The 72,089-nt window shown below is 41.7% G+C and overlaps 1 pseudogene; it reads left to right on the top strand.

Moving 5' to 3' along the window:
* Window positions 1-12,872: 12,872 nt before the first annotated feature.
* On the top strand, window positions 12,873-57,383 carry LOC147426979 (uncharacterized; annotated as a pseudogene).
* The last annotated feature ends 14,706 nt before the right edge of the window (window positions 57,384-72,089 follow it).

The following is a 72,089-nucleotide window of genomic DNA, read 5'->3' as shown; positions in this document are numbered from 1 at the left end:
CGGACGATCTGATCATCCCACTCATATGTGCTATAAGCGTCGATTCGACACAGATCGGAATAGAGCATATGCTACTGAACATCGAAACAACATTGTACCAGAAACAAGCTGCGTCCTATGTTCAGTTGCTCCAGACAGAATACTTCATGTACGTGATGGATCACTTTTTATTGTCGATTCTGGTGCTACAGGAAATATGACATATCAGTCTAAGTGGCTCCATAACTATCATCCACTGCCAGTTCAACGTGTTGTTTATCTTGCTGATGATACTACTTGTCAAGTAAAGGGTATTGGAGACTTATATCTTGGTACCTTATCTTCTTCCACTCGAATTTTGCGAGGAGTATTACATGTACCAGATCTTCAACGTAATCTTCTTTCAGTTGCTAGACTTGTTGATCTTGGTCTGTTTGTTGGATTTGATTATACCAAATGCCGAATTGAGAAAGATGGACAGACTATAGCCACTGCTCCTCGAAACGGTAATCTAGTTGAACTCTCTCTCAACGATGCTGTAGCAAATATTGTCACTGCTCCAGGTGATCATGATTGCAAAGTATGGCATCACCGTTTTGTTCATGCTGATTTCTCAAAACTCCTTGATCTTCAACGTCGTGATCTTGTTCATGGCATGGATCTTAAAGCCCATCCCCATATGGGAATTTGTGAATTTTGTGCTCTTGGGAAACACAATCGTAAACCCTTTCCTCTTTCAAATACAACTCATTCTCATGACATCTTGGATCTTGTTCATACTGATATATGTGGACCTCTACCTTCTTCGAGATCACAATATCGCTACTTCATTACTTTCATTGATGATTTCTCAAGGTATACGACTGTATTTCTACTTAGACAAAAATCTGAAGCCTTATCTGTTTTCAAACAATTCCACAAGGCTGCGGAACTTCAAACTGGTCGTCGCCTTAAGAAGCTTCGTAGTGACAATGGAGGCGAATATGTTTCTCGAGAGTTTGTGAGTTACTGTGCTGACACTGGAATTCATCATGAACACACTATTCCATATTCGCCTCAACAGAATGGTGTTGTTGAACAAAAGAATCGCACTATTCTCAATGCTGTAAGATGTATGCTGATTCATTCTGGCTTATCTCGTGTTTTCTGGGCTGAAGCTACTTTGACAGCAACATTTATTCAGAATCATCTTCCTACTACTGCACCCTCTGGTAAGATACCCATCACAGCATGGACAGGTGACATTCCTTCTGTATCTCATTTTCGAACCTTTGGATGTATTGCTTATATTCATGTTCCCAAAGAAACACGAACAAAGCTTGATGCTCCTGGTCTTAAAGTTATTTTTATTGGATATTCTGACACTTCCAAAGGCTACAAATTCTATGACCCTTCCTCCAAGAAAGTAACTGTGAATCGTGATGCTACTTTTAACGAACAGCTTATGGGAGGCTCATGGTCCATGGATGATTCTGATGACACTAAATCATTGCTTCAGGCTTTTCCATTTCTTTCAAAAGATGAAACACTTCCTATAGAGCAACTTTCCTCCTCACAACCATCCATTCCAAATGTTGCCAATGATGATATTGATATTTTTGTTGATCTGCCTATTGATTTTGAACATGGCTCATGTCATGTTTATGATGACGATATTGCTGATAATGCTTTTTCTACTTCTGAAGATCCCGTTACTTATGATGAAGCTATCTCTTCACCACAAAAGGATCAATGGCAAGAGGCTATGGAAGCAGAGTACGATTCTCTTATCTCTAAAGGTACATGGATACTAACTGAATTACCTCCTGGTCGTACAGCTATTAAATGTAAGTGGGTGTATAAAACAAAAGTAAAAGCAGATGGATCTTTTGACAAGTTCAAGGCGCGTTTAGTTGCAAAAGGTTACTCCCAAGTAGCTGGTGTTGATTATCAAGAGACTTTTTCACCAGTTGTTCACATTACAAGTGTTCGAGTTTTATTGGCATTTGCTGTTCAATTTGATTTAGAAGCTCATCAAATGGATGTGCGAACTGCTTTTCTTAATGGTGACTTGGAAGAGGAAATTTATATGGAACAACCAGAAGGGTTTGTTATTCCAGGTAAAGAAGACCTTGTTGCTCAACTCCATAAGGCACTATATGGTCTCAAACAAGCTTCGCGAGCCTGGTATACAAAATTTGATCTTTTTCTCACCTCTAAAGGATTCATCTCTTGCTCGTCAGACCCCAACTTATACATAAAACGCCAAGGTAGCAGTTTTGTGATTCTTGCTCTTTATGTGGATGATACCATCCTTGTTTCCAATGATTTGGGATTTCTTCAGCAAGTGAAAATTTTATTGTCTTCTGCATTCGATATGGTGGATCTTGGAGAGATTCACTCTTGTCTTGGCATTCAAATCCAACGGAACCGTACAAAAGGTATTTTATTCCTTCGACAGTCAAAGTTTATTGCAGATACTATTCAAAAATTTGGTATGGAATCTGCACATTCAGCCAACACACCTTGTCTTGCGAGCTCTACGAAGAATACTTCTGACAATGGCGGTCAACTTGTCACAAATCAACCTTATGCTAACTTGATTGGATGTCTTCAGTTTGTTGGCATGAACACTCGTCCTGATATTCTGTTCGCTGCTAACTATCTTGGACAACATCTTGCATGTCCTTCTCTTAAGCATTGGTCTGCTGCAAAGCGTGTAATGAAATACTTGAAAGGCACTACAGATTTTGGTTTAGTCTATCGACGACAACTCACATCGGATTCTATGCAATCTCTTTCTCTTTTGGGTTACACAGATGCAGACTGGGCAAGCTCACATTTATCTATGCGATCTACTAGTGGAAATTGCTTCTTTATAAATGGTTGTCTTGTTTCTTGGACCAGCAAGAAACAACGTTGTGTTGCAGTTTCTACGACTGAGTCAGAATATGTTGCGGCATCACTTGCAGCTCGTGAGTTGATTTGGCTTCGACAAATGCTGGTTGATATTGGTCACTCTCCTCTTTCTAGCACACCCTTGCGGTGTGACAACCAAAGTGCTATTAGTCTTGCAAAAGACTATGTTCAACATAATAAGTCAAAGCACATTGCTGTCCATTATCATTATGTCAGGTATGAAGTACGCAAGGGAACCATTATGGTTGAACACTGTCCAAGTGACCAGATGATTGCAGACATTTTGACCAAAGGCCTCAATGAGTCACGTTTCATCCTCTTGTGCTCGGAGCTTGGAGTTGCTTCGGCCTCACTCTTTCTAGATTAGCTTCTTTTCTATTGTAATAGCTTTGTACATATGACATTGTAATCTTTTAGGTACCATGCACTATGCACACTCCACATTTGCACCTTGTGATATCTAAGTCACTTGAATATTTGTACATAGATGCACAATTCACTTTCACATCATCACCACTGGTTCATATTTCACATTGTATAGGGGCTTGGGTTTTTCCCTTGAACTCCCCAAGGGTTTTTTCATCCAAAGCTAGAGACCTTTGTTTGAGTGGGGGTGTTGGAGCTATATATGGCTCACTCTACTGAACTTGGTCTCACCTATATATTTGTATCTTGTCCTCAATATGAATCAGTCTTTGGGAGTGTATATGGTGTGTCTCTTGTCTCGTCTCTCTCTCTTTCTCTCTACATCTCAACAAAAACGAATGGAACTGATGCAGCCATGCATCCAGACAACACTGTTGGCGTGAGACCATAGGAGGCAAGAGAAGAAGAACATGCCGAGGTGCACAAAGGATCTTCGGATCGGAATGAATGGCCTACTTATAGGAAAGGCCAGGAAAAAGCGCTCTCTCTGCTAGACGAGAGCAAGGAGATATCTATCTCATCTCCATCTTACTCTCCTGATTATACTTCTACTTCTCGATCATCTCGTCAGAAGAAGGAAGCAGCTACTACTGCCACTACCATACATCGACCTAAAGATAAGCCTCGATTCAAGAAGCATGGTCGCAAGTCTCAACATCGCATGAGAGTCTTCAAATCGGGCGACAAGGACATCAAGTTCAAAACCTACAACGGACGGAGAGACATCTCCAAGCACTGTCCTTCATCAAATAGTTTGAAGTCGCCTTTACCAATGTGCACTTCATAGAAAAATCCAAATTACGCCATGTGGGGATGTACCTCAAGGAAACGGTAAGTAATTGGTGGTTAGCCAAGATTCTGGAAGGTTCTCACGCCAGAACTTGGGAGAGCTTCAAATCTGAATTTTATGAACAATTTCTTCCGCCTGACTTCGAGCAGGACATGCGGAAGGAATGGGACTGGCTTGCCCAGAAGGAACATGAAAGAGTAACGACCTATGTGGACAAGTATTGGTCGGTTCTTCTAAAGGTCACTCCCTTTATGAAGATTGCCGACGAGGAAAAGAAACGAAAGTTCGACGTGGATCTCCAACCGCAGCTTCGAAAGAGTATGAAAGTGTATCCGCATGATACTCTTCAGAGGATGATGGAGTCAGCAATCATTGCTGAGGATTTGCACTCAACTGGGACGCCCAGAAAGATGGAGCATAGCACTTACCGTGCAAGACAAAGAGGGGTCTACGATGACCAAGTGGGCCAAGGAAGAAAACGTCCTCCATCTAGGGACGATGATCATTCTAAGAAGCCAAAGGGCACTGGCAAGAGAACTAAGTATCTTTCTCCTACCCAACTTCAAACTTTCAGAGAGGAAGGAAGATGCTTCTACTGTGGCAAGAAAGGACATATGAAACCGGACTGCCCTCTAAAGCAGCAACGACAAGAGCAAGCCTCTATGAGGCAAGAGAAAGCAAGGAAGGAACCCGCACCACCAAGTTCGAACTCAATCCCAGATGTTCAAGGAAACACAGAATCTGAGAAAGGGAAGCGTCAACTTCTGAAGGGCTGGGGGTCTTTAAACAACCAGCGAGTACTAATTCTTTATGATCCAGGATCCACGGATAACTTCATCTCCCTGGATACTGCGGAACGATTGTGCCTCACACCGGCTTAGCTTGGCACACCGGTTACATCTGGATCGACATTCGAGGGGTTGACAACCAATACAACTCCCGTGCAAGGCCAGCTCAATCTTCGGATTGGCGAGTACAAGGACCGCGAATCATTTTTGATGGCACCCATCGAGGGATGTGATATCATCATGGGTATGCCATGGCACTTTCACATGACACCTATTCCCGATTATGTGGAAAAGACCCTCACTTTTGATCATGGGGGTAAGAAAATAAAGATTCAAGCAGATGCAGGAGATTGGCAGTTCCCAATTGTCAGCCATATCTCCATTAAGAAAGAAATGAAGAAGTGTGTTTGTGGTTACTTGATTTTTGCAAAGGATAAAACTAGTAGGGACTCTCTCTCTAGTCGGGAAATTAAGCGTCTTCAATTTATTGAAAAATACAAGGATTGTTTCACGGAAACACTTCCTGATGAACTCCCTCCGGTACGCCCGGAAGATCACCGCATAGACCTCATACTGGGTAGCTCGCCTCCCAATCAACCCCCTTATTGGGTGAGTCTTGCTCAGCAAGAGGAAATTTCAAAGCAACTCAACGAGATTCTAGAGAAAGGGTTAGTATGGCCCAGTGCCTCACCCTACTGCTCTCCAGTTCTACTGGTGTAGAAGAAAGATGACACGTTTCGAATGTGCATAGACTACCGGTCTTTAAACAAGATCACAATCAAGAATCGCTTTTCGATCCCTAGGATTGATGATATACTTGATAAGTTTCAGGATGCAAGTGTCTTTAGTCGCATAGACTTAAAGAGTGGGTATCATCAGATACGGATCGCCGCTCAGGATGTCCATAAGACTGCTTTCCGCAACACCTTTGGACTATATGAATTTTTGGTAATGCCTTTCGGCTCGACCAATGCTCCTTCGACATTCAATCGCATGATGGACCACATTTTCAGCCCGTATCGAGCTTTTATGGGAGTATTCTTTGACGACATACTCATCTTCTCTAAGTTAGAAGAGGAACATCAGAAGCACTTAGACTTAGTGTTTCAAGAATTGCGAAAGCATGAGTTGCATGTGAATGCAAAGAAGAGCGAGTTCTTTCTCTCAAAGATACACTATCTCGGCCATATAGTCTCTCACAATCAAGTGAGTATGGATCCTGCCAAGATCCGAGTGGTAGAAGATTGGCCTATTCCCACTGCGGTACATGATGTACGTAGTTTCTTGGGATTATGTTCATATTATCGAAGGTTTGTCCGAGGATTTGCTCATGTAGCAGGACCACTTCATGACTTGACAAAGAAGAAGATTCCTTGTAGATAGGGATCGAGACAACAAGGAGCTTTTGATCGGCTCAAGTACTTGCTAAGCCATGGGCCTATTTTGATAGTGCCTGACTTAAGAAAACCATTTGAGGTTCACTACGATGCTTCAGGCGATTGCATCGGAGCAGTGTTAAACCAAGAAGGCCATGCAGTGGCCTACGAAAGCAGACGGCTTAAGGATGCAGAGTTGCATGCATCAATCTACAAAAAGGAACTCACGGCTGTGATTCACGCCTTATCCAACTGGAAGCACTATCTTGTAGGATCGGATTTTGTGATCAAGACTGATCACCAGAGTTTGTGGTATTTTCTTACGCACAGGAAACTATCTGAGAAGCAGATGAGGTGGGCAAACTTTTTGTCTATGTTTCACTTCCAGATCCTTCACACGGCTGGGAGTAAGAATGTAGTCGCAGACGCATTGTCTAGGCAGCCAAGGGTGAACGCTATCACTTCGGTGTATCACCAAGAATTAGAAGCACTACCGGATTTATATCCGAATGATCCAGACTGCTCCACCATCTGGGGAAAGCTACATCGTGGAGAGAATGAGTTTCCCTATTCCATTCGGGACGGTTATCTCTACAACCATCAGGCCATATGTGTGGCGGAACCATTAAGAAAGAAGATCATGGATGAAGCACACGCTTCGCCTTAGGCGGGTCATCGGGGTATTCTCCCTACAAACTTAGCAATAGAAAGATATTTCTTTTGGCCTAGCCTTAAAGCAGACATTGATAAGTATGTCAGGGAATGTTTGGTTTGCCAAAAAGTGAAGTATGATCGGCATAAGACGCCTGGGTTGCTACAACCTTTGCCTGTGCCTAATGAACCTTGGGAAAGTATTTCCATGGACTTCATCATGGACCTCCCTAGAACTCAGACTGAAAATGACGCGATTTGGACCATTGTGGACAGGTTTAGCAAGCAAGCACACTTTATACCAGTCAAGAAAAAGATCAAAGCAGATCATATGGCTAGGGTCTTCCTGGCACAGATCTTTAAGCATCATGGAATGCCTAAGTCAATTGTGAGTGATCGAGATCCTCGCATGACAGGAAATTTTTGGCGTGCCTTGATGGATAATCTTGGTACAAAGGTGAATTTTTCATCTGCCTACCATCCTCAAATGGACGGGCAAAGTGAGATAGCCAATTCCACAGTATTGGATATGTTAAAAGCTTATGTGTTAGACCGGCAATCTGACTGGGAGAAAGATTTGCCTCTTGTCAAGTATGCGTATAACAATACCATACACTCATCGACGGGGAAAGCACCTTTTGAGATTCTCTATGGTAAGCCTTTGCTTCCACCCATCCTTTTAACTAAGGATAAGATCTTTGCAGTAGATGAATTTGTTCGGGATTTGGACACAGCCTACGGGCAAGTTAGGAGAGCTATCCTACGCTCTCAGGAAAAGCATAAGAAAGCTGCAGACAAGCACAGAAGGAATCTAGACTTCACAGTCGGACAGTTAGTCTTACTCAAGTTTGAGAAGGCAAGACTTAAGAAACAAGTGTCTCATAAGGGGAAAGTGGTAAAACCTTCTACCTGTTATTATGGGCCGTTTAAGATCACTGAGCGAGTGAATGATGTCACTTTTCGATTAGAGCTACCGCCTAATTGGAAGATCCATAATGCTTTCCATGTCAGTTTACTCCGGCCGTATGTGGGACCATCTCCAAGCCAACAGCCTAGTGCTGAGGAACCTCCTGAGGTTGAGGAAACAGAAGAAATACTCCAACCGGAGCAGATAGTAAGTAATCAGGAGCAGTCTCTCAAGTCCAAAAAAATAACACGGAAGTATTTGGTTAAGTTTAAGAACTACTCGAATCTAGATGCTCAGTGGATGACGCAGGAGGAATTAGCAGCTTATCCCGAGATACTGGGGGTATATGTCCAAGCACTACAGTTGACGTCAACTGTTAAGAAGCCAGAGAGATGTTGCTAATTAGACTATTTTCTTATTTTTAATGATTAATTTCTTGTTTAAGATATTTTATTATGTGCACTAAGAACTGTTAAAAGATTATAGCTACGGGAACTTCCATCAGGAACGGACAACTCTTATGTGTCATTTGATGGGTGACGGTAAACATCGCGAAGGAGTTTCCGTACATTCGGTGGAAAGGGCCAGGTTACGAGTGCCCCTGATGCGTCACATGATGGGTGACGGGTGCATTAGTAAGGGGGCATCCCGTAGGCTAAGAAGGAAATCCGAACTGAGTATGAAAATACGTGTAGGAACGCAAGCACAATAATAAAGATGGGTTCAATGAAGCTTTTTACGAAAAGCAGGAACAATCGCGGGAAGGCAGACGCTTTCCCGCGAGGAATCTATGTTTGCATTGCATTCGTGCATGTGGTTGCATCCAGGGACGCCTGGGAAGTGTTGTGAAATGCATTGGTTTTAACTTATAAGGTTTTATTGAGTTTTTGGGCAGGTTCAGACCAATTTTAAAATATGTCGGCCGCCCACTTAATAAGTGGGCAGCCACATAGAAGATAAAGCAACAAAACCAGCCAGCGAATTCTCTCTCCCTACTTCGGGTAGAACAGCGCAAAAAGAAAAAAAAAAAAAACAGTCGCGATCTTTATGTGAGTAGCTATTCGTGCCGTGGCCAGGGAGCTATAAAAGCACCACATGCCCTCACTCAAAAGGGGGTACCAACGTCAGCAAGAGAAGACTCTGCCGCAAGAGATCGCGAGACTACGAAGCACGGAAGTCGCTTTTTCCTGCGCAAGAGCGATAGGTATCTATTGTGTATTCGCCATACGAATTGTTGTCGCGTGTTTGTGTGGTTTGTTTTGCAGGAATCTCCCGTCTTACGGGAAGGCCCTTCACGGGAAGTACGGCTTCACGCCCAAGTCACTTACGGGAAAGTACGGCTTCGTGCCTAAGTCCCTTACGGGAAGGAACGGCCTTGTGCTCAAACCCTTTACGGGAAAGCACGACCTTCGGGTCTAAGATTACAGAACGGAGGGGTTTCCTCGGGTTCTCGTGCTTGTATACGAATTCTCCTTGAATAAAAGAATACTCTTAACGGAGGGGAACCAGCCCATCTTCTGGTCCCCAATACTGTGTCGATCTTCTCCCTTCTCTCACATTTGCAAAGTATTTTAATTTTCAGATTTTCAAGTGCTAGTGTACGCTCCTGTTTTGTGACACAATCCCTTATTTTCCTAAACATTGGAAAAATGGTCTCCCATTTGTCCATGCATTGCAAGGGAGTTCGTGTGACTCCAACTTCTTTGCACCATTTTGCTACCTTACGCCACCGGTAATCCAAGGACAAGACCGCTCTCTACCTTGTGCATTAGCCAAGAACTCATGGAGGTGGAATTTTGCATCCGCCAGGACACGAACCTCTTCCAAACTCCAATTGTCATGATTTGTGATTGAATCACTTATGGAGAGCTTGTTGTGGCGAGCCTTTTTTGTTGCGTTCTTTGAATACTTCTTGCCATGCTCACCACGAGATGGCTTGGACCCCTTCTTGGTGGTTGGTTTCTTCCCGGTATTATCCTTTTCCATTGAAGGTGTCGACATGATGTAGTTGGTTTGCCGATGGAGTGGGTAGAGTTGGCAAGGGTGGTGGATTTGGCAAGTGTGGCGGAGGTCCAAAAAATATAGCTCCATTTGGCATGACTCTATGAGTGGCCAGAAGAAAGCGCTCTAAGGGTGACGACAAACGAGAGGTCTAGGTTGGCACGATCGGGGATGAAAGTTGCAATGCGATTGGGAGAGAAGTTTGCGATGCAATCATTGGGAGAGTTGTGACCAAGAGAACTCCTCCCCTGGCTCGCTATCCTCCACAGCGGATGAGAGGCTATTGAGGTTTTAAAAAAAAGTGCTCCATGGTGGTTAGGGAAATTGGAGGATAGAGAGCTGCTTTTGTTTGTGTATGGAGCTAGGAGGAGGAAGCGAAGGGTTTTCTTGTATGTGGTCTGAGAGAGAGAGAGAGAGAGAGAGAGAGAGAGAGAGCTCTACAATGCTATGCCATGGCTGCAAAATGGAAGCAAATTTGCAGCAGCCATTGCGTGGCGCAAAATGAGAGAGGAGGCATTTTTGAGTTTGCTCGCGATGCTCTCACGTAGGCACTTATTAAAGAATCTGTGCAAAATATTGTTCTCGAGAGCTAGTGAAAATCTGCTGCTGCCGAGAGGCAACGTAACGCGAGAGAGAGAGAGAGAGAGAGAAGACTCACTGGAGAAAATCATGGGGCTATAGTGAAAAGTGCAGGCGCCATCCCTTCTGGAGACATCGCACTGACGGCTAGTGATTTCGAAAGCGCCATGCATGCAACTGCCTAACGAGCAATAAAGTCGCTTTTCGGTAAAGGTTTGCAACTATGGACCTGGTCGCGTGGAGTGTTATCCTGCTACATAGCAGGTAACCAGCGTAGCTTAGAGAGAGAAGGTTGCCATCATCGCGAGTCACATCACCTAGAGAGGTGAAATTTTTTGGATGCATTCTCTCAAAAATCGTGGGATTCGGTTAGATCTCTGGTTATCATGGGCGAGAATGCGCAGCCGCCCTGCCCAAGGAGCCCTCCCGATTTCAGACCCTCTCGCAAAACAGTTTGACCAGCGATTTCACTGCAATTATCGTGTGATAGGGTGACTTGCAAATCGGACAGGAGAGCTGCAACGAAGCTACAGGCGACCACCTATGCCTTTTTTTGGCATAGTTGGGGTATCATTGAGGTGTGGAAGCATAGTAGAACTATGCCGGCTTAGTTCTACTCATGTGACCATAGCAAAGGCTTAGAGCGCCTTCTCGTAGCATGACTGGAATTGCTTTTAAGGTAGCTAACCGTTCGAGTTGGTAGGCCCTCCAAAGTCACAATTATGGCCCCATACGAGTCCGCTCCACCGGTTGTAGTCAACACCCACATAGCCTGGGATCGTGTTGTGCACTCCTGCCAGGATTCAAACCACACTTCGCGGCGCCTTCATGTGTGCAAGTGGGCAATGCACTGACTATAGCCGGTTTGGAAGGCGAGATGCATTCCAAGAGGGTGGTTGAACCACCCAGCTCCAAACGAGCGGCTCTTTCATACTTGGTAGCAAACTGAGGCAGGCCTATAGGAAGACCTTGGAAGTTGAGAGGCGACGTCAGAAGCTATTTTCGAGGGTCCACGGGAAGGCACTCCTAGGCCTGTGGCACATTGGGGCAGACGGCCACCATTTTCTCTCTGATCCGCCAATAAAGTATCGCGCCCACGGATGCCCTTGTCACACTGGGTTGTTGCCCATGGTTGGACGACTGAGCTAGCTCTCCACCTCAGCGGGCAACTTTTCCAAGAACTGTGCTGGCCTGTTTTGCCCGCCCAACCTCAACTCCAACGTTAAAGTTGCGATCTGATTCGTTGTGCATCAACTTTTCCAGGTTCTGCCAACTGCCCCAATGTCACACCATTCCCAACAGTGGCTGGAAGCCAACAACCTCTCCCTCCCCTTTAAATGCCACGGGTCTCAACCATGGGATCAATGGTCCCAAGTAAAAGATCAATCTACTAAAACTAAACTCGGGATCCTCAGTTTAGATTTTTCAAAACTAATCTCAGGATCCCGAGTTTAGTTTCAACCGACCACGGGGGGCCTAATCTCGGGATGCCCACTCTTCCCCAGCCGCGATTTGAACCCTCACCACTAGCTTGAGACTCCGAAGCCTTAACCATCACGTCCGCGTGCGCTTTCTTGAGGTAGATGTGTTTTTTCATAAGCTTAAACTCAAAACGATAGATTACACGTTTTTGTGGATCCCACCATAAAAACTAAACGCCGGATCCCGAGTTTAGTTACGCATCGACGATCGAGATCTGCAAGCGCCCTTGATTTTGCACGAGATCCATTGATCCCATGGTTGGGACCTCGTGGCACTTAAAGCTGGGGCTCTCACGTACGACCATGGTGGTCAGGGGCCATCCACCTCAGCCCCAATGTGATAGGGGCCTTAGTTTCCAAGAAAAATAACACTCGCATGACCACGGTCCACGACGTAAGCTGCTAAATGAATGTTGATCTGTGACCTACTAGCCTCGCAAGCATCAAAAGGCATCCACACCTCACGATGACGATGATTTTATCTTTTTGTCTGAAAGGACTGGTCACTGCCCACTGCCCAGGCTGCATACTCGCGCGCCTGCAGCAGCCACACACACACACACACACACACACACAGAGAGAGAGAGAGAGAGAGAGAGAGAGAGAGAGAGAGGGTTCTCGTACGCTTTGTTTGTAAGTGGTCCTCCTTCTTTTAAAATAGGCCTAGGCAAATCTGTTGCACTGTTGTGGCAACATCGCTTCTCTCTCTCTCTCTCTCTCTCTCTCTCGTGTCGCAAATTTCAAATCAAGAGCGGCTAATTGGGAGGAGCCCGAGCAAGGCTCACTTTTGAATTTGAAGGGTGACCTTAATCATTCATTTGAACGGTAAATTTTTACTATCCTTCATCAGGCTGTATTAAAAATTAGAAAGGTTACTCAAATATTTTTCTAAGGGCAAAACTATTTTTGCCCTCACTGAAGGATAAAAGTGCCTCCGAAGCCTTCAAAAATTAGGCCTGAGCTGCTGCCCGAGGATGATGGCCATGGCGTTCCGGCTTCCTTCTTCTGAGCTTGGTAAAGCCGCAGTTGCTTCTCTGCTTTTCTCACGACGAGAGAGCGACAATATTGCCATGCTTAACTTGTTTCAATTTTCACGTTGCAGCTGCTGGCAAGGCCGCTTTGTACTCCCCTTGCTAGATGGCTTGCCTATCTGTTGCTTAGCCAGTCGGAACAACAGCGCCCCAAAGGTACACTATTTCTGTGTAGGCCAAAGGTATATCACATATGTTAAGGATTTTTGCATATCATAAGTAACTATAGTCACAAGAAGTTTTGGACAGATTCTCACAATAATTCCCATATTATGACTTAACTCAATATCATGAACTTCTACGAGGGAGGCATGGCATACCTAGCTAGGTAGGGCCGGCAGTCCGCGGCACCAAACATACCTATCTAGGTATGCGGTGCCTCCCGAGCAGAGCTCATGATGTTATGCATCGTATGAAAAACACTGAAAAAGGCTCCCTTTTCCTACATGAGAAATTTTCTAAATCTTCTTGTGAGTGTCATATGCCTGTTTCTAACATCCATTTTCCATCATCCTATCCCTATTGTCCACACAAGCGTCTCTTCATCATCCAATATTTCTCTTGAGTAATATCGATGTCGAGTTCTTACATGATGGAAAAATTTCTATTCTCTTTCTTCTTCTTGTTTCATTCGTACTGTAGCGAGTTTCTTGCTCCTACATGGGAGCACATACGCTCCATATGTTGGGGTATAAAGCCCAATGTGGTCGCCCAGGTAAGTGGGCGGGCCGCCAGGTATGTACACATATTCTTTTGTTAAAACCTAATAAGAACTCACTATGCTCTACACATTACAGTAGAGCGAGTTCACCATATCGTCGTGCTCTTCTTGTCGCACTCTCTCTCGCGTCTCACTTCCGCTCGTACTCCTTTAACTGGTATCAGAGCTCAGATCGAGGCTCGGGGCAACACTGCAGGAGGCTAGAGTCACCAACTCAGATTGGAGTGAAATTCGACAGGCGAAGACACGGCCCCAAATCTCGTGGGTAAGCCCAAAGGGCTTGGTGTTGTCAGAATTTCATTCTGAGGTCATCTCGGCCACCGTTCGGCTTCGACAAAGGTCTACGTAGGCCATTTTCGACTACGTGGTCTCGACGGGTGCAGATCCGACTCTGCAAATTTGGAGTTTTCGGCCTACGACTGCAGGTGCTGAGGATATCAACACTCCCAGAGTGTTGATTTGTGGCTGTCTACACATCGAAGGACGGCTCACAATTCTTGGAGGCGTGTCACCTACGACACGGGCGCATCTACACACAGACTGTAGGCGACATCCACTAGCTCATCACGTAGCTTGTGTTTGCTGCTTGATATTCCAGATTTCATCTTGACATTGCAGGTACTTCCACATGGGATGTATTGTCAGAGATGATGTATGTCTGTTGAGGGTTTGATGGCTGTGAGTCACGCAACAAACAACCGCCGCAGCGATTACAGCATACAGTGGAAAATTTGTGGATGTATGACTTTGTGGGAAGTCTATGTACTGTCAGATTTACTACAGCCTTTGTTGAGGGTCGAGTGAGGTTTTATTGAGCTGGGGGATTCTCGAATGTTGAGATCCTTTCGGTGATACAGGTCTTGGAGCGATCCCTCGAGCACCCTTAGATAGGCAGCTAGGATGTATTGAATGTGAGTTAGACAGTTGGGATTGCATCTTTGCTTTACTGCCGTTGAGGCATTGTCATAGTCTATGCTTACAGGACAGTGACATGACAGTGAGAGACAGTACAGGTGCAGGACAGGTTTACCCGCAGCTTACAGTGTCAGAGAGACAGTGTTTTTTGAGCTGTTTTTGGTCTGTTTTTTGAGTACACCAGAGCCATTTTACAAAGGAGACTCTGCCGAAATTTATGCAGAATCTGAAGCTTTCTTGGTTCATTTGACAGGTTGATATTGGTTCAGAGGTCAGTTTACAGGGGAAACTCTGCCGAATTTTTCCCAGGAAAGTAAACCACTGTACTGAAGCGTAGCTATGGCTGGATCACAGAACACTGCTCTTTACAATATCAAGAAGCTGGATGGAACCAATTTCCCATTGTGGAAGAAGAAGATTTGGCACGTGTTGGTAAATAGAAGCAGATAAAACCTATAAAGCTCAAGGGGATAAAACTAGAAGATATGGACGAAGATGAATGGAACGAAATGGATGAATTGGCACTTTCTACCATTATGTTGACTTTGGCAGAAAGCGTTTACTTCAATGTAGCAGACGAGATGTCGGCTTATCAAGCATGGTTAAAGATGAGTGATCTTTATGAGAAGCAGAGTGCAGCTTCACAGGTATACTGGCTTAAGAAGCTTGTTGACTTGAAGATGAAAGAAGGGACACCTATGTCCAATCATCTGAATGAATTCAACACAATCTATAGTCAGTTGTCAGCTCAAGGTGTCAAGTTTGATGAACCTGTTAGAGCTATGTTCCTGTTGATCACATTGCCGGAAAGTTAAGACACTTTTCACACAACTTTGAGTAATTCTACACCTCCAAATGGTTTGAACATAGCAGGTATAGAAGGAAGTGTGCTTACTAAAGAAACCAATAGAAAGACAATAGAAAAAGGCAAAGGAACAGCCTTAGTTATCAGGGGAAGGACCAAAGAAAAGTACAAAGGTGGAAAGAGGAATCAGTCTCGTAGCAAGTCCCGCAGTGCTAAAGGCAAGAGCGACATAGAATGCTACCATTGTGACAAGAAGGGTGACATGAAAAGAGACTGCAGAGAATGGAAAGCAGAAAAAGGCAAAGAGAAAGCTGAAGACCATGGTGAGAAGAACAAGTCCTCAGTGAAGATTCAAGAAATAAATGTGACAAACACTGTTGCAGAGGATGACAGTCTAGTGTCAGGAGACATCTACTTCTTGAAGAATACAATGGACTCAGCTCTTCTTACAGCATCTGATGGAAATGCACTGAGTGACTGGATTATAAACTCAGGGGCATCACTTCATGTGTCTCCAAACAAGGAGTGGTTTACCTCTTATGTGACCACTAAAGATCATGTTCGGCTAGGCAATTGACAGACATGTGAGATCTTAGGTGTTGGAGATGTTCAATTGAAGTTTCAGAATGGCTCTTCTTTCACGCTGAAGAATGTGAGACATGTTCCCGCAATTACAAAGAGCTTGATCAGCACAGGTTTACTAGATGATGCTGGCTACGTCACCATTTTTGGACAGAACATGTGGAAGATATCCAAGGATTCTATGACAGTAGCACATGGAGTAAAGTCTGGAGGACTTTACATGATTTATGTATCAATTGTCTCTAAAAATGTAATCAATGTAACCGAGCAGCCGAACGTTTCTTTGTGGCATAGCCGGTTAGGACATATGTCCAAGAAGGGAATGGAAATCTTGTCTCGTTCTGGTTATTTGCCTGGCTTTTCATTTAATCATTTTGAATTCTGTGAACATTGTCTGTATGGTAAGCAAACACAGCATCCACATAAGCATAGAAGCAGTAGAAGAGATACACAGTTGGCACTTGTTCATAGTGATTTGTGTGGACCTATGCCTAACCTATCTCTAGGGGGAGCTTCTTACTTTATGACATTTATAGATGATTACTCGAGGAAAGTATGGGTTTACTTTCTCAAGCACAAGGAAGAAGCGTTTAGTGTTTTCAAAACGTTTGTAACACTTGTGGAGAATCAGAGTGGCAAGAAGCTTAAATGCTTACGCACTGACAATGGTGGAGAGTATGTTTCAAAGGCCTTTCAGGACTTTTGTGAGTCAAAAGGTATAAAACGTGAACTTACTGCTCCTTACAATCCTCCTCAAAATGGTGTTGCTGAGAGGATGAATAGGACCATACAAGAGAAGGTCAGAAGTATGTTGTTTAATGCACAGCTGCCAAATGGGTTTTGGGTTGAAGCTGTATCAACAGCTGTTCATCTTGTAAATAGATCTCCTAGCAAGGTTTTGCAGAAGGATTCAATGCCAGAGATGGTATGGTCAGGCAAAATGCCCTCATACAAGCATCTCAGAGTCTTTGGCTATGAGGCATATACTCACGTTCCAAAGGAATTTAGGAACAAACTTGAGCCAAAGAGTAGAAAGGGCATCTTTCTAGGCTATGGTAATTCTGGTGAGATGGGGTACAGACTTTGGGATCCCGAATCCAGAAAGGTTGTCCGCAACAATGATATTCACTTTAATGAATCCAAATATCATTCTAAACCAGAGAGGGTTGAGGAGATTAGAAGAGTTGTCTTCCAAGAAGATGGACCTGCACGTGCAAGACAAAATGTCAGGGCTCAAGAGGAGCAAGGACAGGATAGAGTGGAACCACAGGTTGTGGCTGAGCCTGAGCCACCTATTGTGCGTAGATCTGGACGTGTCACGCGACCTCCTGATAGGTTTTTTCCATCTATGAACTATGTCATGTTGACTGATTGCAATGAGCCTTCATGTTACAAGGAAGCAGTGCAAATGAAGGACTCCGGGAATTGGCAATTGGCCATGCAGTCAGAGATGACAGCTCTGCATAAAAACAAGACATGGAAGCTAGTTAAATTACCACAGGGCAAAAAGGCTCTACCTTGTAAATGGGTTTACAGGTATAAGATCACTGCTCATGATTGTCAGCCAAAGTACAAAGCAAGGCTTGTTGCCAAGGGCTTTAAGCAAGAACAAGGCATTGACTTTGATGAAGTCTTCTCTGCGGTGGTCAAGATGACTACATTGAGATGCTTTCTTGCATTGGTTGCCATATTAGATTTGGTGTTGCACCAAATGGATGTCAAGACAGCGTTCTTGCATGGTGATTTAGATGTGGAAATTTACATGCAGCAGCCAGAAGGGTTTGTTGAGAAAGGTAAGGAAGATTGGGTATGCCAGTTGTTAAAGAGTCTTTATGGCTTAAAACAATCACCGAGGGCATGGTACCATAAATTCCACAAGTTTATGCTTTCTCAAGGCTACAAACGTAGTGATTTCGATCACTGTCTATATACAAAGAAGGCTAAGGATGGTAGTTGGCTGATCCTTATTTTGTATGTGGATGACATGTTGATTGCTGGCAAGCCCTTGGAAGAAATTTCAGCTTTGAAGTCAAAGATGGAAAAATCATTTGACATGAAAGACGTGGGTGAAGCAAGTCATATACTTGGTATGCGCATTGAGAGAGACAGATCAAAGAAGTTGATTTGGTTATCTCAAACAGAGTATATTGACAAGGTTTTGCAACGTTTCAATATGGAGAAGGGAAAGGCATTGAGTGTTCCATTGCCACCATATGTGAAACTTAGCAAACAAGATTGTCCTGTGTCTGAGGAAGAACATACTGAAATGGATAAGATTCCATATGCGTCTGCAGTGGGTAGTTTGATGTATGCAATGATTGCTACTTGCCCAGACATTGCATTTGCAGTGGGAGTAGTAAGTCGATACATGTCAAACCCAGGCAAGAAACATTGGGAGGCAGTGAAAGGAATATTGAGATACCTGAAAGCTACAAAGAGTATGCGTATATGCTATGGGAGTCAGGAGCTAAGTGTAAAGGGTTTTACAAACTCAGATTATGCAGGTGACTTAGACAACCGAAGGTCTACGTCAGGGTATGTCTTTACATTGGCTAGTGGAGCAGTATCATGGCGTTCTAGATTACAAGATTATGTTACTCAGTCTACTACAGAGGCTGAATATGTTGCAGCATTAGAGGCATGCAAAGAATCAATTTGGCTTAATCGACTAGTAACAGACTTGGGAATCAAAGAAGAGATGCCTGTGTTATATTGTGATAGTCAAAGTGCTATACAATTGGCTCGCAATCCAGTTTATCACTCAAAGACAAAGCATGTGGATGTGAAGTATCATTTCATCAGGGAAATGCTCGAGGATAAGCAACTTCAGCTTGTCAAAGTTCACACCACAGAAAATCCTGCTGATCTACTTACAAAAGGACTTCCCTTAGAGAGCTTTGCGCATTTTCGCAAGCAGTTAGGTGTAGGGTAGTACATCACTTCTCTACATCTCTTGTATATTAGCTTGTATAGTAGCTTCTCTCACACTTAAAGTACCACATTGGACTTTAAGTGGGAGGTTGTTGGGGTATAAAGCCCAATGTGGTCGCCCAGGTAAGTGGGCGGGCCGCCAGGTATGTACACATATTCTTTTGTTAAAACCTAATAAGAACTCACTATGCTCTACACATTACAGTAGAGGGAGTTCACCATATCGTCGTGCTCTTCTTCTGGCACTCTCTCTCACGTCGCACTTCCGCTCGTACTCCTTCACCATACTTTTGCTTGAACTATATCATGCCTGCATATACACACAAGCAATGTCAGGTGTACATGCACATAACTAGTTGAAGGAATGCTTGATTAGAGTTGATTATTGTACATGATTTTGTGACATAAGCTCAACGATGCACTAACCTACTCAAATTAGATCCACCTTCTCATATGATCATACAATGTTTTGAAATTTAGTAGTGTTTTCGAATGCTTTATTGATCAAGAACTTCAAAGCAGCGACAATCCAAATTGCAAGTGATTGTATGTGGGTTTCCAAGAATGGGCACGCTTTCATTATAAGAAGCAATGGAAACACTAGGGTTTCCGTGCTTCCATGGAATGCATCTCAAAAGGCCTACAACGGCCAAGCTTTTCATCAAAGAATTTAGGTTCGGTAAGATGCAAATCACAACGCTAATACATGTTGGAGCATGAATTTTGTCTTATAGATCTCATTTTATGTTGCACAGGGGATCCAAAATGTTGGGAGGAACTTTTAGATGGTTATGCTGCTATAAGTGATTTTCTTGGAGCAAGTGCATATGAGCAACTGATGGAAATCTTAAACATTCGTGATCCTAACAAGTGGTATGATAGCTTTTTCCAAACAGTGGTAGGAATTATCCATGGCCACAATCACTTTGTATTCAAGTTTCTCACACCAGCACCTATTATGTGTTTAAAGATAGCATTTTTCAAAAAAATCAGTGGAAAGTTTGACAATAGAGAGACTTGCATTAAGGCCTATCTTCACCATATAAGTGAGGTGACAAAAAAAGTTCCTTCCCATAAACTTATAGTTTATGACATTGAAAAAGATGTTGGGTGGTCTAAGTTGTGTGTGTTTCTCAATGTTCCAATCCCTATAACTCCATTTCCTAGGATTAACGATAGAAGAATCTTCAATAAGAGAGTGGATAAATTGGCAAGGATATTCACAATGGTGCTCTCTTTGTATGTTGCCATTGTATCTTGTATATTATTATATCTTCTTTGCTGAAAAAATAGGCAAATATGAGCAATGGAGTCTCTTATTGAAGTGCTTACTTAAAATTGCAATAATTTGACTTGATTTAATACTTGTATATTTCTTGGTGGCATTTTAATACAATCACTCACAATTGTGAGTTTTGCAAAAAGATTGCAATAATTTAATATTAAAAAAGACGAATTGCATCAATTCGTTTCAAGCCACGGGCATGCTAGCTTTGAATCATGTCTATCTTTGTCGAGAAGTTGAGCTAAATATCAACAAGAAGCTCCTTCAAAATCCTTATGCTTATCATTTCATGATGTTGAAAAAATTAACTTTGGAAATTGAAGTAGGTACAAGATTGTAAACTATATAGGTGATTTACTGGCACGAAGATGCAAATTGTAATGCTTTGCAACAATGGCACTTGCACCTACTACTAGCTCTTTCGAGTTTTATTAGTGCAAATCTCTTGGAGATTTTGTTGCCTACCTCCTTTCTCCCTTTCCATCTATTGGCCCTTGCCTCCTTCTACCATCATGGCGAGCTTCATCGCCGCACCCTCTATGGTTGCACCTGCCATGGCAATCCCCCGCCTCCCTCCTTGACACTGTAGAGTCACAACAACCCCCCCCCCCCCCCCCCCCCCCCCCCCCCCTTCCCAATTGCCGATTCTCTCTACCCACATCCTCGACATGCATTAGTTGCTGATCTTGGGTGTTGCTTTGGCAAAGGCAGAGAGAGAGAGAGAGAGAGAGAGAGAGAGAGAGAGAGAGAAGAGAGAGAGAGAGTAGAAAATGAGTCATCTAGTGATTGAGAAGGCGTGATATAAGGGAATTGGAATGTTGGGAAACAACTCACACACGCGTTGTTGGGGGATATGTGTTTGAAACGTGAGTCAAGATGGCGCAGGGCCTCTGGCTATGAGAGGTGTGTGAGAGAGAGAAGAGCAGACACGATTAGATCCGACAATCACCGTAATCATCAATACATTGAGTAAAGCTTTAAGTACATCTTACTCAATAGCCAAGGCGTATCGTTAACGACATTGACACTTGGATCAACTGAAAACTAGGAGTTTAAGCTCCCCTCTCTTTATAGGATAAAGAAGGCCATTAATGGCTCCGTGACTTATCAGCAAGATTAACAAAACTTAATTTGATGACAGTGATGGAGATCTCCTCCATGTCGCTCTTTTACTTCTTCAATAGCCAATAAAAAGTCTTTAAACTCTTCTTGCTCTATCTCTTGTGAAAGCTCTCAAGAGCTCGTCTCTTCCTCTTTATTGCTTTGCTCTCCTTTGACTATGTGTCGTTTTTTTTACTTCAATCCACATCAAGAGCTCTCTCCACTTTCTCTTTGTGATTGTCTAACTCATCCTTCTCTTGCCCCAATTGCCAACAATAAGCTTCAAACTTCTCCTCTGATTGTCTTGCTCCGTGTGAACACACTTAGGATCACGGGGTATTTTCTCCCTCACTAGGAGGTTTTTTTCCCCGTTCATCGTATATACGTCCATTCATTCTAAGGCTATCTATCTTTCCATTGCACACTAAGTAATACACTCTCTATTGTGTGCCTTGAGCTTCCTTCGTCTTCTCCAAGCTGTGTGCGTTTTCCTGCAACCCTAATTCCAACAATTGGTATCAGAGTAGGTTGCGTCCTCCCGGGCTTAGTCGCTAGCAGCGTCAGTGCACGCCTACTCACTTTCTCCGATTTCAGTGAGCTCTCAAAAGCGTTTACAGGTCGACAAAAAATTTGGATAAGCTCATAGAGCTTAGTCCGCTCAAATTTTTTATTCGGGCTCATTTCGGCCTCCGTTTCTAATACATGCAGTAATGCACACGCTATTTCGTCATTTTGTGCAAAATTTTTGTCAGTGTCATTTTCTACATAACAGGTCCCTTACAGCCTTCTATTGTTTGTGGTATATAGCATGTATTGTTACCGCTTCGTTTCTTCTCTTTTCTGGGAATTTTCACATCAAGTGCAGTATTTACCATGGCTGACAACAATACAGATGTGTTCAAGATGTTTGCTGCTGAGGACAGATTGGATGGGGACAATTACCCTAAGTGGGCTTACATGATGCAACATATTCTTGTGTCAAAGGGCGTCTAGAATATTGTGTAGGGCATTGATATACGTCCTTGTTCTAAGGATGTAGGCAATGTTGAGGATGTTGCAGGTCTTGTTGCGGTTGAAGTTGTTTTGCCTACGGTAAAACAAGATCTTTGGGATGTAAAAGATTCATAGGCTCATGCATTGATTGTGTTGTCTGTCACGCGTGCCATTACTCCTCACATTCGTTCAACAAAATCTGCAAAACAGGTTTAGATATTTTGTTTGGTCTTTATGCAAGTAGCAATGAGGCTGAAGTTACATTGTTGCGTAAAGATCTGGAATCGAAGATTATGCATGAGGAAGATGATATGGACACATTCCTTGTTGGTGTCAAGGATATCAATGAGAAACTTGTTTCTACAGGTGAAGTCATTTCAGACAGTTTCCTTGTGTAGAATGTTTTGATGCCTTGCCATATTCTTACGAGACTTTTGTTAGTACTTGGAGACTAACGACCCAAGGAAATCCTCAATTTGTCAAGTCTCATGTATTATGCACATTGGTGTTGCAAGAGTCACTTTCTAGAAAAACAGCACTAGACAGTGCGCAGTTGAACATGCTTTTATTGTTGCTCAAAGAAAGGGTGGTAACAACAATGCAGCAACTTCTTATGGTTCTTCTGCGAGTGGAAAATCACCTATTCTATCACAATAACTAATATCTAATTTACCTAAATGATTTTCTCATGTTAAGCTGATCATTTAATATAGGCAAGTGCTAGGGGAAAAAAAGCTAGAATATTGGTTAAGCTGGTAAACCGGCCACAGTAGGGATCCAAAGGAGGGAGGATAGGGATCCAAAGGGGGGGCCATCTGCAAAAGAACAATGTGCAACAATGGCCTTTAAAGACCCTAAGGTTCAGTCCATTAAGACTTCCAAAATGCTAAGGTTCCAAAATTCAAAGGTTGGATCCAATGGTTAAGCTTAGAAAAATTGGATGCTTTGTGTGTGTACAAAAAAGTATTCATGAATCCTACATAGGAGGGGGCGATCCCTATAAGTAGGGATAAGAGAGAAACACACACACACTCACAAGCTTCCTTTAAGGGAATGAGAGACACATGTCAGCTCCCTAGCCCAGATGTCCACAAGGTGCACTCAAATCCTATTGGATGGCCATGGAGGTGGACCAATGAGAATTAGGCTAGAGTAAATATAGTTTAATTAATTTAAAAATACTTAATAAAAGTGCCAATAAGAATTAAGGTCTCTAGAAGACTATTGGACATTCTCCCAAGGGATCCAATGAGCATTCAGCAGCCTAATGGCTTGCCTGGTTCCTATTGGCTAGAAGACAAAGGGCTCCAATGAGAGTTTCGTTGCATTAATTAATTACCTAAAGCTCTCACAAAAGGGGAAAGGGAGACACATGCTAGAAGACTATCACTTATGCTTCTTAAATCATATTGGCTAAGCTTGGAGGGGTCCAATGGAGAGACAGCAAGAGGAATTAGCAAGAGGGGTCGACCAAGAGAGAGAGGGGGCTGATTTTTCAAAATATTATCACTTATAAACTCACACTAGCTCATGTGTGAATCAAGAAGACTCTCTCTCTCCTTCTCAAGCTTTAATGGAAAGCTTATCACCTACTCCAAGCTTGTGAGAAGGGAGGCCCACAACAATAACTCTTGGCTTTGTGATGCAAATCCAACCAAGAGCCAAGCTTCAGGCATGCTCATCTCCTCTACCAAGCTAACTACTAAGCTATGCTATACTAATATGAATGATTATGTGAGGAGATGTACTTCTTTCTCGTAAGACTACTCCTTCTTCCTCTCAATCTACTCTCATACCCTGCTAGCTCTCACCATCTTCGAAGGTGTGTGTGGTCTTGGGTCTGAGACCGTGAGAGAATTGATGTTGTGTTTTATAAGTGTTTTTCTTGGTGATTGAAGCTTCCATCTTCATTGCACTAGCTAGTTATTGAAGGAACACAAAGAATTGTATTGTAAAATGTCTCTCGTGATGGGGGAAACCTATAATACAAAGCCCTTTGGAGTGGGGACCGGCTCCATGTAAATCCGGTCCTCAACTATGGTCAATAGCTTAGTTTCTCTCTTTCTTGAAGTATTGTTCATGCCTATCTAACTAGGTGTTCTGCTTTTTGTTGCTCTCTCCATCCAAGCACTCTGGTTATGCTCATTAGAAATCTATCGTATTGAAATTCTCACTATGTTCATGATATTTTCTGCTACACACAAGTTATTAGGCCATAAAATGTTACATTGGTATGAGAGCACAAGGTTTCTCTTTTCTTGGGCAAGAGGGGAGGTCCTCAAGCTACCTATAAATGGTTGGTATTATTAATTGCAAATGAGTAAGTAGAATAGGGAATTTTCAGCCTTGCAATGCGCTTGCCTTCGTGCAAATAACGGGGCATCACTGTCGAGAGCTATGGTCTTAATAGTGGAGTCCTTAGGGGCTTGCCTACGGCTTAACCACTATTGAGATATTAAAAGCTTGACAGGAGCCGGTGCTGTTTTGGTGTTGAAATATCCTCTCTTCTATTCCTTGCAATTAATGGTATTCGACCCACGGGTACAGTAGCTTAAGTGCTTTTCTAAAGAGGTAAAGAGGAGTAGCAGCTAGGTCTTGAAGTGCCAAAGTACACCTAAAAATATTACACCTAAAAACTGTTAGAATGATTGACAATAATAAAGAGAATGAAATTAATGTTGATAGCTTCGATTTTGTTAATGACAAGGCTACTAATGATGCCCCTATGCTTGTTAGCTACCTTGTTTCTAGGCTTCAATAAGACATGGGCAATCCATTACTCCAAAATGAAGTGCAATGGCAGCTTCGTGCTCATGGGATTCTCCAACCTCCCCACCATGACGAGCGAGTACCTAGAAAGCCTCCTTGTGAGATTCCCAAAAGAGGTCTCTCTCTGATTCGGAAAGAAGAGGAGGATCCATATGAAGGGCTCAAAAATTTGCTTCTTGATGACGCATCTCCTTCTCAAAAGAGAACTCAAGAGTCCCCCACCGAAGGAACGAGAAAGAACTGAGTCTCCTGCTACCTCGGCAGAAATGGCTCCACGAAGACGGCGGCCTAAACGCTCTCCATCACCACCTAAATGGAGAATACCATCGCACACTTATCCACACCATAATTCAAAGAGGGATAACAAAAAGCAAGAGAAGAAAAAGGCAAGAAAGACGTCACCCTCTTCTCCATCTTCTTCATCCTCTTCCTCTTATGAATAAAGTGATGGTGTGGACAAAGAGAACCAAGGCAAGAAAAAGGCGAAAAAGAGGTCACCCTCTTCTCCATTTTCCTCAAATTCTTCATCTTTTGAAGAAAGCGATGGTGCAACTTTTGAACCATCAAAAAGAAGAGGCCATAGGAAATCCTATGCCGCGTGGAAGAGGTCGTCCAAGCTCAATAAGTTCAAAGAGGGAGGAAAGAGCATCTCTTTCCTTACCTACGATGGCACCTTTGGTGCTACGGACAAAGTCTTGGACTTTATCCAACAATTTGATGCGGTGTTTGGAGATGAGGGCTTCACGGAGTCCTCTAAGCTACACCGTAGCTATGCATTTTCAAAAGCTTGCCCGAAAATGGTGGTCTAGCCTACGGGCCAATGGCGAAGCTCCACAAACATGGAAAGCTTTAAGAGCTTCCATTATGAAGCAGTTTTTGGCCACCGATGCCAAAGACAAAGTACTCACCGAATGGTGAAGCTTGAAGCTCTCTCCCTACAAATCCATTCACAAATATGTAGACACGTTTTCGGACTTACATCTCAAAGCCACTGTCTTGAAAAAGATGGATTTTGGAGAGAAAAAACAACAATTTTGTGCGGGCTTAAGTGAACAAATGGCGGAGTGTGCTAACTCCCAAAGGCCACGCACCATACCTGCGGTCATACACCATACTATGATGGCTTCACGAATCAATTTCCAAAAAGGTGAAGCTTGAAGCTCTCTCCCTACAAATCCATTCACAAATATGTAGACACGTTTTGGGACTTACATCTCAAAGCCACTATCTTGAAAAAGATGGATTTTGAAGAGCAAAAACAAAAATTTTATGCGGGCTTAAGTGAAGAAATGGCGGAGTGTGCTAACTCCCAAAGGCCACACACCATACCTGCGGTCATACACCATACTATGGTGGCTTCACGAATCAATTTCCAAAAAGGGGCTAAGAGAAATCCTAAACCCATAGAAAATAGGGGTTCCAATGAGCCTAAGGGGAAGGACAATGTCCAAAAGTCTCCTAAAGACAACTCCAATAACAACAAAGCCAAGGAGAAGGGAGTTTACAAAGTCAAAAAAAAACTCTCTTCTGAAGATCTTGAGCTTTAGTGCAAGGATAACCGTTGTTTCAAGTGCGGCGAGCAAGGGCATGTGGACCACGCTTGTCCCCAAAAGAACACCCACCATGAGTCTCCTAGAGCTACCTTGGTCGAAATCCAAGAAGAGGAATCTCACCACAAATAATCTCCTCTATGCCATGCTTGGGGGAAGGTAAGAGAACATGATGCTTTTATTCTCTTTGACCATGGTTCTACTCACAATTTCATATCCACAGAGTTGCCCACCAAGCTAGGCATCCAAGCCTATGAGATGGGAGATGTCCTACCCGCAGATGGTGCTTTCAAGGGGCAAGAAGCTTCAGTCACTCCCTTAATGGAAATTGAGGCTTCATGTACAAAACTATGTGGATAAACAGGACTTCTTTATCTCTCCTCTCAAGCACAAGGATATAATCCTAGGGGCACCATGGTTTAATTGCATGGTTGCCAATGTTAAAAATCTTGAAAGAAAAATTTGCTTTAAGTACAGGGAAATGATATGTACATAGATGCCAAGGAGTTGGGTAACACCATACCCATTTTACATACGCAAGCTTTCAATAAGTCAATAAAGATCTCTATTTCCGTGTACATGATTTTTGTTAAAGATTCTCAAAATGGACCTAATGCTTTAGCAAAATAAAATATAAAAAATCACAAGGAATTAGAGTTATCCAATTTTCTCAAGGGGTCTCAGGATGTTTTTATTGACGACATCCCTTGTGAACTACCTCCTAAACGAGGCAATGATGACCATGTAATTGAGCTTCTTCCAGGAATTTCACCGCCTAATAAACCTCCTTATAGAGTTTCTCAAGCTCAACAAGAGGAGATTATGCGGCAAGTGCATGACTTAGTTGAGAAGGGCATTGTTAAGCCTAGCTCATCTCCATTTTTCTCACCCATGTTATTAGTGCAAAAGAAAGACGGCACATATCGTATGTGTGTCGATTATAGAGCACTAAATAGGATCACTATCAAGAATAGGTTTCCCATTCCCTACGAGTAGAAGACCTATTTGATAAGCTACAAGGGTCCACCTACTTCAATAGGATTGACCTAAAAAGTGGCTACCATCAAATAAGGATAGTTGATGAAGACATTGTAAGACTGCATTTTGCACTACATTTGGTCTTTACGAATACATTGTCATGCATTTTGGCTTCATCAATGCACCAGCCACATTCAATCGCTTGATGGAGAAGCTATTCAGGCCTCACCGAACCTTTACTGGAGTGTTCTTTGATGATTTTATCATCTACTATAACTCACTAGATGAAGACAAGCAACACCTCCAGGTAATATTTCAAGTCTTAAGAGAGAATAAACTTTATGTTAATCAAAAGAAAAGTGAATTTTTCTTGTAAGAGATTCAGTATTTAGGTCAAATTATCTCTCAATATGGCATCCTAATGGATCCATCAAAGTTAGAGGTAATAAAAGGATGGCATAAACCAAGGAATCTTCATGAACTAAGAAGCTTTATATGTATGTGTGCATACAGTAGATGCTTCATAGAAAAATTCTCACAAATCGCGAGACCATTACATGACCTAACAAAGAAAAACGTTAGGTATACGTGGTCTACCAAGGAGAACAATGCTTTCGAAAAGCTTGAAGAAAAACTTATCTCTCAACTTGTGCTTACACTACCAGATCTCTCAAAGCCATTTGAGGTCCAATGTGATGCTTGATTGCCTTGGAGCTGTTTTGCTCCAAGAAGGGCACGTCATAGCCTATGAAAGTCGAAGGCGCGACCCTATTGAGCAAGCTCTAGGCATATATAAAAAGGAACTCCTTGCAATTCAACATGCCTTAGACTCATGGAAGCACTACTTATTGGGGACGCTTTTCATCTTGTGAACGGATCACCAAAGCCTTAAGTACATGACGCAGACCAAGCTCTCCAACAAACAAATGAGGTGGAAAATTTTTCTTTCGCAATTTCATTTTCATATTGCTCACATTGTTGGCAAGCATAATCAAGTAGCCGACGCACTCTCAAGGCAGTGGAGAGTGAATACGGTTTCCATAGCAACTCACAATGATCTATCTTCTATCATAGATGAGTATGCTATTGATCCCAATATAATATGCATTACTAACTCACTACGTGAGAAAGTAATGTGTGAATCTCATGCTCCTCCTTATGTGGGGCATAGAGGGATTTAGTCTACCCATAAAAGGGGTTGAAACATATTTCTATTGGCCTATCATGAAAGCAAACATACAAGAGCATGTTTCTAAATGTGTGGTATGCCAAAACACGAAGTTTCATAGAGGGAAGTAACCTGGATTGCTTCAACCTTTGCCAATCCCTAGTTCACCATAGGAGAGCATATCCATGGATTCTATCTTTGAATTGCCTAAGTCTATCCACTTATGGAAATATAGATGATAGTGGATAGGTTCAACAAACAAGCTCATTTTATACCTGTCAAAAAGACTATCAAAGCCCATCAAATGGCAACCCTCTTCATATCACAAATCTTCAAGTACCATGGCTTGCCAATGTCCATAGTGTCGGATAGAGATCCTAGAATGACCAGTAATTTTTGGAAGGGTCTCTTTGAGAATTTAGGGACAAGGCTAAATCTCTCTTTGGCCTATCATCCACAAACGGATGGCCAAAGTGAAATAGCTAGTGGAACAATACTTGATCTACTAAAAGTGTATGTAACTGAAGTAGATCAAAGGTCCCAACGGGAGAAGTACTTACCCTTAGTGGAGTATGCTTATGATAACATTGTAGATACTTCCACGAGAAAAGCACCTTTGAGGTAATTGAGGGAAGATAAAAAAGTCCCCTGCTACTTAACGTACATGGGAAGATCTTCGCTATAGATGAGTATAACCGAGACCTACAAGAATCTTTCCAAAAGATTAAGGATGCTATCTCTATCTCACAGCAAAGGCAAAATGTTGTTGCTGATAAGCACAGAAGAGCCCAAGCCTTTAAAGAAAATGATTGGGTCTTACGTAAATTTCGCAAGGATCGATTAAGTCACACGACGGGCAAGAATCCTATGGGACACCAAATGTACTATGCTAAGCTAGCAAAAAGGTACTATGGTCCCTTCCAGATTCTTAGGCCAATCAATGAGATGGCCTATCAACTCAAGTTGCCCATCCATTGGCTCATACAGAATGCTTCCCATGTGAGCCTACTAAAGCCTTACAAAGGAGAGCCACTTCAAAAACAAACTATTGAAGACCCACGGAGATTGAGAACCAAGAAGAGGTGTTGCAGCCCGAGTCCATTCTCCGGCATGAAGACAAGGTATTAAGAGACGGTAAGACTATCCGACGATATCTTATTAAGTTTAAGAATTGTCATTTTCAAGATGCTAGATGGATGCAAGGCATACAATTAAAGGGTAACCTAAATCTTGTCAATGCTTACAATGATTCCCTAGAGTAAGAAAATGTACAAATGTCTAAAATGAACAAAGGTTTTTGTCTTATAAGACTCTCTTTTTCTTTATTGTGCACAGATGTGAACTAGTATGGATACTTAGAGTCAAGTTTGCGGAGACGAAGTCTCCCAAACACGAAGTAGAGCTTGTCACTATATTATGGAAGATTGGTACGACTAATGTGCAGACATGCTTGCGACAGCTTAGGCTCTCAAGCGCCAAATTGATTAGTCATCCATTCTGGAACGATTTCATAGGGTAAGATAGGGATCCTCTACCCGCTAGAAAAAGAATTAATGAATAGGATTTATCTTCTCTATCCCATAGTCAAGGAGGGCTATGATTTCAAGAGAGAGATAATATCATAATACTAATATCTAATTCTCCTAAATGATTTTCTCATGTTAAACTGGTCATTTGATATGGGGAAGTGCCCGGGGAGAAAAATCTAGAATATTGGTTAAGCTAGTAGACCGGCCATAGTAGGGATCCAAAGGAGGGAAAATAGGGATCCAAAGGGGGGCCATCTGCAAAAGATCAATATGCAAAAATGGGCTTTAAAGACCCTAAGGTTTAGCCCATTAAGACATCCACAATGCTAAGGTTCCAAAATTCAAAGGTTGGGTCCAATGGTTAAGCTTAGAAAAATTGGATGCTTTTTGTGTGTACAAAAAAGTCTTCATGACTCCTATATAGGAGGGTGCAAGCCCTGTAAGTAAAGGATGAGAGAGAAACACACACACACACACACACACACACGCACACACACTCACAAGCTTCCTTTACACAAAGGGGATGAGGGACACATGCCAGCTCCCTAGCCCAGATGCCCAAAAGGTGCACTCAAATCCTATTGGATGGCCATGGAGGTGGACCAATGAGAATTATACTAGAGTGAATATAGCTAAAATAATTTAAAAACACTTAATAAAAGAACCAACAAGAATTAAGCTCTCTAGAAGACTATTGGACAATCTCCCAAGGGGTCCAATGAGCATTCAACAGCCTAATGGCTTCCTTGATTCCTATTGGCCAGAAGACAAAGGGGTCCAATGAGAGTTTAGTTGCATTATTAACTACCTAAATCTCTCACCAAACTGGAAAGGGGGACACATGTTAGAAGAATATCACTTATGCTTCTTAAATCCTATTGGCTAAGCCTGGAGGGGTCCAATGGGAAGCCAGCAAGAGGAATTAGCGAGAGGGGTCGACGAAGAGAGAGAGGAGGCTGATTTTTCAAAAGCATTATCACTTACACACTCACACTAGCTTGTGTGTGAAGCAAGAAGACTCTCTCTCTCGCCTTCTCAAGCTTTAATGAAAAGCTTATCAGCTACTCCAAGCTTGTGAGAAGGGAGGGCTACACCAACAATTCTTGGCTTTGTTATGCAAATCCAACCAAGAGCCAAGCTTCAATGCATGCTCATCTCCTCTACCATGCTATTTACTAAGCTACGCTATGCTAATATGAGTGATTATGGGAGGAGATGTACTTATTTTTTGTAAGACTACTCCTTCTTCCTCTCAATCTACTCGCATATCCCGTTAGCTCTCACCATCTTCGAAGGTTTGTCAGGTCTTGGGTCTGAGACCGTAAGGGAATTGATGTCGTGTTTTATAAGTGTTTTTATTTGTTCTTGAAGCTTCCATCTTCATTGCACTAGCTAGTTATTGAAGGAACACAAAGAATTGTATTGTAAAATGTCTCTCTTGATGGGGGGGGGAAACCTATAATACAAAGACTTTTGGAGGGGACCGGCTCCATGTAAATCCGGTCCTCAATTGTTGTCAATAGCTTAATTTCTCTCTCTTTTGAAGTATTGTTCATGCCTATCTAGATAGGTGTTATGCTTTTGTTTCTCTCTCCACCCAAGCACTCTTGTTATGCTCACTAGGAATCTATTCTAATGAAATTCTCACTATGTTCAAGCTATGTTCCGCTACACACAAGTTATTAGGCCATAAAATGTAACATATTCCTTATGATTCTATTAGCAGTAATTCGTCTAGAAATTTTGGTGATAAGGGAAAAAAGAATACACGTTGCCATTATTGTAAAGCTAATGATCACTTGATCAAGCAGTGTCCTAAGTTGAACGCCAAAGAGGCTAAGAAGAAGAGGGTGGTTCCACTGCAAATGCTGGTTCCACGACAAATGCACTTATTCCCGAGTCTTTTGTGAAAGGAGACTATGATACTGATGTTGATGTAGAATTGGCTTTCAGTGCATAGTGTACCTATAATTCTGTTGTACATGATGCATGCATGTCAGTTGCTACAGGCTCACATGTGTGGTATTTTGAGAGTGGTGCTACAAAGAACATTACCTCACATCATGATTTGTTCAACTCTCTTGAGTCTGTCCCTCATGGGAATTCGATTACTTGTGCCAACAATGCCTCTTATCTGATTCAAGGAGTTGGAAAGATCGTGCTTACTTCTGCAAATGGCAGTTCTTTCACACTTTATGTACCTAGAATCAAGATGCTACAGACGGGAGCGCGGAGAGCCCTGCAAAATACTTGAAATAGAACACACCAAGCCATAAATGAACAAATCTACATACCTCACGACTCACACAAATCCATACTCGAGATCAACACAAACGGAGAGAGACAGAGTAGGAGAGAGCACGTGCAAGCGCACCTCCGAGAGCAGAGTGCTACGCCAGCACGGCGTGAGAGAAGAGAGGAGAGGAGAGAAGAGCAACGCAAACACTGGGTGCAATCTCCCCCCGTGCAAGAGTGACCATTTCCCTCTTGCACGTATTTCATTTATAGATTTCTTGAATGGTCAAATTGAGTACAACTGGCCGGCCAGACATAATTGGCCAAAGCTCACAAAGAGCACTTGAACCTCCCAGAGCAGAGTGCTACGCCAGCATGGCGTGAGAGAAGAGAGGAGAGGAGAGAAGAGCAACGCAAACACTGGGTGCAATCTCCCCCCGTGCAAGAGTGACCATTTCCCTCTTGCACGTATTTCATTTATAGATTTCTTGAATGGTCAAATTGAGTACAACTGGCCGGCCAGACATAATTGGCCAAAGCTCACAAAGAGCACTTGAATAATCAAATATACATAAAATGTAACATCCTTCTACATAATCCATTATCTGCTGATGCTCTTGCCACCTGTCAGCTACAATAGGTAATAAAATATCATGTTTATAGCATACCTCTCCGTTGGAAAGCAACTGTCCTCAGTTGCGAAGATAAAAATCTGCAAACAATACTTGTCAAAAACAGTGATTAGTATGTTGTGTCAAAAACATCACATAATAAAAGAAAAATTTATGAAACTAAACAACATTAGCTTATGCCTGCCGTCATCCACATACTACCTATTCTAGTGTCCCATACCACTAGAATAAGCAGTGTATGTCATACCCTGATGAATCAGGATATCATTGGTCACACTCATCATCAATCTCATATTGTCAAGTCTCATCACATGAACACTGTCGTAATAATCACCAGATACCAAAACCCAATCCAATTCCAATTCCACAATATAAGTCCAAATCCAAATCACTTTCATTATGTACCCGGGTAACAAAATCATACCAGTTACAGTGGTGGCCAGCCACTGCAGCATGATTTTGTGATTGGTGTTGCCTAAATCGGCGAATCTACACCAATAAGACGTGTTGCCTAAATCGGCGAATTTGCACTAATGCTGCCTAAATCGACGAATCTACATTTGATATTGTTTAAAATTCATGAATCTGCATTTTATCCATGTGCTGCCTAAATCGGTGGATCTACACCAAGATGAGTATTTACACACTGCCTAAGTCGGTGAATCTGTGTGTCCGTGACCAATGGACTAGGCTAGGCATAAAAATGTAACATTTGTCACAGGTGTAAGACCAATTTGGAGTATTTTTGAGTAGGAGGGTACTTACAAACTACTGTTTACTATCCCAGAGCACCTTAGCTCACATGAGTAGATGCATAGCTTATTGACGAACCATCTTAATAAAAATCCTTTCAATACAATCATAAGCCATGACCTTAGTAGTGTTTGAGTATTCAGCTTAGAACACAATGCATAGAAATGAAATATGAAAAGATGAATGACGTGTTTGGGGGGGGGGAGACAAGTAAGAGAAAGCTGCAACTGCCAAACTTAACCAAAGTATAGTTAATAAAGTCAAAATGTGTTAATTTTGTGTTAAGAATTGTCCATGAAATAAAAGAAGGTGCCATCCTGATTAATGTTGGGTAATAAACAGTGACTTAACATCTAAAGTGGTACAAATATATATATACAAACTCAAAACTATTACACATGGGGGGAGTATATATCAAAATTAGAAAGGATCGTAGACACATGCAAACATATCCTTTGAAGGTAGGGGTGAGTTTAAAATCACTAGACTGAAAATATGAATATTGTTAATACAAAAAAACACATGATAATGAGAGTTATGAAAGTTAGTCATCACATAAAGTAATATTTCTCAACAATAAGTGCTTGCAAGGTCGTGCTTACTAGTGCGTCCATGAATGAATTCAGTGGATACCATGTCCGTTAAATGTAGACACAATATAGTGGAAGGGCAAAATTTCAAACAACAGGTTTTCTTTTAACATCACCAGAATGATACGAAATTTGAAGTATTGCAAGATAATTGATACCAAATAGATAGTTCCATCTCACTTAAAAGAAAAATAGTTGGTTTGTTTATGTATTGTCTACCACACTACTACAAAAGTTTTGCACTCAACTACTCAATGAAAAGAATCAATGAAAATATGTTATCATTCAATGTGCATTGGTTATGTCGAAATTAAACAACAATTAAGAGAAAGAAAACTACAATAAGTAAAATAATCCCTACAAATAGAAACTTAAATTTCCTAGAGCCTAGATGTAATGGGGTAGAAGTTGGCCCTAAGTTGGGATTGGTAGTGTGTGTTTTGATTATCCGGTTGTGGACAATGTAGTTTGGGCACGTTTGCCATGCTTCTTTAGTGTGAAAGTTTAGCTAGAATAAACTGACAAGTCCTATGCACCCATTAGTTGTGCGAGGGATGTAGTAATGTGCATGAGGTATTTGATATGATTCTAACTCTCAATATTACTGACGAAATAGTGAACCTCTACGAATATTCATGGTAATTATATGGAAGCCATTACCAGAGTTTAGCTGGCAATACTACTTATGTAGGAAATGGATCGTGATACATCTGAATGACACATGGAGAGGTTGTGGTTTGTGGAGGATTACCAAAATAATGGAACCTGGAATATGGTGAAGTTTCAAAGATCATATCACATATTTGTGAAAACGTAAGGGTAATAATAAGATGTAGATGAAGGTGAACTCAATAAATTAATACCGACGAAAACTATCACAAGAGATCTATAAGATCTACAATTATTATTATTTTTTTTATATTTTTATTTTTTGAAAATCAAGCATTCCTTAGTGTTTCGAGCAGCAACCACATCTAGCCTTGTTATGAAACGACACGTGTAGAGCATCGATAGCAGCATAAGACACTACTGGGACTGGAAATTACAAGTACTAGTGAAAATTGATGCTGCAACGGTTCATAAGTGTACACAGCAGAGCAGGAGAATCAAAGTCAACCATAGTCAATGAAGAGAAATTGGAATTACAAGTATGAGACCAGATTGACACAATCCTCAATGATCTAATCCAATGCCTAGGTATTAAAATAAAACAAAGAAGGATGACAGATTGAAATTAAAAGGTTAAGAATGTCAGATGAAAATCATCGTTGTCGTCAATTATCGTGGATGCCCGGCATCTGAGAAAGTAGTGGAGTGGTCGCCGAAGAGCGTCCTCAATGTCCACTGCTGTAAGGAGTCGTAGGGGGAGACAGAAGTGAGAGAGTGAATTGAAATGAAATTTTCTATTATTGGTCTTCGAAAGGGCGATTGGACCAAACTAATAGAATCCTTATGAATATAATACAATGTGTAGGTGTAATTAAAATTAAAATGAAGTAAAGTGAAGCAGTATAAAAAAAACTAAAATTAAAAGGGTCGAATTGTTAGAGTAATAATAATCATCATCGTCGTGTCGAGGATGCCCGGTAGCAGGCGTTGTAGGAGAGTATTGCACACGTCGCTAAGGATCTTCATCAACGTCCGCTTCTGCAAGTAGTCGAGGGTCGACCACTATTGTGTGGGAGTTAGATTGTGTTGTGAGCACTCATGGCAAGTGTCGCTATGGGTGGATCCTCTCATCCCCTCTTAGGCAGCACACTCTTGGAGATTGTGGATTTGGGAGGGCAGGTTGATCTTGCAGCTTTACTAGGATCCAGGAGAGGGGAAGTGGCCCCATCCCGAGCTTGGAGGAGCACCACTTAACTTCTTTGAGTACGCTGTCCATGTTGGATGACGGCAGACACACCAACTGGTTACATGCACGCTCATCCTATGCTTGCCATATGGGATTTGCGGATTGCATGTAGGTTTTGTTCTTCCTGTGTGGCAGGTCGATTTGATCTAGAGTGTTTTTTTAGTGAGAAACGCTCCTTAGCGAGCACTCAACCACTAACCTCATTAGTGAGCAGGGACGACCTCTGAAAGAGGAGAGTGATAACGCCAGCAAGTGCATCCGAGCCTTGTAAAATGTGGGAGACAGCGAGGGAGAAAGTTGGTTGACCTGCAGCCACTGACTTGCAGTCACTATGAGCACGAGCGGAACCAGTTAGGATTATTGGTGAGTCGTGCAGACGTTGGGAGCAACCCGTGTCGTGGGGTTGCGAGCCTAATGCTGTTGCAAGTGGTCAAGAGTAGGGGAGCCAGGAGATTCTGTGGTCGCTATGGTGTGCCAACTAAAAACGGCAATAGAGTGATAGTTGCATGCTGGAGAAAGTAGCAAAAACTAGATAAAACATTAAAATTTGTGGGCGAGCCACTGAGATTGTTTCCGGTCGTTGCATGACGGTGCCACGAGCCTGTGGATCATGAGTAATCCAGTTCGCCTGGGCAGTTGTGGGCCATAGAAGGCGGCTTGTGGCGGGAGGAGTAGTGGCTGTAATCAGCTTGCCTATAACCAGATTTGAAGTAACTGTGACGTTGCTAAATCAAGCACATGCAATCCTCAAGTGCATGGGTGCCTTCAGTTGCAGACAAGGGACACGCACATACCTGTGGCTGCATGGTGTGCATCCAACCACACACACAATATTAGTTGTGGAAGAGTGGTTTAGTGGAGAGCGTTCAATATCTAAGTGCATGTGTATGTGAGGTTATGAAAAGGAGAGAGAGACAGACTGACTGTTGCTCGTCGTTAAATGACCAAAGCCGCAAATGCTTTGCATGCCCACTCACAACGTCACAATCACGTCATATGATGACGTCAAAGAACAAGGCCAAGCTATTGCCATTGTGGACTTGTGCCAGCACAGAACGGGTCTTTGGGTTGACATCGTCATCCACTACCTCGAACAACGGGCAACAATCATAACGCGAAAACTATCGAGCATGGTTGTTGTCGGCTACTGTTGAGCAGTCGTGTAGTTGCCAACCCCTGCAGCGAACTATCCTACAGCCAGGTCAAGGCAGAGTTTATCGTATGTATAGCTGGAGACAGCACAAGGGGAGACAAGGTGGATTTTCCAAGTGCAATCATGCGCATTTCTCGAGCTACCTGCCTGCTGATGAAGGAAGGTCTGCCTGATACTTCGATAGGAAGCACCACGGAGGAGCAGAGGTGGCGACTTGGATTGATGGCGCCCATGATGATGATGACGAGCTCCAGTCATATGGGTTATATATATATATATAAATTATGTAAGTAAATTTTATATATATATATTTTTTGAATGATTCGATTTGTATGTATTGGGGGGGTTTCCCATTATCAACAATGAGTATTTTACTACTAACCCTTCTGACACTCTCTAATCCATCTTGGTCTTGGTAAAACTCGCCTCACTTGGTACAATCTATCTTACTATAAGTAGCTTCTTGATAACACTATTAGCATTGAATGCGCCTCTAAGACTAACATGCAAGATCTCTAAACAACCCAAGGAGTTTTAATTACATGCACATATTTGACCTACTGATCTTACGCCTATATTCTTTTGTGGCAAGATGTACAATTAAGGCATAATTAGTAAATATGATGGGTAATTAGGCAAAACATGAAAGAACTTCTCAAGAAAAATTATGAAAATTCAGGTCATAAATTGCACTTATCTTTGTATATATGTTTATCCATCAACGGGCACGCGGAGAGCCTTGCAAAATACTAGAAATAGAACACAGCAAGCCATAAATAAACAAATCTACATACCTCACGACTCGCACAAATCCATACTCGAGCTCAACACGAACGGAGAGAGACAGAGTAGGAGAGAGCACGTGCAGGCGCACCTCCAAGAGCGGAGTGCTACGCCAGCACGGCGTGAGAGAAGAGAGGAGAGGAGAGGAGAGAAGAGCAACGCAAACACTGGGTGCAATCTCCCCCCGTGCAAGAGTGACCATTTTCCTCTTGCATGTATTTCATTTATAGATTTCTTGAATGGTCAAATTGAGTACAACTGGCCGGCCGGACATATTTGGCCAAAGCTCGCAAAGAGCACTTGAATAATCAAATATACATAAAATGTAACATCCTTCTGCATAATCCATTATCTGCTAATGCTCTTGCCACCTGTCAGCTGTAATAGGTAATAAAATATCAATTCTATAACACAAGAAGAATATTTTGTCTATATCTACGCTTGCTAGACTTGGTCTTGTAGTCAAATCTGTGGATGACAGATGTATAGTACATGATCTCAGCTTCGGTAATGAAGTTGTTCCATCTGGCATTTTATGCCGTGGGCAATATAAGATCACTTTGTATTACAAGTGTGGGCAAAATTTGAAAATGCAATTTTGGATTCAAAGGCTATTTCAGATGCGAAACTTTGGCATGCATGTTTTGGTCATCTGAATATTGCCAGTTTGCTATGTTTGCAAAAAATTGATATGGCTGCTTCTTTACCGCCTCTTGAAGCACCTGTCAAACATGTTTGTGAAGGCTGTATTTTGAGTTAAATGCAGCATTCGAAGTTTCCAAAGGATGGTTCAGTTAGGGCCACCACATGCAGGTTGCAGCTTGTGCATAGTGATGTTTATGAGCCCATGCAAACTCTTCCTTGGAAAATTACCTTTGGTTTGTGACTTTCATTGATGATTATTCCAGGCATGCATGTGTATTTCCTCTTAAAGCGAAGTCTAAAGTTTTTATGTGCTTCAAACTATTTCTGCATATGGCTGAAAATGTCTTGAAATGTACTATGGACACCCTCTGTTCTGATCGAGGGGGAGAGTATATGTCTCATGAATTTAATGCATTTCTGGCTAGTCGTAGGATAAAACACCAATGTACAATTCCTTATACACGCATGAGCAAAATGGTGTTGCTGAGAGGAAAAACAGGTCATATACAAAAATGACACGATGTATGGTCAAAAGTCAAGGTCACATTCTTTTCAGCTTGAGTCCATCATGTGTCCCACTTATGTACTAAATAGTTGTATTACAAAAGCTTTGCATTCTATTACTCCATATGAATCATGGCATGATAGAAAGCCTTCTATTGAGCACATGCGTGGTTTTGGTTCTTTGGCATATGCTTTGGTGCCACAAACACAGCGCAAAAAATTGGACGATAAGGCTGTCAAATGTACTTTTGTTGATTATAGTAGTGCTAAAAGCAGAGGTTATAGGTTGTATCATCCACAAACAAAGCATGATCTGGTTTCACGGGATATTGTGTTTGTGGAAGATTTTGTGCAGCCCTTGTTGTCTGTACTAGAGACAGTAATGTAAGCTCACAAGACATTCATGACACTTTGTTTCCTTTTTTCAATGGTGAAAGTTCGAATGTAAATTTGGATGAGAAAAATGTACAGCCTATGGGGGTTTGTGAAAATAATACAGATCAGCCTATTATTGATGCAGATGTACATGATATAGTTGACGAGAAAAGGGCTGAAAATGAGAACGCTAGAGGTATGCCAAAATGGATGGTGCATACATTGCATGACAGTACATTGGATGCACCTTTGTCTAGTCATACTGGTTCAGGTTCTTGCCATGCATCTTATGCATCAGATTGTTATGCTTTGGCTGTGTCTAGCCTACATGATGTTGAGGAACCTCTGTCTTTTGATGAAGCACAGAATTCAAAAAATTGGATGGCTGCCATGTAATCAGAATATGATGCACTTATATAAAATGACACATGGACTTTATGTGACTTGTCTCCTGGCAAAAAACATTAGGAGAAATATGGACTTTGCATGGACCTTGTAGAGAATCCTAATTTTTAGGGATTAATACTAATGTTGTGTAGGGTTCAGGAGACAAGGGCATTGAAGAAGGTAGTTTTGAGTAAGATTTTTCAACCTTTTTTTAGACAAATGTAGGATATCGACCTAAGAGGTTACTTTCTCTCTCTAGCTTTTTAGACAAATGCAGGAAGTATAGGGGTGTGGCCACATCAGCAAAAACGTGGGTCACTAAGAGGTCAAATTAGACGTTTTTTCAAAAAACTTTTTTTACTCATTTTTGACTAAAAACTCCCTCCCAACATATATACATATTCAAAAATCATTTTTTGACCTACAAGTTTTGAAAGTCTATTTTCAAAATCTTTTCTCCAAAAAGTCAAAAACACTTTGTTGTCTCCTCGTCCTCCCTCCTCTCTCCCTCTCCTCTCCCTCCCTGCCCCTACCTTCCTCCTCCTCCCCAATCTCTCCTCCCCCCTTCCCCCTTCTCTCCTCCCATCTTCCTCCCTCCCCCCCCCCCCCCCCTCTGTCTTTTCATCCTTTGCTTCCTCGCGCAACAGCTGCCATGGTGCTTACAAACATCACAAATCATTTTCTTCCACCACCACGTACTTCGCACACCAAAAGTGTGCATATTTGCTTTCCCACGATGTTTGCATTGAAGGCCGCATGTGAGGGTGATCAAAGGTCATCACAAGAACGTTGTGCTTCCGATGAGACGAATGTTGACATTTGGATGGACGGCCATTTGTACCCTTACGATCCTATAAGCCTCTTCCATCTATCCTTTAATAGACTTTCAATATTTCTTCAATATCTTGGGAGGGGAGAAGAAAGCTTGTTAGGCTATTGCAAGTGGTTGTGTATGGGTGCAGGTGCTTCTTTTCATATGTGGATGCACAAATGTCAAGCTCTTCAGCTCAAGACGACGACATTACAAGATAGTGTTGCCTCTTTGGAGACGGAGGTTGAAACTCTTTAACAACAAATGCAGAAAAAGAATTCCCACATTATGAAGCTTGCCAACACCATGACATATTTGAAAGAAATACCTCTTGGTGCAAGGGAACACAAAGCACATATTCATCCATTGAAACCCTTTCACATTCGGGTGGAGCATGCAAAGTACGAGTGATAGCCACAAGGTGATTTAGTCTTTACCTGAATGATACATTCTTACTTCACACTATTTTCTAATATTTATCTTATTGGTTGCTAGAAACTTCGTGAAACAAGCCAAGATGATCGACATTAGGGAAAATTTGGACTCACAAAGGGGCCTTATAAGGAGTTTGACTTCCTCTCTCATATCCAAAACGGACGTCAGTAAAATTTTTGCAAATCAACTCTAAACTTGGCAGAGATTTGGCATTTAGAATCTACTCTTCAAGCTCTTTCTATTGATATATAGCACGCCACGAGATTCCTCATTTTTTGAAAGATTGTATTTTTTATTCTCTAGATTCTAAACAGAATTATCATGTCCTTTCTATTGATATATAGCACACCACGAGATTCTTCATATTTTGAAAGGTTCTATTTTTTATTCTTTAGATTCTAGTCGGAGTTATCATGTGATGAGGGATCTCGTGGCGTGCTATATATCAATAGAAAGGGCTTGAAGAGTAGATTCTGACTGCCAAATCTTTGTCAAGTTTAGAGTTGATTTGCAAAAATTTTATTCCACACCCTTTTTGGACATGAGAGAGGAAGTCAAACTCCTTATAAGACCCCTTTGTGAGTCCAAATTTTCCCTAATGGTCAAACTGCTCACTAGTTTTCTCAATACCCATGATGTGATTTCTATCTTACAATTACCTGGAGGTAAGCAAATTAAGGATGCAGTTACCAAGGACCTTATGTACAAATTGAGAAGTGTGGTTAGTGAAGATGACGTGCAACAAGCTTCTGACGAGGTAGGGATCAACACCAAATTCTATCAATATATTTTTGACTCCTAAAGGATGCCCTCAAAGAGGGTGGCATTGTGGAAAACCCATTTCCCGTTTCTCTCAAGGCCAACCTTGCAAAGAAGGCCACAAACGAATATGTGTTCTCTCTCATTGGGGCATACCTACAAATTGATAACACAATGCCAACTTCTCTTTATGCTTCGTGTACAATAAAGGCAAGGGAAAAAGGTAAGAAACACTCCATAAGACCTTCGGAGAAGGGATTTCCTTACACAATGTGAATAATATTTTGGTGGAACTTAGAAGGCTTCAACAAGCCATGCTTAGATTTTATGAGTTACCTGAAGAAGGTGACACACTAAACTTCTTTCTTTTGGTTGTGTTCTTATCATAGACTTTGAAGTATAAGATCTTGTCACTATTTATTTTGTAGTGCTTGGCACGAAGATCGCTTTTGTGCTAAAACTCGATGAGTGTCAAATAGTAAAAGGCCGAAGGCTAGAGAGGCTACGTGTCACTCTAATGTATGAGGCCCTTTTGCAAACCAAGCGAAGGGATTCCGTCGAGCCATCTCCCACCCTGTCTTTTAGTGTGCAATCAGAGAACGACATTTGGTGGTTGGGTGCTATTGAGGTGCCCAAAGAGACCAATGGAGTACTTTCATGGATTTTTGAGAGAGCTCCATGGATCACAGAAGTAATACAGTTCCAAATTGGAGGTGAGAAGTTGGAGGTTGAGGGTTTTGGTAGCTATGATGTGGACTGGCACTTAGGTGGGGACTTGAAGACCATAAAGTGTTTTCTTGGCTGCAAACAAGGGGTTTCTTCTCTCATGCCTTGTCCATTTTGCACTCGAGGATACAAACCTAGTGGACAAAAATCACACAAGAGCTCTACAAAGGTTGATTCAACGCTTGCATGGTAAGGGGATGGAGAACAAGGGTTGAATTTCGTGATGTCAGAGATGAAGGTAGAGAATGGAAAGCGTCTATTTTAAGATTTTCCATGCTCAACGCCCCAAACCGTGCACAAAAGGACCAGGCTTGGAATCCAATTTTCCATTTCCATTATCGAATGTACATTTTTGTACATTACACGCATTCATGCATATTTTTGATAGGCTATTGAAGCTCCACATTGACTATGCTTTCACAATGAAGCCATTGGAAAAGTCTTAGGAAGCGATCGAAAGGGTGGAGGCACTCTTGTATTCCATTGGCTGTCACGGTGGAAATGTGTATACCGTTGCTGCAAAGAACACACGGGAGGCCCATGAAACTGCACAACAAGTGTCAATGAGTGGACAAAAAGCCAGACACTTTTTGAAGAAAATAACCCAAGGAAAGCCAAATTGATATGATGCTTAAAACAGGTCCAACTAGCAGGCAGGTATCCTTTGGGAACTTTGGAAGGAGTTATGCAAAGCTATTACTGACAATGATTCAAATGGCGAGCTTGCAAACAAGCACAAGCAAGTTTGGGTACATTTTGATAAAATGGTCAAGCTTATGGGCCTTAACAACACAAACAGAAGAACAACACCAATCATTCAAGAAGCCTTGGTGGATTTTACCAAGGTCTTCACACATTCTTGGGGTAAAAATAACATCCCACATTACATGGTAAGCCATGTTACGGGGTGAACTTATTACAATGGATTGTTTTCATTAAATAATATGGATCATTTACTCATGTGAACAACATATCTTGTTTGCGCATGGTGCATGTTTTATACACAAATATGGATCGATTGAGATTTTTAGCACTCAAGGCATGGAGAAGTCCCATTATCGAGCAAGGGGGGTGTACTTCAAAAATACGCGACATGGTGGTGAAATGGTGCAATCCAATTATTTGGACGAGATGTTCAATTGGTTTTTTTTCACAACATTTTCTCGTAAGCTCACAATGGAGCGTACGCGACAATCCAAGATTGCTAGGGAAGTGTGGAAATGGAGTCGTCAAGAGCACAGTAACAAGTGGAAAATGTCGCAAGGCCCTGCGAAGCATGCTGCATGGCGCCAATGCATAGTGGAACAAGGGTCTAAATGGATTCTATCATTCTACACAAGTGACTACACGTGAATGCAGGGTCCAATTCTTGACATGTTTTTTTAAAAAAAAATTGGTGCATCCATTTGAAAAATAATAGTTTTTTGTCAAAATTATTGTGAACAGGGCCCTTTTAAAATGGACCCTTATAAATATTGCATGCTCTCATGAATCACTCATTTCTTAAGCAGAGTTGAGCTCTTACCATATCGAATGGCGCGCATCAAACAAACTACAAAAGAGCATCCACTTGCTAACAAAAACGCCCTCCACGATGTGAGAAGGCGACATGGCTTAAAGTCACAAGAAAACGACCACGAACACCTGGCCGTTCCATGCACTTTTCTAGCAGTGGGCATGGTAGTTGGGCCCAAGAGACTTCACCTGCTCAACAACAAATGCCTCGACGTAGAGTGAAGCAATGCACCCAGCATTGGTGAGAAGCGCAGACCCAACAAACACCAGAGTCTGATAGGAGGACCCGCACGCCACACTTCACAAGCAGGATCATCCAAAGCTTGAGTGGTCCATATAGATAGCGAATCAGAGACAGAGCCACCATGGTAGCGAGCTGATATACCGCGCACACATTGGGTGCTGGGGGAAGACATTGCCTCATGACAGGGAGCTCTCCCCACAGCACAAGATCGGGAGCCAAGGGAAGAGGATGACTCTGAAGAGGCTGCAGATCTAGCCCCAAAGTATGTAAACATACGCTAGTCAAAGTTTTTCAATAAGCCTAAACGCCGCTTTCAGGAGTTTTTTGGAGCAAGGGATTGCGCATAGGTACATATACATGCATGGTGCATCAAATAAAGAATTGCCCATTTTTCAGAGCCAGGTGGTTACGTGGGGCCCACATGCGTACAGGTAGGACAGGGTGTACATAGTGCATCGATTTTCACTATTACCAGTACCACTATGTTTTTTCTACAATAAGGAGGAGTTGGTAGCGCGTAAAACTTCTTGAGGAAGCTATCCGCGGGCCGACGACATGAGGTAAGTAGGTGCGTCAGATGGCATCGAGTGGCGTCAGGAGGCCGAACGGGGTCAATATTTGCACGTGGATGAATACGGACACAAAGTGGTGTTTTCTTGTGAGAGTTATGCAGAAAGGTCATCATTAGGACCACTTCACGTGGTTTCGAGACGCATTATTGAAAAGAAATGAGTGCCAGGTGTGCGGATGATGCAAAAAAGGTGACAACTATGCACTACGAGGTCAGTTTTTGGCCTGTTCGGGGTCCGTTTGAGGTCATCTAAAAGGCCAAGGGTGCCCAACTAATAAATCTAAGTGTGGGAACTGAAAAAACAGAGAGAAGACCAGAAAAAACGTGGGAAAGAGCGGAGGAACAGCCGCAGGTGTGTTTTTGGGGTTTTTGGAGCCTTTTTTGGTCGTAAACTGCTCATCCGATGTCGGATTTGAGCACTTTGACATTGTAGACTGGGATTTTGGACCATTCCGGACACGATGGTGCTATCCAATTTGCCAAATTCCTCACTCTTTTCCTGCTGTTTTTCTGTGTAAGTTCTCCTACGAGCGAAGTTTGTGCTCTAGTTTGTGATTGTATCTGGCTTATTTTACCCATATTGTGTGAGCTATTTGCCCCATTGGTGTTGGCCCACGCTCAATTGTATCTAAACATCAGAAATTCTCCTCTTTTGAGCTGAGTTTTTTGGGTGTGTGTGTGTGTGTGTGTTTGTGTGGAGTGGGCAAGTGGATAGTCTCTCTCCTCTCACTCCAGAGGTGTGTTCCCTGTCTCGGCCAAGTGTGTTGTGTAAGCCGAGTGGTGCCCCATAGTGTGTGTGTGTATCTTCCCAAGAGTGTGTGTTGGGTTTTTATAGAGGCGTTCTGTGTGTTTCCATCCCGCTCACATTCTTTTGGCGCCCCCACGGAGGATCTTCTTCGAGTACCTTCTGCTTCGAGCTTCAAGCTTCGAGATTCGGGATTACAGGTTACAGGTTACAGGTTACAGGGACAGGTACATGTACAAGTGATTCACACAGGTACAGGTACCTGGAGTACAGTGATATACTAGCAGTGATGTCACTTGCAGTTGTTGTGGGTATGCATCAATTGGCGCCTATTTGAGCGCATTGTCTACTGGATTGTACGTTACTTGTGGAAACTGCCATTGTACACATTTGTGGAGCCATACTTGGTTGTATTTGGCAGTCCCAGCCATTTATGAGACTTGGTCTGGAAGATAGTCATTTCTGAGACTTGACTATACGCGATTTGCATTAGCCTTCGTGTGAGGGTCGATAGCGTGAGGTTTTTATTGAGCTGGGGGATTCTCAAATGTAGAGATCCTTTCGGTGATACAGGTAGCTGGAGCACCCTTTTTGTGACCTTGCCATAGGCTATGTACTAGTGAGTCCTACTTGATGCTCGGGTTCTATTGTTGACAGTTTATGCATACATATACAGTCTATATTTTGGGTTCCTACTGTTCTATTTCTGGGGAAACTCTGCCAAAATTTTTCCAAGTTATGATGGCTGGTTTTTTGGTCTTTTGAGCCATTTATGCTGTTATGCTGCTGAAATTTTGGCAAAATCAGAGGTTAAGTCAGGTGTGCCTTCTTGGGAGCTTCATGGTTGGCTTTAATGGATGATCAAAATGGCCCTCAATTCACTCCATTTCATTTAACTCAAAGAATCCAGATAAATGTTCATGTGTCCAGGAAGATTTTTTTCCAACAGCGCATAGCCTTTATGTTTGGGCCAAGAAGATTACGAGAGATCTTGGAATGTCCTTTGCCTGTTGTAATTCCGATGATCAATTATGAAAACTCATTTGATGTGCATGTGTTTGTCCTTATCTAAAGTTGATCTCCATTGAAGTTTCTGGGGATTGGGTAGTCAAAAGTTTTGGGTTCTTTCACGTGTGTTCAAAGGGGTTCTCAAAGCATTGAAACTTGGGTAGCCATGGCTTTCTCTTATCCGGAGTTTCATGGAAGAAGTGATGAAGATGTGGAAGAATTTTTGGAAAAGATGGAGGTTGCCTGCATTAGCAACCAGATTCATGACCCTACGCAAATGTTACGCCTTCTCCAAATTTGTTTGAAGAGTGATGCACGAGTTTGGTCCAAGGCATTTGAAGAGGAGTTGCGTGCAGCGGATCCACCTGTAAGATTGAGTTGGGACAATCTAAGGCATGGATTGGAAGTGGAGTTTGTGAAGATAGAAGATCTTGACAAAGTGTGGCAAGAAGTACAAGGTTTGGTGCAGAAGGAAGGTGAGCCAGTAGATGCGTACATACGTAAGTTTTCATTGGCATGGGAGCAAATGTGCAAGGCCTTAGCACCACAGGTACCCCCGCCTGACATGATGAAGAAGGACAGGTTCTTAGCTGGTCTTTGGGAGAATATACTGGTCTTTGGGAGAATATACGTTGGAGAGTGGAGCTAAAGAAGCCTAGGACATATGAAGATGCACTAGAGGTAGCAAGGAACAAAGAGTGAAAGTTGAGGAAAATGAGCCAGTTAGGGGTGGAGTCTTTGCCCATGAGGTCTGAATTTCACCCTATAGAGTCTTTACAAGGTTGCATGTCAGGGGTTCATCACGAACCAGTGGTTCCTGTTACTACTCAGGTTATGCCAGCAGTGGTCACTACAGCAGTGCAAGATGATGGGCTAAGGCAAGACATGAGGGAAATGGTAGATTTGATGAAGAATCTCAGCCTAAACATGCTAGGTCAAGTGGGAAATAATCGAGGTCGAGGGAGGTTTGCAAAACAGCCAGAAGGTGAAGAAAGACCTAGGAATGGTGTTGGACAAAGCAATGGTAGGTTTTGGAGGCAGGCGCCCACCTGTTACAATTGTGGAGAGTTGGGTCACATCAGCCCGCAATGTGATAAGCCACCAAGGATGGGGGGAGACATGTATCCATTGCCAAGACAGGTGTTAACTAGTTCAAATGATTATGGCATCGAAATTAAGGGAGACGAAGGAACCAGTGGTCTGACCCAGGAGGAAAAAGGAAAGACAAAAGTGCTAAGTGTAGTCACCTTGGAGAAGGCATCAAAGCTAGAGGATACATTACTGATGCCTATTGGGAAGAGGACCACAGAGGAAAAGGAAGGAAGAAGTGCCCCAGGTCCTAGTAAGAAGAAAGGAAAGAGCCATGAAGGCGAGGATGTCAAGGCCAAGAGGAAAAGGAGAGCTCGTCGAAAGTTTCATGTTTCAGATTTTCCACTAGGGGATGGGCAATTAAGCTATGACTTGAAGGAGGATCTGACGAGCAGGAAGGCAGATGTTACTTTTGGGCAGCTTATAGAGATGGTGCCTAAGCTAAAGCGACAGTGGAAGAGGATGGTTAACCCAATGGAGAAAGAGCATATCCTATTATACTAGGCAGACCATGGTTACGTGCAGTGGGAGCTGTTCAAGATTGGCGACATGGTACGATTAGCCTCTATGGAAAGACAGGTACCAAGAAGCTTTATAATATGGACACAAGGAAACGATTAGAGGAGCTTTATGAAGATGAGGATGAGTCTAGTGATGAAGACTCTTCCACGGTGACATATGAGGACAGTGATAGCACTACCAGCAGTCATGAGGATACTGATGTTGCATTTCTTTTGATGGACAAAGAAATCCAGGAGTTTGGTTTAGTTGCATTTGCGAATGAGGTTGAAGATGAAAGTGAAGGGCCTTATGAAGTGATTTAAGGGCTGATGCAAACCAAGGTTGAGTTGTCAAAGAAGCAGGAATTGATGACATAAATGATCAGTGGAGACCTCTCAACTATGGAGAAGGATATATATTTGCACATGCTGGCTAGTTTTCCTGATTTGTTCATTACTTCATATGAAGAGATCAGAGGGTTCAAGGGCGAAGAGATGCATATAGAGCTGAAAGAAGGATGGGTCAAGAGCAAATGGAAGCCTTGTGAGAAGAGGTGGACAAGTTATTGAAGGCAGGGTTCATAGTCCCTGTGGAGACCACAGAATGGGTGAGTCCAGTTGTAGTCAGTCAAAAGAAGGATGGGAAGTGGAGAATTTGTGTAGATTTTAAACCCTTAAACGCAGCCACTAAGAAGAACCCATATCCTCTTCCATTCATTGATCAGATCTTGGATTCAGTGGCAGGTTATGAGAGGTACAGTGTGTGTGATGGTTTTTCAGGCTATTTTCAATTGAAGATTGCTCTTAACGACCGCACAAAGACAACTTTTATTACGCCATGGGGCTGCTATTGCTACACAGTATTGCCATTTGGGTTGTCAAATGGACCTTCCTTCTATCAAGAGAGAGAAAATTGGGTGTTGGAACCATTCATTGGTAGTTGTGTTAAAGCTTTTATGGATGACTTCTGTGTTTATAGCAATAGGGCTGAACACCATGAGAAGCTTCAGATGGTATTGGCTCGATATGATGAATGTGGAGGACAACTAAATCCAAAGAAATGTCATCTAGCACATCCAAGGGTGAAGTTATTGGGCCACATGGTGCCAGAAAATGGCATTGAGGCTGATCCAGACAAGGTTAAGTCTATTATTCTTCTTCCATCACCTACGAGTACGAAGCAATTGGCAACCTTTATACACAAAGTGAAGTACATGGCAATGTTTATTCCATTGTCTTCTCAGATTCTTTATCCATTACAACAAGTGGAAAAGCATGATCCATTGCAATCGGATGACAAGTGTGAAGAAGTGTTTCAAGAGGTGAAAGAGGTCTTAGGGGGTTTGTCAGCCATGCAGACTCCTGATTGGGAGAAATTTTTTTATGTAAATCCCTCAGTAGGGGATGATGCCATTGGAGCCATGCTATTGGAAAAGGGGAAGGGCATCCATTATATGAGGCCAGTGTATTGTGCAAGCCGAGTGAAGTTGGTAGCGGAGAGAAAGTTCTCGGAAGTAGAGCTAGTGATGGCCAGTGTAATATTTGCTTATCGACGATTTCGTCATTACTTGCTACCACGGCCTTTTGTTTTCTTGACGAGTTATTCCTTTTTGCCACATTTAATTAATGGTACTAACATGTCAAATGTGGTGAAGAAATGGGTAATTGGGCTGCAAGAGTTTGAGTTCTCTTTTCTAGTGGAAGATAGTACAAGGGCTACCCTAGCTGATTTGTTGACCTACAAGGAGAATCCCCTTATTGTTAAGGAAGAGGTGGTGAGAAAGGTAGTTGAAGAAGTGCCACAGATCAGCAATGCACATGTGTTGTTCTTTGATGGGTCATACAGACAGAGCCATGATGCAGCTTCAGGGGGTATAGCACTTTATGATCCAGAGGGGAAGCTAGTATGCAAGAGAGGGTTCAAATTGGATACTCATAGTAACAATGAGGCTGAATATGCTACTTTGGAAGCCGGATTACACATTTGTTTGAAGCATGGGGTTCGAAGGTTGAGCATAAAATGTGATGCCTTGTTAGTGGTGAAGCAAGTGCTGGGTGTGTGGAAGAGCAAGAACACCTCATTGAAGGAAATGTGCTTCAGAATTAAAGGCCTGTTAAAAACGTTTGAAGCATGGATCATCAGACACATTGAACGTGCTCTAAATGGAGAGGCACATGAAGCAGCTCAAGGCATGATTGGGGAGCTATTTGTGTTGAGGACCACTTTACCTCTTTATCATGGCCAGGAAAGTTTGGATCAAGAAGAGGACTTTTTGCTAACAGGAATCATTCCAAAGGAGATTCAGAAGTCTAAGAAGTATGGCTTTGTGCGTAGAGCATACAGGTACAAATTGATTGGTGATGTCTTACACATGAAAGGGGATGATCTCGTGTTGAGACGTGTACCTTGGCGGGAGGAGCTTTACAGAGTGTTGGAAGAAAATCATGAAGGCGCATGTGGTGGCCATTTTGCTCTAAAGATCACCTTGCATAAGATTTTGCAAGACGGGTATGTATGGCCTAGTTTGCACAAGGATGTTCACTATTGGGGTAGGTCTTGCAATAGGTGTCAAGCATTTGGGAAGAGAGTGTTGAAGCCAGAGCTACGAAAAACCATTATGGCGTTTGATGTGTTTGAAAAGTGGGGGATTGATGCAATAGGCCCATTACCTATCACAAGCAGGGGAAAAAGCTATATTTTGACGACAGTGGACTAACTTTCTAGATGGGCAGAGGCTATAGCAGTAAAACAGATCACTGCAAAGGATGTGGCAAAATTTGTGTATGATGAAATATGTTGCAAGTTTGGGGTGCCACTAGAGCTACTTTCAGATAAGGGGCTGGCTTTAGAGCTAAACTGCTAGATTTTTTATGTGCAAAGATGAAGATTAGGCACCAGCATACCACTCCTTATTACCCACAGTGTAATGGCTTAAATGAAAGATTCAATGGTGAGTCGGTACAGATTCTTTAGAAAGTGACAGAGCACCAAGGAAAGAATTGGGATTTGGAATTGCCTACTGCATTATGGGCTTACCGTACTTCAGTGAAGACAGGTACAGGGTTTACTCCATTTCATTTGGTGTATGGAAAAGAAGCACTATTTCCTGTGGAAGTAGAGTTTCCTGTGGTCAAGATGTTAGAGAAGTTGCTTGGGCCGCCTAGTGATGCATTCGAAGAGAGGCTCTTACAGCTACAAGAGGTTCAGCTGGATAGGATGAGTGCATTGGAACATTATGGGCAGATGCAAGATAGGGCTTTAGCAAAGATAAATGAAAAGGTCAAAAGTAAGGCTATCAAGAAGCATGACATGGTTTTGCGCTACAAGAGTAAGCTGGACAACACCTTCCAAAAGAAGTTACAAATTAAGTGGGAAGGCCCTTTCAAGGTAGTGGAGTGTTTTCCAAATGGCACATATCAGCTGTCTAACCTGGATGGTGTTCTACATAAGTCAAGGGTAAATGGATTGCATCTTAAATTGTATCATGCTAGATTGATGATGGTGGAGCAAGATGAACTGTCTATGGAGCAAGCAATGTTGGTGAAGGATGAGGAGACCTGTGATGCGGCGAGTCTCATATTGCTCTTTGCTGCTGCTCATCATGAATGATCTAGCAGGTTAGGGGATGGGCAAATTATGTCAGGAGTTTTTTGGAGCAAGGGATTGCGCATATGTGCATATATATGCATGGTGCATCAAATAAAGAATTGCCCATTTTTCAGAGCCAGGTGGTTACGTGGGGCCCACATGTGTACAGGTAGGACAGGGTGTACATAGTGCATCGATTTTCACTATTACCAGTACCACTGTGTTTTTTCTACAATAAGGAGGAGTTGGTAGCGCGTAAAAATTCTTGAGGAAGCTATCCGTGGGCCGACGACATGAGGTAAGCAGGTGCGTCAGATGGCATCGAGTGGCGTCAGGAGGCCGAACGGGGTCAATATTTGCACGTGGATGAATACGGACACAAAGTGGTGTTTTCTTGTGAGAGTTATGCAGAAATGTCATCATTAGGACCACTTTTTGGGTCCACTTCACGTGGTTGCGAGACGCATTATTGAAAAGAAATGAGTGCCAGGTGTGCGGATGATGCAAAAAAGGTGACAACTATGCACTGCGAGGTCAGTTTTTGGCTTGTTCGGGGTCCGTTTGAGGTCATCTAAAAGGCCAAGGGTGCCCAACTAATAAATCTAAGTGTGGGAACTGAAAAAACAGAGAGAAGACCAGAAAGAACGTGGAGAAGAGAGGAGGAACAGCCGCAAGTGTGTTTTTGGGGTTTTTGGAGCCTGTTTTGGTCGTAAACTGCTCATCCGATGTCGGATTTGAGCACTTTGACATTGTAGACTAGGGTTTTGGGCCGTTCCGGACGCGATGGAGATGTCCATTTTTCCAAATTCGTCACTCTTTCCCTGCTATTTTTCTGTGTAAGTTCTCCTATGAGCAAAGTTTCTGCTCTAGTTTGTGATTGTATCTGGCTTATTTCACCCATATTGTGTGAGCTATTTGCCCCATTGGTGTTGGCCCACGCTCAATTGTATCTAAAGATCAGAAATTCTCCTCTTTTGAGCTGAGTTTTTTGGGTGTGTGTGTGTGTGTGTGTGTGTGTTTGTGTGGAGTGGGCAAGTGGATAGTCTCTCTCCTCTCACTCCAGAGGTGTGTTCCCTGTCTCGGCCAGGTCTGTTGTGTAAGCCGAGTGGTGCCCCATAGTGTGTGTGTGTATCTTCCCAAGAGTGTGTGTCGGGTTGTTATATAGGTGTTCTGTGTGTTTCCATCCCGCTCACACCGCCAATAGGTAAATGTGAAAGTGCCCCCAAGACAACCTCAACGGCGTCGAAAAATAGCAAGGCATTTGCAAAAATCTGGCACTACTAGAAGACTATGGAACTTTTAATTTGATGCACCCCCATTGCTCACATGGTGAAGGAGGTACTTCAAAGCTATGGAAATTAGTATAGGATAAAAGCAATAGCGTTGGAGGCTATTCAAGAAGCTACAAAGGCCCACATCAAATCAGTTTTGGAAGATACCAACCTATGCTCCATACATGCAAAGAGAGTGGCAATATAGCCAAAGTATATGCAGCTTGCATGCCAATTGCAACGGGACTTTGAGAATTGGCCAAAGTTACACATCCTTTTTTGTATTGATCACGCTTCTCTTTGTAATCACTGATTTTGCAATGACAAAATGATTATGACTTTTCTAGTGTCTTTGGAGAGATAATCATATGGCTTTTCGGACTATCCATCTCTTTTAACACTAGAATGGTAACAGGACACTTTTATGTCCTTGGACACTTTTGTGTCCTGTTAAGTGACCATTTTGCTTGAATTATTTGAAGAGTATGAAAATGAATTTCTAGGTGCTATATATCCACAAAGTTTCCTTATGAGCTGAAAAAAACTTAGCATTTTTTTTTGAGTATCGATCTCACCATTAACCTTACTCTTGCACAACATTTTTGAACCTAAACTGTGTGAAAAAACGGGTCCTGTTTTTGGCTTTTTTTCCATTTTTGGCAACTATACCACTCTAAACTTCATGTTTGTGAGGTTTAGATGGCTAGAGGTTAGGCCTTCATAGTTCTCAACATGTTTTGATGCTTTTAGGGAGAGCTAAGTGTTAAAATTGAAAGTTATGACCAATTTACAAGAATTGCATCATCCTGGTTTTTTGCCAAAATTAGCACTTTTATGATTTTTTTGGTGGCTTTCTTGATATCCAAATTCAATTTTGATTGTCTAAGTATAATGTATAACATAAAGCTAATCTTCCTTGAGTTTTGGGGGACCTAATATGCTATATAGCATAGTATATGATGATGGTTGAGTTTTTTGATTACTGAAGAATACGATACATTTTAGAGTAGCAAGTATAACTTTCTCAATATTGCTAGTTTCTTAGGCCAATTGTGTGTATTTTGTAGGTAGTAACCATATCTAATCATAGACTACAAACTTGGCTAGATATTGAGTAGTTTCTATGGGTTTCTAGAGGTCATAATGCTAAACCCAGTTTTTTCATGTTTGCTGTATTTAGCACTTTATCATTGCCCCCAAGGTTCCAATTGTAAGAGATCCATTATCCTTTTGACATGCTCCATGGCTCCTTTTGAATCCAGAGGCCCAAAGGGAACTAAGAAAACATGTATATAGTATCTGTATTGACCGTGACTATAGAAACTTTGATGATAGGTCTGCAGAATGGCAAAAATGCAACTTTTTTGTACCTATTTTTTTTGCCCAAAAAAAAATTAGTGAGGTAAAAGCAACCATATGTTTTGGTCACCAACCCATTGAAGTTAACGGGGCATTTGATCTCATGTCCTACAAAACTCTCCACTCTTATTTATATGCAATCAACCGTAAGAAATTGCTGTTTTAGGCAAAATGCACTGGTCCATCAACTTTGGAGGCTTGTAGTGACCAAGGGATGAGAAAAATCACAAGTTTCTCATTTTTTCCATATGTAGTAGTTATTGAACTATAAGCTCATGAAAGGATTTTTCAAAATGAGTGGATCTACTATGGTTTTGGAATTTTTTCCCAAAACCCTGAAAGGACACTTTTATGTCCTGTTAGGTTACCATTCTAGTGTTAAGTTAAGTGTCTCTAACCATGAAGAGGTAAATTTAAATCAAATATCTACAAATTTGGTAACCTATGGGGCAAACAAGGCTAGCAAATGCAAAAAAACGGTGTCCACAAGGGGGCGCAGGTGAGCCATCCAATAGTTTTGGATGGCTCACCTATGCACCCTTGTGGCCACCCTTTGTTTTTTGCATTTGCTAGCTTTGTTTTCCCCTTAGGCGACCAAATCTGTTGATATATAGTGAAACCAATTGTTTATGCAACATGATACTAGATTTTTATACTATCCAATGTGATTTGGTCCTTTGGTGCAAGGATGTAGTAAGTTGATTTGAAGGAAGGCATAATGTGCTTGAAAATATTAATCCCATGTTCATATCATTTTTTCTAGGTTCCTAGGGGCAGACAAGGCTAAAATGAAAAAAAAGGGAGGCCACAAGGGCACGCAGGTGAGCCATCCAAAAATGTTGAATAAGCCATCTATGCGCCCTTGTGGCCACCCATTTTTTTGCATTTTTTGACCTTGTTTGCCCCCAAGGATACCAAAAAAAGTTTAGATTAAGTGAAAGAAAATCTTAATGCAACATGACAGTACAAATTACACTTATTTTCACTCATGTGTGTTTTGTACTATCCCCAGAATTAATGTAAGGTGAAAGCAGATATCAGGTGCCTCCCACTTCTAATGTGTTGTTACTTTAAGTAGATAAGACACAACTTATTGAAACAAATCACCAATTTTAGCAACTTACAAGATTGAGAGATCACATTGAAAAGAATGTACAAAATAGAGAAACTGTTCAAAGTATATTTTATTACTTCTAAAAGAATGATTTTACATCATACATTTGAGGAGCTCATAATTTTCTTGACCATTTATTTGCGCCTCTCTTGCGCACAAGGAAACTCCCGAGTCAGGAGGGACTTCGCTATGGCCTTAGGGAGGGTTGAGCCAATGGAAGCATGTATTCCTATCTGGGAAAGCACTTTACCCCAGAAGCCAGTGTCAAATGTTGTGCATACAAGGGATCTACGCACTAGGAACACAAGATGGATAATATGAGCAATGGTGCACAAACACAAAACCTTGCTAAGAGCTTTCAATGACCACGTCATAAAATGGCCTTGGGAAGTGAATTTATTATGTACAATGGCAACATTGCCAGGGGGGAGTTGTCCTAGGTAATGTGCAAGGGAAGATTGAGGTTCAAAGCCCATCCTCCTGCCACCCATCCTTGATGCAAACTCATCAACCACGAGGACGTCCTATCATAAACCAGCCAAGGTTAAGAGAAAATACAAATAAAGCTAAACAAAATAACATAAAAACTAGGATAGAGTTTACCTCCTGCTCCGTGTTGTCCTCCTCCTTGTTGTCCTTTCCACCCAAGTCGATTCTCCCTTGCACCGCACCTACAAGCTTTGGATCATCAGAGGGGGGGTTACGTAGTGGAGTAGGAATCCTAGCGGCCACAACCTTGGCTTGTGTAGCCTAGAATTCTTCCTCATCCACATGAAGCTGATCTGCTGCCAGGACCTCCGCACAAACAAGCGCAATAGTGTCGGTAACAGAGTCCCCAAGTGGCAAGAGCTTGTTATCAAGGGCATCTGGCACACTTCCTAAGGGAAACTTGGTGTTGGTACATAGCACGCTCAAGAGTTCATCCATTCCTTTTAACCCTGGCCTCGTGTTGAGACAGATTCATAAACACATGTATATATTCTAACCCTTGTTCCCGTTTTTTCTCCGACATTAAATGATCAGTTTAACATGAGAAAATCATTTGGGTTGGTTAGATATTAGGTTTTATGACAACACCCTAGTGGATCGAAAGGATCTTCATGGTCATAGCAAGTCAAATGTGACTCACATGTTCCAGGAACATCCTTACAAGTCAATGCAATAAATACTACAAAACCTTGATGCCTGCACAATAGAAGGGAAAGGGAATCAACCTGCTATAGACTCAAGCTTGGGAGAAGATCTTCAAGTGCAGGAAATACCTCAAGACCTTGGTGCCAGTACAATGAGAGAAAAATGTATTGAGCCTATTGTAGACTCATGCTTGAGAGAAGATCAGTTTAAATTTGAAGTGCATGATATACTACAAGACCTTGATGCCAGCACAACTGAAGGGAAAGGGGATGAGGATATTGTAGAGTCAAGCTTGGGAGAAGATGAGCTGAAAGAAGCCAAAGTGCAAGAGAGGGTTAAACAGGGTAAAGAGGAAAGGGGGCAATAGGAGAACCAACAAGGAAATAGTGATCCGATTCAGAAAGTTGCTAAAAAGGAGATTGACCAAGGCAAGAAGATCAACGAAAAAATGATGGTTGATGAGGAGGTGGCAGTTGAAGCTCTCTTGGTGGCAAAGTTTTTTGATACGACGTCAAATTTTTCAGAGAAGAAGGTGGATAGAAAAAGGAGGAAGAAGGCAAACGGGGCAGTAGAACCTGCTAAAAGTGCACAAGGGACTGTAGGTGCGGAGGAGCCCAAAGGCACGAAGGAGGCTAAAGGCGCGGAGAAGGCCAAAGGGGCTAAAGGTGTAGAGGTGGATAAAGGCACAAAGGAGGCCAAAGGTTCAAGGGAGGGCAAAGGTATGGAGGAGACACCTCATGTGATGCCCTTAGAAACGTTAGCATTAATTACTTAGCGAGCCTCTCCCAACTCTTCCTTATGAAATCTAGAAATTGCCCCAATGGTCATGGCCTTAAGTCACAAACCTACAAGAATTAGCTGTTGTCACAACTTTTCTACTTGCTTTTGTCCTAATCTGAAATACCAACCCATTTTGCTCATGTCAATGTGTTTGGTGTCATGTCACTACTCTTGAAAGATGTCAATGTGTTTGTAAACTGTCATGTCATACTATCAAAATCTTGTAAACTTTCATGTGCCTAATGTCCAACTTTGCTATTGCAAAAATCTTGTGTTCTTCTACTCATATAGTTTAATGGTACTATAGCTAGGGACATTTGGTGGCTAAATGAAGAACGATTGGATACATGAATGACGGTAGATAAAATGTCAAGCGATAGGCGCCTTGCTATTTTGAATGTCAATGGAGTTCTAGAGAAGGATTGTGATGAAGAACCCAATGGTTTGTGGAATATCCCATTCCCAATGGGATGTATGCCTTGAGGTGTGAAAGTCTCCCGATACATATATTTTGTGGTCAAACTTGATGCAGAGGACTTTATCGTCAACTTGAGGACATGATGTTATGTGATGCTCTAGTCATGTAGCCAAAGGAAGAACATGATGTCCACAATGAGTTCTTTCTTCCCTAAATTGATGACGATGAAAGGCCTCTTTTTAGTTATTTATCCCTTAACTTTCAAGCTTGTTTTAGTGGTATTGTTTTGCACATTGCTACTGATTTGTACACATTTTGGTAATATATGATTCTTTGGTATTGTTGTGTATAGAATTTGGTACTATTTGGGTCTTTGGTACTTTGGTTCTATGGTACTTTGTTATTGTGTAAACAATTTCTTATTATTTTATACTTTGGTACTTAGGTACTATGTTGTACCAAGTTTGGTACTCTGTCACTACTATGTACTATTTGTTGCTTTGGTACTCTTATTTTTATAGATGTTCTAGTTGTTTAGTTTATCTATATATATATTCTTGACCAGTCTCAATGTGAGATGTGGGCTCCCACATGCAAAGATATGCCAGCACTTTTGAAGGAGTTCGGAGACAATCTAAAGCTCCTAAGAAGAGTGTGGTGCAAGCATCCGTAGTTCAATGAAGCAAACACCCTCCTTGTAGATGAAACACGATACAAGACCTTGAGGAAGGATTACGACTCGTGCTACTGCATTGGGTCATATGATCCAAACTATTATGACCTAAAAAAATCAAAGTATCTTATGGAGGTCATTTTTTCATGGATATGTGGGTGGCTAGCTGAGAAGTTCCCCACTTCTTATAGCCATCATACATATATCCTTGTTTAAAGTCGAGGATGACATTTCCTTGCACATTGCCAACTACTTTGTATATTTGGAGGGGTATTCGTACCACTTTGACCCCCTTGATGTGTTAAGGATTTTGTAAGCTTGAACATTGCCTTCGGCGTTTCATGAAAATTATAAAAATTATAATTTCACGTGTACCTTGTTTCCTAGAATATTTTTACTAGCCGGTGCACATTATCTTTTTGTACACATAATTTTTCTTGCTACTGCTTTGGTACTTTTTTGTTACTAATCGGTGACAATGGTGACTTTGATGTTCAAATTAGGAAAAATGTGGACTCTCTTTGGGCCATATAGGATTAAGGTTAATTAGGCTCCAGTCAATAGGAAGAGAGCAATGTATATAAGTCTAGAACCTAAGAAAGTAGAGAGAATAATAGGGTTGTCCACTCATTTATTTCTTTGTATCCTAGAGGGAGGTGGATGGGTAAAAGAGGGAGGGGAAAAAAGGGAGGGGGGGAGTGGTGGGTCCACAGATACGTTTTTGCAAAAACCCTAAAATTTCAAAATTTTTAAAAAATTAAATTCAAAATATTCCATCCAAAACTCCCCCCAAACCTACCCTATGATCAAAAAGTCATTTTCTCACTCTAGAACCTTTTTTCCAAGACTCCCTTCCTCCATAGCCCCTTTCCATAACACAAAGCTCTCACTCTCTCTCTAAACTCTTACACCTTCCTCCTTCTTCAAGCTCTCCATTGCAACTTTAAGCTCCCACTCTCTCTCTAAAGTGTCTCCCTCCTCCTTCCTCAAGCTCTCCATTGCAACTTTAAGCTCCCACTCTCTCTCTAAACTCTGTTTCCCTCCTCCTTCCTCAAGCTCTCCATTACAACTGTAAGCTCCCACTCTCTCTCTAAACTTTGTCTCCCTCCTCCTTCCCCAAGCTCTCCATTGCAATTTCAAGCTCCCACTTAAGCATCCATGGCAAACAATGGTCAAAATAGACGCCCCAAACCCATCATTCGAAGTATGGTTCTCCACAACTCAAAGAATGAGGAGCAGCAATGGGAACCACAGATTTCTCAAGAAGGTGCGTGGGTCTACATGCAACCTTCTGCAATCGGTCCCCATCGTGTTCCTGAAAGAACAAACGTTGATCTCCATTGGAAGGGAAGACTACTAGGCTTCAAGCAAGTAAGAGACAAGGGTATGGTGGCAATCGTTCAACATGTTTTCATGTTTGGACACATGCGTCTACGAGGGATCACCAACCCAAGGGATTTTCCTTGTAATTGTATGTCCCTTGCACTTCATTGGTTTTGGTGGTAACAAAAAAATGGACTTTTTACATCTCACGGACTATTTTGTTTCTATGTAGATGTTTTTCCTTCTAGCCTTGTGGTGGAGCCACCACTCTCGTGCCTTTCAGGCACATTTACGGCCATGCATGCAAGTCTTGGGGATATGCTCTTCTCCAACACAACTTCATCAAACCTTGCACGACAGAGGGTGTTCTTCTACACCCACAAGTACATTGTACCTACAGATGAGGAATGCTACGGAGAGCTACAACCTTTGGAGGCTACAACCTTGCGTAGCATGGAGTGGCCAAAGCCAGATGCATTCACTATAATGTCTTTGAAAGCCAAGATTGTAGCTGATGTGAGAGCATCATTAAAATTTGGAAAAGCCTTGCGTTCAGTTGGGATTGGATGGTGTTGTCATGCTCATGTCTTCGCTAGCATCTTTGGATCTTCGCCTTTCCATCATACAAATATTGCGTATGTTTGCAAAGATCTACAATACGATACATTGGAAGCCATCCTTGGGGAGAAGTGGAGGTATCTTGAAGGACTTCACAACGGAGATCGCTTTCGGTGTTAGGTTGGAAGTTTCGGCATTGCTATCCGTTTCATCAAGGTGCGCTCCACTCTTTACGTGCGGTACTTCTATGAAAGGTGGATGTGCAAGCTTGGTGAATGGATTCCATTGCAATCCACCGATGCTACAATTGAGGCATTTGATATTGCAATCAAATTGTCAAATGGTGCCGTTGAAACCGTCCAAGTGAACAAGCATTGGACATTGGCCAATGTGCGGGAGCACTTAGTGATAATGGGTTTAGAGCATCGAGAAGATACAAATTTTTGCATCGGACGACGTAAGGTGAATGATTTTTCTCTCTTAATTATGTTATATTTATGTTTTTTTTATTATTCTCTGCTCTAAGTTGGGTATGCTAATTTATTTATTTTTTGCTAGATTGGTAGCCGCATGGAGAGCACGATTCAAATTGAAAAAGCATGGACGACGGAAGAGAATTTGATTTTATCATTAGAGTAGTTATATTTTGTACTTAAATTTTTTATAATATCACAATTGTAAGTTCAAGCAGATAGTTGTACCAAATTTTGGCAATGCACATTATCTTAAAGTTGTAGTGATGTGTTTTTTGAGTTAAATGATTGTAATTTAGTTTGTAATTTTTTTATAACTTCTTGTTATTTGTGTTACTTAATGAAAATTGTTTAATATTTTAATTATTGATTTTTTTTTTGGAGAGGGGGGGGGGGGGGGGGTGCTATATAAAGCATCCTAAACCCTACCATTTTCACACTCTTTGCCTGTTCACACTCTCATTTGAGCTCGAACACTCTTTGCATTCCTACTTTAAGAGCTAGCATTATGGCATCCTCCTCCACGCCTCCCGAAGCCACAGCCTTACAACGCTTCCAAGCGTTTATACAAACAACCGAGTGGCAAGATCGTGACGATCTTCACAATTTCTTCACCCAATTCCCTGATGTGAATGCAACTATTCACCTAAACAGCCAATCTTTTCAGCCTATCTTAGAATTTTTTGAATTTTACATCGACAAGTATGCTATACCAATTGTCGGACAAGGGGAATTGTGGATTCCATGCGATTTGCTTCGCTACATACACAAAGGCGATCGGCCTTTCACCCAGCGACTTCAACGATTTTGTGTAATTGCGGGTGAGGCAGGTCAGTACATTGAAGATTCACGTTTGAAAAAGAAGAAGGTCGGCACCCAGTTTCTAAGTCGCTTGGCAACTTTTGTGTTTCTTCTTGCGGAGGAGCCTGAAAGATCTGAGGTGAGTTTGCCTCATTTGCGCCTTGGGGGTGTCGTCGAGGACACAAAGGAGCCCATTACAGCGCCCTGGGATGCAAGCAAAGAGGGAAATATTCTTGCCCTAGCCTACCCAGGAGGTTTCATGGATGCCGCCAAATCCATGGGTGATGAGGGTGCAGAAGCATCCTTTAAGCCCGCTGCAAATGCGCCGGAGGAGACATTAACTCCGGAGGTTTTTTTTTAACACCTCTCCCCAATTGTGATAGATGGGGAGGAATATTTGTTTTTACATGATCTTGAAAAGACTTTTGACATCCGCATGGATGAGTGTCTGTCCATCCTCTGTGCCACTATAGAGTCCTCTGCCATTGACCCCTCTTCCGATCCTTTGGATTGAAGCCTCCTTCCCCTTGGAGAGAGTGTGGTAGATACAATGGAGTTGGCAATGGTGGCGGTGACAAATGCATCGCACTCATCTGTGTCGGAGGATGAGTTTGTAGCTACACGCGCATTGCTTGAAGCCCAACGCACTCCTATGCATGTTCATATAGATGAACTTGAGAGTGTCGCTATGGCTCCCAATTCATCTATTTCTCTTGATAGCAAAGGCATAAACGATGAAGACGACAAAAAACAAGAGGTATTAATTGATTTTTGTTTTGTGATTACGTTAATTTTCATTGTTGCATTCATAAATCTTATCTACCTATTGATTTCTTTGTAGAATGTTGTGGAGCTGGATGAGCATGCAGGTCGGGGAGGAGATGGTAGGCGCCAAGCTTTTGGATGGCAGTCGTCTCTTGCGCATTACCTTGGCAAGCTCCCCCAGGAAGGCTTTGCGATAATCCACAAGGAGTACACTCCTTGTGGTCAATTTTGGGTGTCAATGATGAAAGCAATGAGCCGCATCCTATGCCTGTCAACCATATCTCAAGCCTCCCAAGTTATATATCTTGTAAATAAATCTTTGGCCAGTGCTGCATTTGCGACACACATTCGTGGTCGTGTGCTTTGTAACGTGGCCTTAAGCCAAGCTGTAGGTCTAAGCAATGTGGAACAAATTGCTTGGGATGTGCTGCACAAACAGCTTCCTTTCGCCCAAGAGCGCCGAGAAAACATTGCTCGCCATATCTTAGATGGCTCAAACAGTAAATAGATGCATAAATCTTGTAATTAACTCCTTCAAATATGTAATGAGATATATCACATCTTTGTACTTTATTATTTCAAAATTCGAATGGAAATTGATTTTAACTGGTACTTTTCAACTTCTATATTGAGTTTATTGTACGATAGATAGTATATGATTGGTTCTATCTTGTGATACACTTGTGTAATTCTCTGAATCAAAATATAGAGTTTTTTTCAGTCCAATCTCCATCAATAAAAACATAATAACATTGTATTCTTATAATTTTGGTATAAATAAGCTTTAATTAGGCTGTCTAGAGGCCTGCCGCAGAGGCGCACGAGAAGTCAGAAGTAACATTTACTTCTGACTTCTCGCGCGCCTTTGCGGCAGGCCTCTAGACAGCCTAATTAAAGCTTATTTATACCAAAATTATAAGAATACAATGGTATTTTGGTTATTCAATCAACCAAACTTGGTTGACAGTTCTTTTATCCACATCTCTCTCTCTCTCTCTCTTTTCCTCTCTCTAGTTAGCTTTACTTATCACTTAAAACAAATGTACACGACTCGTTATATTTGAAAAAGCCACGACTCGTTATATTTCAAAAAGATATCTTTACATTGGCAAAATTGCCTAAAAGTCAAATTCAATCTCTTTGTCCTCTGATTCGACATGCAAGAGCTAAATCTTTGGGCATTATTGTCACCCGTTTTGCATGAATAGCACACAAGTTGGTGTCTTCAAAAATAGAAATTAGATGATATTCTGCCGCTTCTTGCAGAGCTTCTACAGCGATACCTTGAACTCGAAACACCATTCGATAACTTTGCATGATCTCTTTTACCAAATGTGCGAATGGTGCCTTGCGTATGAGAAGGTCTGAAGTTTTTTGATAGTGAGGAATCTCTTGCAATGCCTTTGGAATGCGTCGCTTCACAATAGGAGCCCGTTGTTGAGGGATGGTAGGATCTCGGACATGGGCCTTGCGAGGGCGAACCTTGAAAAACTTTTTATTTTTACAAGAGGGCTTGCGAGGGGGAGCTTGTGCATCTTCAAGGCCACCATGTGCTCCGACTGGCTCTTCAACTCCACCCTACGCTCCAACTGGCTCATCTGCCACATCCTCAAAATCCTCTTCATTTAGTAACCCATGATCACCTCTAGTCTGATCTGACGGCAAAGCGCCGAAGCCACGTGGCAATGTCTTCCCGGCCGGAGCTCGATGATTGCTTGGGATCTCCTGTCCGCTCCATGGTGGGCTTTGTGCTTCGTTGTCCGTTTCGGTTTCTGTGTCTGATGTCACTACCCGTTTCTTCTTGCGTGAAGGTTGTCCATCTTGTTGCTCTTCACCTAACCATTCTCTCTCCATCTCTTCTATGAGCTCTTGTTCGTGTATCCAAGGTGGTTTTTGAGCACCTTGGACGGTTGAGTGAGGGTGAGCAAAAAAAGGTTGATCTTTTCTCGTTGTTTTCTTTGTGCGTGCCATGGTGTAAGAAGGGGCAAGATTGAAAATGAGACTCCTTCTTCACTAAAAGCCCTCTGTTTAATAAAAAAAGGGTCTCTTCACACTTGACCAGGCCACTTAAAAAAACTCTTAATATCATCAAAATATATAAAACAAAAAATAGATAAATGGAGAAGTATTATATGCAACTCAACAAAGACATCTACAAACATAAACATTACATTGCATAGCATCATTTGTTTTACATGTTGGGTAACCAACGTTTGCCCACTCTATGGCGATTTTCACGCCACCTAGCATGATTAAGGGGTCCGGTGGAGTTTCTCCATTTCTCTTCAGTAGTAAGTCGAGATTGTCTCCTAACCTCCTTGGCAAGACTTGACTTTCGCTCTCGCTCTATGGCATGACATCTCCCCAACGAACAATGAAAGAACCAATCAAACATCTCCTTCATGTAGTTGGATCTCGTAGTTCCACCACCGTGACGTGTATTTTCAAAGTAAACACCTTTGGCTCGATAATGTGATTTTTCCATTCCTTGAGTGCTCCACATGTCTAATGAACCATATTTTGACATAAAGAATGCTCCATGCGCATACAAAATATGCTGCATCAAGAAAAAATGCTTAGATCAAATAAATATTTATGTATAGCATCAAAATTTTAACTGAACAAAGTAACTTACCATGTAGTGTGTGATATTGCTCTCTCCCCACGCTTGCACAAATGCTTTACTCTTTGAACAAATTTTGTTGCTCGCTCGTGGTTTGGGGTTTCCACATGATTTGAAGCACTAACTCCAAGTGGTGCCACACTTGCCTATGCAGATTTACAAGCACGGGATTTGAATCTTGATCGGTCGTACACTTGCAAAGCGCTTTCCATAGCTCCCATGGAGCATCCTCTTCACCCCTCTCCTTTCGCATCTCTGGTTTCTTGAAAAACTTACGTGCTTTCACACCATTCATAGATACTTTTTTGTGGCACTTCATGCATATTATCCATCTCACCGATGATAGAAACATTGCCACCATGACATCCAATCAAATTTAGAATTGTTTCAACTATTCCAATGGCTTCCACGGATCTGGAAAGTGGATTCATTGTGAAAGTGTACTCTATGTGAAGCGTTAACAAGCGATCAAATATACACATAAAGGCATGCAAAGTGCAAAAGTGTACATTTGTAAGTGGAAAATTGATAATGGGATGCCATGTTTTATCTTTTGTCGACCGATTGGGGACCTCCATGATAGGACACTTCAACACCGAGCACACCCAATCCCTTGCATCATCATCCATTGACCCTATTGCCTGACTTCCCTTGACATTTTTCTTTGAAGACGTGGAGCCACGAGTACCCTCCTTGTATCCTCGTACACAATATGGACAAGGAAGAAGTGATGAAGCACCTTGTTTACACCCAAGTATACATTTGATTGTTTTTAGATCATCTCCTAAGTGCCACTCAACATCAAATGTACCTACTCCATCTACTTCTAGCTTTTCTCCCTCTAGTTGTGCCTTAATAACCTCTGTGATCCACAGGATCATAGAGAAGACCCATGCCAACACCTCATGAGTCTCCTTTGGAACTTCAAAAGCTCCTAACCACCATATTTCTTTTTCCGATTGTACACTAAATGATGGTTTCTAAGAATGATCACCGATAGCATCGAGTTTTGCAAAAAACATTGCCTCATTCATGAGTGTCACACTCATACGTTCCAATCTCCGTCCTTTGACAATTTGACATTCATCTAGCTTAAGAATAAATATGAGCTTCTCTCCAAGTAGTGAAACAACACAAGAATTGAATTGTTATACTAAATGATATTCAATACAAATAAAAAACGACATTACAACTTGTATTACCTTGTGGAGACAAAGCATAAAATTTAACCATAGCTCGTTGTAGATAACTAAAAGACTTTGTCCCATTAGGAATAGTATTGCCTCCCTTTATATTACCACGTGACTTGGCACTCATGGAAGAGTACACCATGGATCCTTCAATGTGTTCGTATTCGCCAAGGGATTCCCGAACGAGATCATTGTTTTCTTTTTTTGCAAGTCAGACCCTATGTGGAATAGGAAATAAATTCTCGGTGATGCCTTGCTCTCGTAATGCATCTTTCATCCATCCATGAAGTGCATGGTATGCATTTGTGCTGATTCCAACCTCATCTCAAGCTCTCTGGACATCATCCTCAGACACAAGGTTAGAGATCTTTTTTAGGATCTCCTTTGTGATGGCATCTTTCATGTGTTTGGCCTTTTCACAACCTATGATGTAAAGTATATCTTCCTTTGAGATGCATCCCAGGAGAAGGTTGCAATGGTCCTCTTGTCTAAAACTTCCACACACATCTTGTATATATGTCCTATTTCAAAAGGTGAACCGAGTTACAAATTGATGAAAATTATTTGAGAGTTATAAACACTGTGAATTTAAAAAAATACCTGGTTGCCGTGATCCGCTTCTTACGTGCCCCTCCATTAGATGCTAAGTTTTCAATGGAAGAGAACTCCCTCTTACGCTCACGCATGCCAAATGGAGTGGCTTTTAGGTGCATCATTGCAATCTGTAGCTTAGTTACCTCTGTTTCTATAGCTTTCATCTCCTCTTTAAGATCTTTGAGTTGTTTCTCTATGGAATGTAGTTGTTGTTGGAGATTTGTGGAATGATTGTGTAACACTTGACATTGTTGTCGGAAATATGCCGACGCACCTGCGTGATTGGAGTCCAATCTCTTACAATACCCAAGAAGACCACGTTCTCCTTCTCCCACATATTTGATTAAGCTTGGGAGTGTACGGAATGTCGGATGACAGCCCACGAGCGGATCTTTTGGATACAACCCTCCATCAAGCCACAAGTCAACATTGGTTTCTCCTCGAAACCGTCGTACGGATGCCGGTTGAGATGCTTTCTCGTCATTTTTTTTTGTGGGAGCAAATTCGATCGGTAGACGCAGACTGACATTAGTTGACCTAGTAGATGACGGCGCAGGTGATTCATTGGTTACGTCGCGAAGAGACATGGTGAAAAGTTATGATAGGAAAAAAATTTGATAAGATATACTTTTTGGGATAAACAGACAATTTTTGGGATAAAAAGACTTAAAAATATATTTTTTCAAATATAAGTTCAATTTTTGAGCTCAAAGGAGGAAAATTTTTAAATTTTAAAAATTTCAATTTTAAGGCTTTATTAGATGGATGTTTTGATGATGTGGCATTGTCTATTTATTCTTGGAGTTAATGTAGAGAGAGACCCAAGGAATTTTAGATTTGGAGCTTATAAAAGCTAGATTCTTCTAAAAAAATATTGTTTTATATATATATATATATAGGGACCTTTTGAAAGCTTAAAAGATCCATTTTGAAGATTTTATAAAAAATTCATTTTTTGGGGGTAAATTGATGCACGAACTGAAAAGTGGCTTTTGTCATAACTACTTACTCTCTTTTTTTGGTGATAGGTAGAGAGAGAATGGTTCTTCTCTCTACCTTTACTCCTCTCTCTCTTTTTACTCCCCTCTCTCTCCTACTTTATCCCCCCTATTCCTCCTACTTTACCACCCTCATTCCCTACTTTCCCCCCCTCCCCTATCTAGAGAGAAGTTAGAGAGAGAGCTACAAAAGTAGCCCTATTTATTGTCTTTGTTCCCTCCATCCCCTACAAAATTAGCTTTAATCCCTTAAAATTAGGGATCCTTACATGGCCATAAGGGGGTCCAATTTTTTCCTAATTAGTAGTGTGACATGTGGGAGTTTCCAAGTTTGTAGTTACTCTTCAAGGCTGGATGAGAGGAAGGAAGAGGACGATAGGAAGCAAGGGGAGAGAGATAATGAGAGCAAAGGAAGGGAGAATGAGTGAGAGGAAGGGGATAGTTATTTCATAGTAGCAAAAAGTCTACTTACTACCACAATATTATCGGGATTTATAACTCTGGCTGCAAAAGGAACTGTAAACAATAGTCAGCTAAAACCATTTATCATAGTACCAAATTGTGGTAATGCAGTACCAAATTTAAAATGGCATATTACCACCAAAGATTGGTACTATATACACAGTAGTAATTGAATGATTGTAAAGGTAGCAGATAGTACCAAGGGTGGGTAGTATAGAGTATTAAATTAGGTACTACATTACTATAGAGTATCAAATTTGGTACTACAACAGTCAACTGAAAAAAAAAACATAGTACCAAAATTTAGTACTACAGTAACACAACATTCAGCTAAAAAATATAAACCACAACACCAAAGTTTTTTACTATAGAGTATCAGCTTTGGTACTCTAGAGAACGAGATTGATAACACAGCAATAGCATTAGACAGTATTGATCTTATGAAATATTTTAATTAAGAGAATTACTATGATCAAAATTGTAGTTGGGGTAAACATTGTATGGCTTCCCTCTTGCCCACCTCCTTCTTCATATGGCATACTATTGTAGATAATATTCTCATATATTTTTGAGGACAGTTTAAGATGGTTATGCAATCCAAGAATAGCCTCGAGGGGAAACTGTATGGATCTAACTAGATGGGAGTAGATCATCACAAGTGGTTTTTGATTCAATAGGGTATAGGTATTAACTTCTCCCTCAACCTAGGCATGGTACAAACCCTCAACTAGAGTTTCACCTTTGATGATCTTGTTATGCCAAAGGTTCTGAATCAGTACTCTTAGTGCTTGATACATGGTTTTTGTGCACTTTAGAAGGTAGAAGTCCTCTTTCTCCTCCGCTGCATCTTGAGGGGTTCACCTCTTAGACATGTAAGTTACCACATGAGTTCCAATGAATGGGTTTTTTAAGTGCCAAAATTTTAACAGGATTATATTAACAGAAGAGGTTTTTAAATTGATTTTAGAGAAAAATCCATAAATTTTTTGAGAAAAGGGTCATTTTATTACCTTAAGTATGTATATAAAGGGGGATTTTGAATACCCTTTGAATGCACATTATACAAATAGTTTCTTAAAGATGCACCCCCCAAGGGCTTCATTGAAAGAAAAGTTGCGTCCAATGGCTCAACACCTCCGGGTCTTCTCCATACATAGACATTCTTCAATGTCTGCTTATTATTGCATCTCCTCCACTGGCCATTAACACGTGGCTCAAAAAAGCATGACAGTGTCAAAAAACGCAATGGATTGTGCATTCAGTAGCCTTCAACACAATGGAACGAGCAAGAGCCTGTAATTGGTTTACAGCTCCATAGTTGAGAGCATAGCACATCATTCAATGAAACCAACCAGAACACCCTCTTTGTGCCGACCCTCCCACCTTCCCTTGTTAAATAAAACCTTGCATTCAAAAAGTTGACCACATTAGTCATCAACCATCGGGTATTAGCTCCGCACCTCTCTCTCCATCACCCACTCTCCTCGGTCCGCCAACCAGCCTCTCTCTCTCATCTCTACCCCCCCACCTTTTCTCTGGTCACAATTCTCTTGATAACAACACCTGAACCATCATGATCTCTTTTTCCATGTCCTGAAGCAAAGAAGTTATACATCAAATGCAATCCTATCAACTGATAATACCAAGCTGCAAAATAGTGTGGCCACCATGTTTCGAATCGTGAAGTGGCACCATCTGACCATACCCAATGATAACGCAAACATTGTCCTTGTTGTTTGTTTTGATTGTCATGTGGCATAAAACAATGTTGAACAAAGAGCATGCCATGGAGCTTATCATTTGATATGTAAAAATTTATATTCTTCTCAACAGCTCCTACTGAATTCTTGATATAAGATATGTGCACTAGTGTTGTCATTTGTGTTGACCACCAATGCATGGACTCAATCTCATTCTGCACTTTAAAGTTACAATCTATACAAAATCAACAACAAAATCCACAACGTCTGGGAAAGTTAAGCAAACAATCTTTAAATTGCTAGGCTTGCCACCTTAACACAAAGTTATGCTTGACAAAGTGAAAAAAGATGAATGAAAGTTGCAATTTTTATCCTTTCCAAGACCAATTCCTTTCTCTACTGGTCTTTTCCTTTGGCATTAACCTATCCAATACCCACATCCTTAAATACCTTAAAAGTCACCTCCTTGCTATCTGTTGCAATCTGGATTACACTACCACATATGTGTGGTGATCAAAAGTACCAAATTGAGATTGTGCATCCATACCTTCGCGCATTGCAGCGAAAAAATTGTAGTGTGCATCATGTTTGGTACCATGCAAAATCCAAAGTAGCACCTAAATGGTAAAATGGAGCTAGGAATTGGTACCTACAATGATTATTACCCAAAAAGTACCAAACTGAACTGTTTGGGCTAAGAATTGGTACCTACAATGATTATTACCCAAAATGTACCAAACTGAACTGTTTGGGCTAGAGTGATTGTTGGCAAGAAACTACCCTTTGATACTATACAGCTAGCTTGAGTGCTACCCGAAGACTACAAATTTTGTGCTATTCCAGCAAACACCAAGCCACCAAGGATTGCAGTGTAGGAAAAACGTATTACCTGAGAGTTGGTTTGCTTCTTGCCTGGGATGACTAACTTGAGTGAGGACATAAACAAAGTGAATATATTGGTTGGCACCTCTTGTCGCATCAATAAAAAATGGCCTATCTAAGCTTTTCAGATTTCATAGAAAAGTCTTTAAAAAACATATATTTTTCTTGTAAGAAATATTCCTACGTTGTGGGGTACTTTGATTGATCCACCAAGACATTGGCAAGTTCATAAATAGTCCTAAATCAGATAAATAGGTATGCAATACCGATTGCAAAATGCCATTGTGCCAACTGAGAGCTACCCTAAAGACAAATGAATGTTGCTTCTACCAAGAGGACCAAACCCATGACCTTACAAGAAAAGGATTTCATGCTGACATGCTCATAAAAAGCCTCATCAAGCTCTCATAGTGAAATTTTGAGATTGACATCCACATTCAAAAATATAAAACTAGGGAAGTGTATTATTCATTGTCTCCTCATAGCATCCAAATACCTTTAGCCATCATCCACGTTTATGGACTCCTTAGGAGAGGTTGCTTAGTGACTGCATAGCTAAAACCTTTTTATTGTGCATTAAATAATATCCTTACAATCTTCACTTTCAACGTTTAGTAATCATGTGCATTTGTAAGTTATATAGGAGGATTTTGTTGCAAATGTTTGTAGTCATTAACAATGTGGTGATGATAATAAGGCTCCATAATCATGCATCCCCATACTAAACCAAATCCGTTGTCGAGAGAATAGTTTGAAATAGACATGTTATCGGGTTTCACAAATTGTATTGTGAATGATGGCTTCTCGACTCATAAGGCATGCTTGTTGATCTT

Source organism: Adiantum capillus-veneris, chromosome 24 (assembly GCF_014529385.1).
Source record: "Adiantum capillus-veneris isolate H3 chromosome 24, ASM1452938v2, whole genome shotgun sequence".
NCBI classification, from domain to species: domain Eukaryota; kingdom Viridiplantae; phylum Streptophyta; class Polypodiopsida; order Polypodiales; family Pteridaceae; genus Adiantum; species Adiantum capillus-veneris.
This window is presented reverse-complemented; position numbering and strand designations above follow the sequence as displayed.